The sequence below is a fragment of the Eretmochelys imbricata genome, chromosome 14 (genome assembly GCF_965152235.1).
Source record: "Eretmochelys imbricata isolate rEreImb1 chromosome 14, rEreImb1.hap1, whole genome shotgun sequence".
Taxonomy (NCBI): domain Eukaryota; kingdom Metazoa; phylum Chordata; order Testudines; family Cheloniidae; genus Eretmochelys; species Eretmochelys imbricata.
In genome coordinates, this window is record NC_135585.1 from 47,377,256 (window position 1) to 47,447,839 (window position 70,584).

The window sequence follows — 70,584 nt, forward strand, 5'->3', positions numbered from 1 at the left end:
TGCAAGGAGGGGGGTGCACCAGACGTCTCTCTTTTCCTTGCTCGCCTGGACCCAACCCCAGGGATGATAGGGGGGATTTCTGGTTGGCTGTACCGGGCCTGCTACCCAGCAGTGTCTTCAGCCCACTCCCGGTGAAAATTCTCACCCTTCGTCTCACAAATAGGGTGCAGGCCGTATCAGGCCAGGCTGCGGTTGGCATTAGCTCCGCTCACCCCAGGGCCCTGGGCAGAAGACGGTTCAGAGTCTCAGTTGGTTTTAAGAGCCATGGCAGGAGAGGGGAGGTAGGAGCCCCTTAAAACTATATTGGGCACAGACAGGCTCTTGGGAAGTTTGATTTGTCCCATGGCCCCATCCCCACTCTGCCCCTTCTCCCAAGGCCTCACCCTCGCGCCCCCTCTTCCTGCGCCCAGGGAGTCAGCGCCCACAGCAGATGTGTAAGACTAAGTGACGCGTGTGTGTGACGGGGAGGGGGGAGGGTTAGAAAATTTCTGTATTGATAAACGCAAGAGTTCAAAATGAGTCGGGCCTCAAAACCGTGAGACCCACTTAAAAATCATGAGACTCAAAATACTAAATGCGGAATTTTTATCTGCTGGTTTGTGAGCCTTTGGCGGTCATGGTGTGGAAGCAGGAAGAGTAGTGTCGTCCCCAGGGGGAGCCAGCAGGGCCGGGGCAGAGAAGGGTGTACAGTCCCGGGGAGGGGGCGGCAGGGGGGCCCAGGCCCAGGTGAGTTCAGTTTCAACAGCTGGAGGTGGTGGTGCAGGGTACGGGGAGACTGAGGCACATGTGCCGGGCTGGGCTACCTACACTCGGAGCCCTGGGTATAAACAGAGAGACTCAGCCTAAGCAATTGCTTGGGGCCCCCAGCAGCTCAAGGGGGGGCCCCCAGCCCCTTTTTTTATTATAAGAACTTGTCTGTTTTAGTATTGGGGGAGGGGCCAAAAGGCAACTTGGGGGGAGGGAGAGGAAGGGATGGGGCGGGCCAGAGCCTCTCCGCAAGCTGGGGAGAGAGAGAGAGAGAGAGAGAGACACCCCCCAGCGCCTGTCTTCCCACTTCCACAGTGTAAGGTGGGGGGTGGGGAAGAGCGAGGGGGCGGGGCCGCAGGGGAAAGGGTGGGGCAGGGGGCAGGGCCCCGGTTCAGGCTCCAGTGGTCCCCCCCCCCCCCCCACCAACACAGACACTTTTAGGTACTTCCACTGCCCCGGAAAGCCGAGTGGGGGGGGAACTGGGCTGTCGCCCCTCCGCAGCCAGCTGCTGCACACAGGGCCTGCCGGGGAGGGGCTGCGGCTCGCCGGGAAGCCGAGCCCGGGCAGGGATCAGGCTGCTGCTGCCGCCCCTCCCCAGCCAGGCTCTCCCCAGCAGCTGGCTATGGCCGCTTGCTCCCTGCCTGGGGCCTGGCTGCCCGGTCTCTGTGGCGCAATGGGTTAGCGCATTCGGCTGTTAACAGAAAGGTTGGTGGTTCGAGCCCACCCAGGGACGCGGACCTGCTTTGTGGGGGTAGGGACAGCTCAGTGGTTTGAGCATTGGCCTGCTAAACCCAAGGTTGTGAGTTCAATTCTTGAGGGGGCCATTTGGGATCTGGGGCAAAAAGTGGGGATTGGTCTTGCTTTGAGCAGGGGGTTGGACAATTGGACCGGCTGAGCTCCCTTCCAGCCCTGAGATTCTATGACCGGGGGGAGGGGGGGAGCAGCAGGAGGACACAGCCCTGCCCCTCCCACCCACATGTCTGGAAGACGCGCCTAATATGGTATCATACGTCACTTTGGGCCGGTTTCCCCGACAGTCTATAGCGGGGGTGGTCAAACTGCGGCCGGCGGGCCAGGGGACCCTCCTGCCCGGCCCCTGAGCTCCTGGCCCGGGAGACTCGCCCACTTCCCCGGCACCTGGCTACGCTGCGCTGAGCCGTGTCGGGGGGTGGCGGGCGGCTCCATCCTGCTCCCCGATGTGCCTCTAATGGATCAGTCCGTGCGGGTGTCCCCGGATCCCGCGGCTATTGAAGGAGGACACCCCCGCCCAGCCTGAGCCGTAAGCCCTGGAGACAGCGGCGCAAGAGCGGGGAGCGGTGCGGGATCCTGACCGGCTGGAGCCTCTGCTCTTCGCCCGCTCCCCGGGGGCAGACAGCTGGGTGCGTTTCCCTTCCGTGTTGCTGACCTGCCCAGCTGAGCGGGGCTGCAGCCGCGGGACCCTCTCCCCGAGCCTGGCGGCTCCCGGCAGGGCAGCCCGTCCCCTCGCTGCTCCCTCTGCCTGCCCACCGGGGTCGCTCTGAGCCCGCTCCCCGGGGGGGGCTCTAGCTCCAGGGGACACGAGCCTGGGCGAGCTGCGAGCCGGGCTCCAGGTGCCGGCTGCCCGCGGAGCGATCGGGGGCTGGTGGTCTCCGCCAGCAGGTGAGGAGGGGCTGGTGTTGTGCACGGATCGGGGAGAGGGCGAGCAGGGAGGTGCCGGGTTGCGGGGGGGAGAAGAGTTGGGTGGGTGCATCGATCACACTGGGGAACACGGGGTCTATTGGGGAGGGGGCTGTGTGCTGACCAAATGGGGGAGGAGGTTCGGGCGGGGTTATTGCGGAGGGGGCTGTGCACTGACCAGATGGGAGCAGGGGCAGGTGGGGTCTATTGGGGAGGGCGCTGTGCTCTGATCAGGTGGGGTATTGGGGACGGGATGGGGCGGGGTCTATTGGGGTGGGAGCTGTCTGCTGACCAGATGGGGGAGGGGGTCGTGCGGGGTCTATTGGGGAGGGGGCTGTGCGCGGACCAGATGGAAGGAGGGTTAAGGGGGGCAAAATAGGCGGGTAACCTGCAGGAGCTGAAGTTGCCTCCCGAGACAAGAGCTCCGCTGCTGGGCAGCAAATCATGAGCGCGGATCGTTTTGGGGCGGAAGGGGAAGTGATTTTTCTCTGCAGTGAGAGAAGACGTCTCCGTTGGTCCCCAGGGCAGACTTCGTTTCTTTGTCTTTTAACTGATGGGCCAAAGTGTCCTAACGCCCCCTCTGAACTGCCGTCCCAGCAGCGCCGCGTGTCTCAGCCCGCTGTGTGGGGGGGTCTGGGGCTGACCCTCACTTGGGGTCCCAAGCAAGCGCTGGGGACGAGGCGCTGAAGGACGGGATCTTACTGGAGGGCAGCTGAAGAGATTTTATTCTAGCAAAGCACCAGCTCTCTGCCTAAAGCACCGATCTCCTGCCTGCTCTGAAATCCACCCGCTGACTTGGAGCCTTGACAGTTTGTGTGCCTCGGGGGGGCACAGGGCCATTTGGACAAGGGATTTCTGAGATCCCCTCCTCCCCCTAACAAAACCCCCAACCAGCTAAAGTTGATCTGCTTTCCATACAGCCAAGGCTGCTCAGATCACTGCAGCAGGGTTTTAAATGCATCCGATGAAGTGAGCTGTAGCTCAGGAAAGCTTATGCTCAGATAAATTTATTAGTCTCTAAGGTGCCACAAGTCCTCCTGTTCTTTTTTTAGATGGCTGAGAGTTCTCCAGCAGAGTGCAGGGCGACCCCCAGCCCTTTGGGGGAGATCAAATGACCACGTTATGAACCACTTTGATTCTAGGTTTGCCTGCTGCTCAGCCGGTGTGAGACTCAGACGCCAAGCAGATCACACTGTGCCCGTGCAGGGAGAGAGGGGAAGGAGCCTGAGAGCTAGTTATGGGTGCCTGTCACGGGTAGGCGGGGCATGTAGCAGATCAGGTCTCTGAGGCCCTGTTTGTCAACCATTCAGTTTTCTTCAAGTTGCAAGGAGAGAGGCTTGTAGACAGCCTGGAGAAGAAATCGCTTTGCATGAGGATTCTGTCGGTGTTTAAGCCGAGGGGTGTTTTCTGCAAAGGGAGGAGGTGGGAAGGAACCTGCTTTACGGCTCAGGCTCTGTCTGCACTTAAAACACGATAGCTGCTGCAGCCCTTCAGTACAGACACTTCCCACAGCAACGGGACTCCGAGTCCAGCGCTCTAGGCCTCGCTGCCTCCATTAGTACAGAAAAGAGTGAGAAAAATGATGAGGGACGTGGAGCAGCTTCTGTGTGAGGAGAGATTAATAAGACTGGGACTTTTCACCTTGGAAAAGAGATGACTAATGGGGGATAAGATAGAGGTGTATAAAATCATGACTGATGTGGAGAAAGTAAATCAGGAAGTGTTGTTTACTCTTTCTCATAACACAAGAACCAGGGGTCACCCAATGAAATTAATAGGCAGCAGGTTTAAAAGAAACAAAAGGAAGTATTTCTTCACACAATGGAGAGTCAACCTGTGGAACTCCTTGCCAGAGGATGTTGTGAAGGCCAAGACTATAAGAGGGTTCAAAAAAGAACTAGATAAGTTCATGGAGGACAGGTCCCTCAACTGCTATTAGCTAGCATGGGCAGGGATGGTTTCCCTAGTCTATATTTTCAAGAAGCTGGGAATGGGTGACAGGGGATGGATCACTTGATTACCAGAGCTCCTGTGATTCTGGGATGTTATTTTTTTAAATCTCTCCACAATTTTGGTTGCAATTGAAACTTCTAGTTAAAGCGATCAGTGTGGGGGGAGGGCGGGGGCTGGACTCTCTGTTGCCTTGCACTTTGTTTGTGTCACCTTTACACTGATGCAAAGTGAGCATGAAATACCAAAAGAACTGCAGACACTAGTGTAAATGACACACACCAGGATCAGGGTAAGTCTGGATTGGGGCCCAGAACTCTTCCCTCACCCACCCATCACGGCACAAGGAGTTTGATCCTGGGCCTCATGCCAACTGCCCATAAGGGGCAGCTTAGAAATTCTTCGGTTGCACAAAGCTGGTGTGTCTCCCTATGTCACCTGCCTCCTCCCAATCTTTAGTCTGGGGACTTGGTGTGGTAGCAAAGAGAGTGTGGTGCATGATGCTGGCTCAGAACTGCTGCCACGACAGCCAGTGTAACTTAGAGCAGCCTCAACAGTGCTCTACGTTTTATGTCAGGTGCTATTTCAGGCACCAGCCAGCCGAATCTTGGGGGAACAAAAGGGTGACTTCAAGCCCCCTTTCCTCATCTCTCTCTGCTGAGCCAAGTGAAAACTTGGCACTGCTGAGAATTCAGACCCAGGCATAAGGCAATGGAGAACGCCAATCTTTCTTCTGCTGTGAAGAGTTGGTAAAACTCAAAGCCCAGATGGCACCGTTATTAAGCCCATTATTTTTTTCTCTTTGCTATTTAAAAATAATGAGATGCAAAACCAATATGAGTGCAGCAGTAATGTTGTATGGTTCGGACACACAAGTTAAGTTTCCTATGACAACACGAACTTGATCAACTTGCATGTGTGGAGCATATTTTTCCTCTTCCTGTTGTTCTTGTTGTATTTCAAAATTTACCACCCAGGGTTCTTTGTGGCATGTAATGCGGCTTGTATTAAAAACGCCACAAATGCAAACTTACAGGAATGGGCCAGAACTTGACAGCTTACAGGAGTGGCCGCTACAGGGATCGGGGCTGATTTTAGAGGGCACAATTTTCAAAAGCACCAAAGTGACTTAAGTGCACTGGGAAATTTTACCTCTAGTCTTCCTTATGAATTAATTTTTTATTTTATTTCTTTTTAAAGGGAGCTGTAGCCTGTTTTCCACAGGGTCAGTCTGAGTTCAAGCCAATGCCGTAGGGCATTTCAGGCTGCTGTCCTGTCTGGTCCAGCCCAGGGGACAATATCTGATGCTTCCAGGGAAAGCAAGAACCCGCTGTAACATACATGGCTAGTTTTACCATGCTGTAAATGGAGGTGGGGAATTCATTACTGACCTCCGTGGCATTCAGACTATGTCCTGAAGCATGGGATTGGGCCAGAGGGACAGCTAGCGCTGGACACAGCGTCTAGGGTCTCAGAGTGGGAAGTTCCTTGGAGAATTCCACTGGGTGGGAGACTCAGCTGTGAAGGGAGGGGGCGAGCAGGAGCGTCTCATAAAGCCAAGATTGGAATAACTGAAGTAATGTTCCTTTTACATGGAGCCTCAGCTCTCTGGAATCTCTGCAAACGCTTTAGCCACGTGTTTAACTCCATCCATAGGAGTAGCCTTGGATCGCAGTGGGAGAGTTCAGGTGCGTACGTGTTTGCAGGATGGGCGCTCAGGGCAGTCCCTGACGCCAGGGCAAAGTGGATGTGAAGTGCCACTGTCTGGATTTGGGAGCCTGCCTGCACACCAAATCCACTAGGCGCTGGGTGCATGACTGCAAGGCGCTGGGATGGGGAAAATCAGCCCTGGGTGATTATTTCGAGTAGAAAAGCAGAGCCATTTCTGGGGTCTTTCAGCTTCTAATGCCCTTTCCCTTCTGCAGCTGGATTTAAGCCTATGATAAAATCCTTCTCAATGCCCAGTCAGTGCCATAAATCACTGGACTGGGTGCAGGAATCAGTAGGCGACGTTCTCTGGCCTGGGTTATGCCAGGGCTCAGACTAAATTATTCTTCCCAAAACTTTTAAAAGCTGAGACCCCTCCTCAAGGCAAAGAAACCAATCATGCCCCTCACCCGTCAGCAATGTGTTAGCGACCCCACCGCCCATTTTCATGGATACATCTTCAAACCCCACCCCTCCCAACACGGCTAGCCTTTCCCCACGCTTCAGGAGACGCTGGAGGAGATGATCCTAACCGTCCCCTCTAACCTTAAGAGCTGAGGGACCCCATCCTGGAGCATCTTAAAAATCACGGTTCCCAGAGTCTGTAGCGGGGCTGCTTTGCCGGGCTCACCTTTCTCCCTCCGTCAGGTTGGCCGATGGGGATAATGAGCCTGGAGATCTCATTCCCGCTGCTCTGAGTGGTGCCCATGTGCACACGACCCAACTCAGCTCTTCCTGTATCCCAGGAACGTCTTCATCTTCTGGGATCCTCATGGCAGCAGTGGGATGATTTAACGGAGTCCCTTAGTCATGGGGCCTTTCTCTCTCTTTTGTTTCAGAGCCAGCGTCCTGGAATCGTCTCCTGGTGAGTGGAGTGGTGGCAGCGGTGGGGGTGCTAGTCTCACTATACTGATGTGGGTTTTGGAAAGGTAGAGGGAAAGTGTTTGCCTACTCGCGACTCGTCTTCAGGAAGCTGCTGACTCATCCCTCCCCGCAGCCTGGAAGTCGGCAGGATTCCCAGGAATCTGAGCTCCCCGCAGTGTGTGACAGGGACGGGGACCAGGCCCAGGGAACCAGAAACAGGAATCGAGACCCAGCCCTGGAGAATGGGGAAGGAGACCTGTTTGCAAATTCGTATCCGGTCTGCTGAATTGTTCACGTCCAGACCCTCCCCACAGTTCTTAAAAAGTCGAAGCATTTAATTTAGACGCTTTCCAAACAAACCATTTTGATTTTTCAGTTTGAAATAATTTTTTGTTTAAAAATGTCCTTCAATTTTATTTTAAAAATTCAAAAAGTTACAACCCTTGAAATGTGCCTGGGTCTCTTTGTTTTTTTTTTTTTTTTAAAGCTTTTTGGTTCATCAAAAATTTGGAAAAATGTTAGTTTTGTTCAACCTGAAACCGTTTTTTTCCATCCCTTTTTTGGAATTGTGAGGAACCAAAAAATTCTGTTTGCCCAGCTCGAGGGGCGGGTGAGGATTTTGGCGGTTATATTGTGGGTCTCTAAGTCTCCTTGTTGCTCAAAGTTTTCTTACTGCAACAAATTAATTTGGGATGAGGGAAGGATGGGCAAAAGCTTCCTAAAAGTGGTGGGGGCTGCTGGCACTCAAACTGTTGCCCAGCCCCTGTGCCACCCCTTCTTCTCGAGGTCCTGCCCCCTCAAACCGCCCCTTTCCCTGAGGCCCCCCCTCACACCGCCTTTCTCCTGAGCTCCCACTTCACGCCACCCCTTGCCCCCAAAACAGTGCCCCCCGCACTCCCTTCTCTCCCCCATCATCCAGTCGCTCACACTTATGGCCAGTAAAAAGTGGTTGGCCCCGGTCTCCCCTGTTCCGGCACCCCTGGGTGAGAGTGGGAGAGGATGAAGAACTCCTTTCAAATATAACTCCCCCCGACCTCAAAACACCACAATTTGCCAGCAACAGCAAAACATGCACCTAACCAACCCGAGCCAGTCATCCTGTGTTGTGTGTGACATTCCCGTCCTGGGGCGATTTATGTCTTTGAGAATATGAACCCTGCAGGCCTGGGCGTTTCTCTGCGTAATGTGACCTCAGTGTTCCTCATGAGAGCCGTTGTTTGTAAATGTTTCAGTAGCAGACATATTTATCATTCATGTACAGACAGACATTTATTCACAATTAGAACTGGTCAAAAATAGCGAGGGTGGAGAGGTTCATGAAAATTGAAGAAGAAACCACTCCCCCCCCCCCCCATATTCTTCAAACTTATTTGGAAATGTTTTTAATGATCAAATTTTTGTTTCGTTTTGGTGGGAAAAACTCCGTGTTCTCTCTGAAGTGGGCAGAGAAATCCAAAATGTTTTTTTTAAAGAGGGAACTTTTTTCAAATGATCAATGTAATCCAAAGTGGCATTTTTAGTTAAAAGGTTGCATTGTCAGTGTAAAACACTTTTGAACCAGCTCTGTTACTGTATAACAAGATGAGTTTATTTTTCGTGATGCATTGTTTGGGCCAGATTCCAAGTGGCATTTCAGTTTTTGCACAGCTCTTCTCTTCTTGCGTCTGCACCTCTCATAAGCTGTGGCCTTAATCTTGGCCCTGGAAACACTTACGTGCATGTTTCACTTTAATTACTGCTGTGAATAATTCCATTTCAATGGGACAACTCTGAGGTCGGGTTTATGCTACGCCCTATATCGGTGTAACTATGTCATTTCTTTAATTTTCTTTCTTTTATATGTGAAAGTTCTTGAGAGGTTAAAGCAGGTAAAATAGATGAACAGGTTCGGACAGTCCGAGTTTGTCAGTGCAAAGTGACAGCAGAGATGTGGGATCTGCTAGTTTTCCACAAGTCTCTCAGGGTTACCCAGGATAACTTTGGGGGTCTCTGTCTCGCATCGGGAATGTTCCCTGAAAGTGTCCAAACAGCTCAGAGATACAGAACCATTTCCTGGATCCATTCTTATAGCTGTCTTCCCCGGAAAGCAGTCTGGCAAGTGTTCCTGTCAGCTCATTGCTAAGTTATCGGTCAAAACATTAGAGTTTTCAGGTGCCTAAGTAGCCCCTGGAATCAGGGTGAAATTATCCTCCCCGCCATCACCAGAATTGGAAATGGTGCCCCGGAGTGCACGGTACCCTACCGTGCTTCCCCCATAGGAACTGCATGAACAGGTAACTCTGCAAGTTCTCTGCATGCCTCTGCAAGTGACCCCCATGCCTCTCCATTTCCTTGGCCACATGTATCCTGTCCCCATGCTGGCGGCTAATCCAGAAAAAGAGGGAAAGAGCTCACCACTGCGACCACCTGAGGGAGGTGTTGGGTTGAGATCAGCTGGTCAAAGCAGGCAATAGGGACAGAATCGGAGACTTGAAGCTCCTCGAGTGACCTCTGCGCTTTCTAGACCTGCCCTTCAGTCAGACACAGCGATTGTAAAGTTGAATGTGGTAGTAACTAGACCCATTTGAAACCCTTCACCACACAAGACAAAGCCCGTAGGATTCATCATGAACTATTTATTTCTCCTCCCCTGGCTCCCTGCAGCCACCAGCCACCTTGGAGCTTTCCCTCCTCTCTCCCAGGCTGGGCTCACTTGATTGCAGGAGCTCAGCAGAGGGTCCAGCTTTGCTCTTTCGCTTCCATTCTTCACGTCTTTGGGTGGCTGTATTTGCAGCTGAGCAGCCTGATGGAAACACTGAGTCCTCTGTCTCGGCAGGCAGGCCCAGCCGCCAAAGCCAAAGACTCCCTGAGAACAGGGGGAGGTTCGCCTGAAGTCTCAGGAGTGGCGGCTGGGCCCATAGGGTAGGGTTACCATATTTGAACTTTCAAAAAAGAGGACACTCCGAGGGTGCGGGGGGGAGTGGTAGCCCTGCCCCCTATCTACTCCCTCCCACTTCCTGCTCCCTGACTGCCCCCCACAGAACCGCCAACCCATCCAACCTCCTCTGCTCCTTGTCCCCTGATCGCCCCCTCCCAGGACCCTGCCCTCTATCTAAGCCTTCTTTCTCCCTGTTTCCAACTGCCCCCTCCTTAGACCCCTCCACCCTAACTGCCCCCCTAGAACTCCACCCCCTACCTGTCCCCTGACTGCCCTGCCCCCTATCCGCACCCCCGCCCCCTGACAGACCCCCGGCTCTCCCACACCCATCCAACCACTCCTTGTCCCCTGACTGCCCCCGCAGAACCCCCAACCCATCTAATCCCCCCTGTTCCCTGCCCCTGATTCCCCCCCCGAACCTCCGCCACGTCCAACCCCCCCCCCGTTCCTTGACTCCCCCGACCCCTCTTCATATGCCCACCCCCTGACAGGCTCCCCCCAGAACCCCTCACCCATCCAACCCCTCCTGCTCCCTGTCTCCTGACTGTCCCTTGGGACCCCATGCCCCTTCTCCAGCCCCCCCGGCCCACGTACCCTGCTGCTCAGAGCAGTGTGTCTGGGGTGCGGAGCCAGACACAGTGCCGTGCTCCCCTGCAGAGTGCGCAGCTCCCCCTCCTCCCCCAGAGTGCTGCATTGGGAGGGAAATCCCGGACCTTTGGAGAGTTTTACAAATTCCTCCCGGAGGGCAATTTAACACCCAAAAAGCCAAACATGTCCGGGAAACTCCGGACGCATGGTAACCCGACCACAGGGACTCCAGGATCTGCAGCTGCTGCCACCTGTATGGTGAATCCTCCGACTCATCACCAACCAGCTCTTCCCCATTCTCCAACCTGGCCCCACGGTCTGACCGTGCAGGAGAACAGAAACCCTTTGGGACAGCAGGAGAGTCTCCTCAATGCCGCACTCTTCTCATGGCTTCCCGCGGTCACCGGGAAACACGACTACCCTGCCCCCAGGAGTCTCTCAAGGAGCTGCCGGCGCAGTCACTGGGCACCCACTCGTAATGGTCTCGGGCAGTGCCATTGCAGAGGGAGCTGAGCAGACCGTCCCTTCTGTGACTTCCTGAATCGCTGCCAGGACGGATTCTCCTCTGCGCTAGGGAGAGTCCCCGAGGACAAGCAGCTGTGGTGGGGGAGGGAGCAAGACAAGCACTCCCCCTGAGCCCTTGACTAGCAGGCAAGCAGGACTCTGGGAGCCAAGGCATCGGTGTGTCTTGCTGGGAGAGCAGAGCTGGAGAGCAGAAAAGGGCATTGGAGGAATTGTAGAAAAGTCAGTGTCATGGCTGGGTCATGGGCAGCCAGACCTAGTGGTCAGAGGCAGAGTCCACACTCACAAGACAGGAGTCGAGAGTCAGCTGGGTGAGGACACTGGAAGAGCAGAAGCAAAAGACCAAATTGTGTTCAGAACCTCAAGTCAGGTGAGTCACCCTGAGTCCGGATGCCAGGAAATCAAGCCTGGGGAGTGGGAGCAGGAACAGCCAACACACAGTCCAGAGCCGGGGAGGAGCTCGGCTGTTCAGACAGCTTCTTCTTCCTGCTGCTGGTTTAAGGAGGTCCCCGGGCCAGTTAGCTGCTCTGGGACTCTGCCAATAGGAGCCTCAAACTGGGTCTGGACTTCGTCAGTCCGAGCTAAGCAGTTTTTCGTAGGCTTCCAGGTGGCGTGCTGGAGGCTGGCTGCTCCCAGGAACCCTGCAGACCCGGGTTAATGACCCATGGGTCAGGACAGTGAGTGATCTCTCCCCGCTCAAACCTCCTGCACCAAACAGTCTCCAGGGTCCCGGATGCATCCTCTGAGAAGAAAAAAACACAGTCATGAGAACAAATAGGCTATGGAACAGGAGCCCCCTCTTTCTTACAACAGCCCCAAGTGTCCAGAAGAGTGGACGGTTCTTACCTCCAGGAGATGCCTGGGATCTTCCATCTAAGCCTCAAGGGGACCCCTGTTGCTTGGTCTGACAGGAGGAGATCATCTGTCCCCACTGCTCCCTGCGCTGGGCTGGCTGCAGCACACATCTGTGTAAGAGGCTGGGCCAGAGAGATGTTACAATCAGGGTCCAGGCACCCCAGAAGGAGAACAGAGGGTCTGAAACCAGAAGACGAAGCAATCAAATCAGCGGATTCGACAGAGAAGTTTTCTACCCTACAGGGACATCAAAGAAGGTCTCTTAGGAAAGCTGAGATGTTTGTCTGGAAACTGCTAAGGCAAAGATTGTGACTTGTTAAGATTCAGTTTTAGTCACTACAAAGTGTGTTGTGTTTTGTTTCTCTCTTTGAAATGTGTCTCTTTCCCTTGCTTAGTATCACTTAAATCTCTTCTTTGTTACTATGCTTCCCAAACCACCTCAGTGTTGTGTGTTCGAGTGAAGTGTGAGTCTCCAGCCTACCCAACAGGCTGAGCTGTGCCCTGTCTCTCTGAAGGTAGCGAATAATTTCTGAGCGGTGCTCGGCCTCTTCATGTCAGACTCTGAGAGCCCAGAGAAGGGCCAAAGGAAGAATAAAGGGCAGAAGATGAAGCTAGCCCGGAGCCTAGCTTCAGTTGGGCAGACAGTCTGTAGCCCTGACGCAAAGGTCCTTCTGTGCCATATGGGGCAGGAAGATCTCTGCCTGGGAGCACGGGAAATGGGATGGGGGTGAGATCAAGGAAAGAGGGGAGGGATATGGGTGTGAGGGAAAGAGCTCCTGCCCCAGATGAAGGAATTCGGGGGCCGCGGGAAGGACCCAGCTCCACAGAGAGGGGAGAGAGTTCCTGTGCGTGCCAGGGGCCTCCATTTCTGCTTCCACTAGTCCCCCATTTACAGTGAGACAGAGCAGTACCTGCAGCAGGGAGTGGGACTTGCTGAACAGGGAGGGGAACCTTGAAGAGCATCAGATGAGCCACAGCCCTTGCAGCGCCTCGGGCATCTGGTGCAAGTGCCGGATCATGTGAAGCTGGCCCATGACCTTGGCTGTGACATCCTCATGCTGCAGGGGAACGAAAACATGTCAGAGACTGAGACACTCCCCAGGAATCAGGGAGGATTAAGGGCACCTGGAACCTGCACCATCATTTCCACCCAGCAGCTGCTCATGTCTGAGTGGTAGATTCACCCTCCTGACCCCCAGGATGGAGGCTTGCTGTCCTCTCTAGTGACCTTCAGTGCCAACCCCCCTCCTTGTCGGGTGAGCTCCTGCCACCTCCCCATCCGTGCCCCTGACAGCTGTTCCACCTCCAACCCACCTGGGGACACCGCTCAAGTTCAGAGAACCCTCTCCTCCACCCCTACCTCCATCCCCACCCAGGTAGGGTAGGGAGGGGGCTCTAGAAGGGTGGAGGGGGGAGGGAGGGATTCTGACAGCAGTGAAGTGGGATAGGGAGAGCTTGAGACTTTTCCCCAAGACACCCCAGTGACAAAAGCTGAAACCACAGGATGGCAGCCCTGGTGAATGGGGCAGGTCAGCAGCCCCTGACGACTGAATCCTCCCAATCTCTCGAGAGCGGGTCCAGCCCTACCAGCAGCAAGACCAGCTTTCCACACCCATGTGCCTCAGTCAGTCACCATCACCAGTCAGTCCTTGGCCTCCCAGGATGCCAGGGATGGGAGCAACTCTCGATGGTGGCTCGGGTGACATGGACACTAGGCCATGGGGAAATGGGTGCAGCTCTATGGGGCAGGAAAGGTTCCCAGAGGGCACTTAGGGGACTCTCCTGTCCTTCCCAGGAGTGATAGCAGAGCACCACATCCTAAGAACAGAAGTCCATGAAGGCCAGAAGTCCCCACTAGGCTCCTTGCTACCAGGCCAGCAAATGGCGAGAGGATGGGAATGAGGCCCTGGGCCCCACCCCAAGCTTCTGAGTCGATTGCAGCTGCTTACCGTGTCCCCCATCAGTTGCTGGGCTTCCCCCAGGAGGGAGTAGACCAGCACCAGCCCAGCCTGGCTGACACGCAGCAGGGGGTCGTGGATGGCCAGCAATGCTGTCTGTACGAAGGATCTTCTCTGCCCGACAGAGAAGAATTTTTCAAAGACCTAAAACCAAGAGGACATGAGGCTCGAGTAGATTGCCCAGAGCCAGCCTCCAAGTCCTGGCAGAACAATGGCGTCTAGTGCCCCAAAGGGCGGGGAAGAGAGCTGCTGTGGCCAAGGCAGTTCATTCCCCAGGAGGCTTTCAGGGTCCCAGGGCTCAGGGAAGCCCCTTTATTAAAAGGTGGCAGATGCTGAGGGACCAAAGCCTCCAGTGGCTCTTTCGGGAAGGCAATTTAGGGCAGGGGCCAGGATGGGCTGGAAATGGATCTCTAATGTGTGTGAGCAGGCCCACTCTGCTGTGCAGGGCACAGAGACGACAGGGGACCCTGTCTTGCTTCCAGCAGAGAGATCTCCTGCACCTCAGCGGCTAGAGGAGTGTGTGTGTGTTGTTGAGGGGAGGAGGGGGTTGGAGCTGACAGACCAAAGGTCTCTTCCCCCAGCTAAGTGATTTCTCTAGTTGCTGGCTATGGCCTCTGCAGCTCCTTGGTTTCTTCAAGGGGAATCCAACCTGCAGCCTGACAAGAACAAGGAGACTTCTGGCCCAGTCCCAGTGTGGGACCTTTAGCACCAGCCTGTCCCACTGGTTGCTGGATGAGGAACTCTGAGCTGGAAATAAGGAGCGGGCTCTTTTCCTGTCTCCAGGAGGCATCCACTGCAGGGAGCCAGCCAGCCCCACTCCCTGAGCTGTGTCATCCCCTGGCACAGTGCCCTTACCTCCCCCACTCTGGCTGTGTTCTTGTAGCCCAAGAGCCTGCTGTCCTGGTGCCAGTCATAGCACCAGAGATCTTCCACGTCATGTATGGTCAGGCCTGGAAGAGAGAGAGAGAGAGAGAGACTTTTCTCCTCATTCTGGTTGCAGTTTCTGTGTCCTTCCGAGCCCATTGGTGGCTGCACAGTGGAGTGGAGAAGAACAGAGGCAGAGAGAGACTTGTCCTCCGGCTGGGGTCAGTCTGAGAGAAATGGTCTGGGGTCCCATTATCAACCTGTGGTCACTCTTAGTCTCCTATTGGGTTCCGTGTCCCAGCTGGGTTCCTTACCCCTCTGTTGGAGCAGCAGTTGGTAGAGCCGGTAAGTCCCCTCCCTGGCCTGCCGGCTGATGTCCTTGTCTGGATCGCTGACAAATAGAGCGAGCTGGGCCACATGGCGACCCATCTGAGGGAACTCGGCTGAGATCTAATGAAAGGGAGAGCAGAGGGGACTCCATCAGCATTTTCCTGTCAGCTCCCTGTCCCTCCTGGGCCAGAGGGCTCCTTCCCCTTAGCCCCTCTGCAGGAGATGCTGGGGGAGAGGAGCTTGAGATCGACCCTTCATTTGCTCTGCTGCTAAGGGAGCCCGCAGGTGCTTTGGGATGCCAAACAGGGGCTGGAGCATGGGCCCCTTAAAGGCCCAGGGAAAACACTGAACCAGGACAAGAAGAACTTGGCTCAAGCCTAGCTCAATCCCTACTCTGACTCTGCCTCCCCTTGAAGAACCCTCCTAAGCCACAGCCCTGGCAGCAGCAGGAGACCCTGCAGCCCGCTGGAGCCAGCCCGCCTCCGCCTGGAGCCAGCAAGCTGGGCTCGGAGCTCACTTACGTCAAACTCAGGGAGGGTGACTGTGTATCTCAGCAGGGCTGTGCTGCTCCTGATAGCCCTGGCTCGCTCCTGCGACACCCTGGACACGACCCAGAGGTTGACATGCTGTGGGGAAAGGAGGCAGGTCAGACTCAGTGGCCAGCTGCTCCTGCTTTGCAAATGAGCCCCATGCCCCCAGCCCCAGGGGCCTGAGACATTCTGCGCAGGGGGGAATAGCTGAGTCATTGATGGCAGAGCTTTAGAAGGGGATTCTTTCCCCCAGGATGCAGCTTGTCACCTTCAGGTCACAACTTGTCAGCGTCTCTTTAGATTGGGACAATGTTCGGGGTCGGGGCTGGTCCCATCCTCCCAGAACTCCTGATTCCTGAACAGTTCACCAGAAAGAAGACCGAACCCTTGGCCCTTCCCTGCTACGCAAATCCTTGGGGGGATGTAGGGAGTGACTGAGAGCACAATCCCCCCAGGAATTTCAGAGCAGATCAAAGGGAAGAGCTGATTCCCTGGGCTCCTCCTCTTTCTCTAGGAAGGAGCATGTGCCTCTTCTCTGAGAACCATCTCCCCAATCTCATGGACTCTGTGTGTTGGAGGGGTGGGGGAAGGGTGGATTTTCAGACTCTCACTCCCCAAGACAGCCAGGAGCCCTGTGCTTAGTGCTCAGCAGAACCAGGCAGAGCTCTGGCTTGGAGTCCCAGCTCCTTCCTCTGTCCCTCAAGAAGGAAGGACCTGACACTACATTGCACTGACCTCCCCAACCAAGGACGGCCCACTGGGGACCCAGCTAGGAGGACAGAGTAGAAAATGCATCTTCCAGTCTCTCCTTACCAGTCCCCCAAAGAGTTACAGTCAAATGGGGCTCACCTCCAAGATGAAGTGCAGCCTGTCTGTGTCTGGGGACTCTGCCAGCAGGTTCCCCAGCATGGCATCCAGGACCTCTGGGATGACTTTGTGCAGAGCCTGCAAAGCATGGGTCAGAGTTAGGGAATCTGGGCCTACACCTGCCACAGGATGGGAAGAGGGGTCTCTGGGAAGCACTGGGGAGACTCCCAAACACATCTCCCGGCCTTTCTCCTTCACATCCCACTGCAGGCAATTTGCAAGAATTGATGACCCCTGGACCTTTGATCCATGAGCTTAGCAGGTCTCTGCGGAGGGCCTTGTAGGCAGAAGAGTATGAAACAGCCAAGTTGGTATGGATGGAACCTGGGCTTCTGGGCAAAACAAGGCTTATGAAAGAAAGAAAGAAAGAAAGAAAGAAAGAAAGAAAGAAAGAAAGAAAGAAAGAAAGAAAGAAAGAAAGAAAGAAAGAAAGAAAGAAAGAAATCGCCCATGGAGGGGTAATCTCTTTCCTGCTGGAGGGAAGGATCCAACCCTGCAGCTTGTTCCATCTCCGCTACCCCACCCCTAAATCTGGAGCTCCAGCGAATCAAGGGAGCAGGGACCAAGGACTACTCTGGAAGAGGAGGAGGATGGAGGAGGTACCTGGATGCCGGTGGTGTCCTTCTCCTTGCCCAGGGTGAAGACGGAGTGAAGGGCAGCTCGCAAGAGGTGGGTCTCTAGGGCTGGCTCCAGGGCAGGTTTCATGGTGCTGGCAAGAGAGAGGAGCTGGTATTAGACTGTGCAGTACAGGGGTGGGACTGTCGCCAACACGGACACCAAGCCACAGGGATAGAGGCACAGGCTGGCGAGAATGGAAACTGAGGCACTTAGCTAGGGAATGACAAGGCCAAGGTGTCCCAGACAGACAGTGGCAGGACAGGAATAGCTCCAGTTCCCTGGAGCCTGCTGCCCCTCCTGTATCTGAGCCCGGGAGTGAGCCCCTCCCCAAGGCCCCTGTCATGTTATGGGAGTGAAAAGAAGAGCCCCGCCAGGAGAGAGTGACCCTTCCCACCCCACCATCTCTGCCAGAGGCACCACTCTTGGGAGGTGACTTGGGAGGGGCAGTGACGGTGACTCCCAGCCTTGGGCCTGAGCAGCACTGGGGTTAGGGGAGTCGGCGGGGTGGGGCTGTCTCAGTACCAGAGGTAGCCCACTGCAGCCAGGGAGTGGGCGAGGACGGCGCTGGGTGACGAGTCATCGGGAAGCTCCTCGATGAGCTCCTGTGAGACGCGAAGGAGACAAAGGAGCGTGTGAGATTCAGGCCCGACTGATGCCTCCCAGTGAGGAGATGACACAGCCTGTGCCCCACATGGCCAGCAGGATCCCCCACCACCTCCCGCTCCTCCCATTCCTTTCTCCCCATTAGACTTGTCCCCCTTCCCGGATTCCTGCCCAGCTCACTCCCAATCCCCTTCTCTCCTCCTCCCTGTCAAAACTGCCCCCATTCAGCCCCATCCCGACGACCGAGCTGGGACCATGGTTTCCTTGTTCCCCACTCTCAGTTGCCCCCCAGCCCCACAATTCTCCCTCTCCCTCCAGCTGCCGTATGGCATGTCTCACTCACCACGATCCTCTGCACCACAGCCGCCTTGCAGCAGCGCGGCTCCAGCGTGTCCTCCCCTCTCTCCCATGCAGCCAGACATGCGGGGTAGATGGCCTGAAGGAACAGGAGCTGCTGCCCCTCATCCTGGACCCACCAGGAGTGGGGTATAGCGAGAGAGACCCTGTTAGCTAGGGACCTTCCTGCCCCACCCACACCAGCTCCAGGGCTCAGGCCTCAATGGGGGATTGTGGGGACCCGCCTATTGTCCAAATCCCCCACAACTCCTACACAAGGAGGATCAGGAACTGGGACAGTGCCTGTGGGGGGAGATGACTTCGGCTGTTGTGGGACAAACACCCCCATCTTGGGGGTCCCACATCATGGATGTAAAAGGGTCCCATTGGGTGTGGTGGATCAGGAGGCACAAGACCCTCGGCAGGGGGTGGGGATGCTGGGAAGGGACAGGGCAATCTTGGTTCCAGCCCAGGTGGGGAACATTTGTACCTTATCTCTGCACTGGAGCTGCTCTCGGATGACTTTGAGAGCAGCTTCATCTTTGGCCACGTCCACCCCTTCCTCCTGCTCCGAATCCAGGGGGGTCCCTGCACCAGGGAGGGAAGGACAGGGGCGTGGTGCGCAGAGCAGGATTCAAGACCCCCCTTCCCACCTCAGGCACCCAGGGCAGATGGGGCCCCAAACCTCCCTCTCAGGGATGCCTTCAGCCCCCAACAGCTGCAGAAGCCCAGAGCAGAGCCCCCCTCCACTGGCCAGGACTCCAGGGGAGGTGCCGATTCTCCCAGCACCGGAGCAGCAAGGACCAAAGTGGCAGCAGCTCTTCACGCCCCCACCCCCAGGTCCCCGTGCAGAAGGGGCAGCTGTGTGACGGCTGCTGCTATTCCGTGGGGTTCACAAGGCTCAGGCCAGACACCTGGGCTGGGGACCCCCCCGCATATCCCTGGGAGAGCGTCTGGGCCCAGGTTGTTCACATCCCGTCCTCACCCCTCCCTCAGCCCAGCCTGGCTCCTCACCTGGAACAAAGCAGTGGCCTCCATCGGCCTGGCTGCTGCCAGAGGCCCAGGTGCTGCCGCTGTCCCCTGCTGAGCTGCTGGTGCTGGGACAGGGACTTTCCGCCTCCTGGCCTGCAGGGGCTGGAAGGTCCTCAGAGACCGGGCAGGGCGATGCCTCCTGATGGGAAGGAGGGCTGGGCTCCTGGGGCCGCTGCTGCCCACACAACAAGCCCCAGAGCCACCCTGCCCGGCGCCCCTCCTGGGCTGGGTCCTGTCTGCCAAACCGCAGCCTGGGCCAGCTCCACTGGGGCCTGGTCGGGGCCTCTCCCAGCTCGGCGCCTGCGCCGGGAGCCGGGGTCCTTTTCCAGAAGGCCGGGCACTTCCGCCGTCTGGCCTGGACGGGACCTGCTTCCCCGCCAGCGGGGACGCAGGGCTTGCTCTGCCCCTTGGGAAGACGGCAGCTGCTTCCCTCAGGCTCTGGGGCCACCTGCAGAGCCTTCCTCCTGAACATCCGCAGGAGCCTGGCCATCCTGGAACCGAGCGGGGAGCAGGGGTGAGTCTGGGCTCAAGGCAGCCTTTCACTCCTGGCCCTTTTCCGTCCCTCCTCCTCCCTGCTCCAACCACAGCAGCCCCTTCTGCCCCCACAGGAGTGCAGGGAGTGCCATCTACACACACGGGCAGGAGTTCATTGCATGATCCGCTCCCAACGTTCCCCCTCGTAATCCCTGCTGCTGCAATATCCAGGAACTCTCATCCTTTTCCAGCAATGGGGTAAGTCCCAAAGACCATCAGTTCCTCTGGACAAGCAGCCCCCTCCTGTCGTCCCAGGCCACTCTCCCACCAAGGCTAGAGAAGGAACAGAAGCCAGGAGTCCGGACTTCTCCTGGGAAACCATTCCCCACGTCAAAGACACAAAGACCCTCGGCACAGGAAGACCAGGGCCCTCCTCGTTCCCCACTGATTTCCAGACTCAGCAGCTCACAGGGTCTGGCCCAGCTCAGAGACTCTCAGCCTGGGGAACTGTGTCCCACAAGGGAAGGGCTGGGAGCCCCATTACTGGAACCTTTCCAAACACACTGGAGACGGCTCTGGAGAAGCCCCTGCCTGGCCTAAGAGTGAGGGGCTCTTGGGGGCTGTTTGCAAAGGAAATCCCCATTCGGAGGTAGTCTCTCCCCATTTCTGCCTCTCCCCAGACAGACAGGGGAAGCCACCGAGGAACCCGAATGCCACTCACTTGATCTCAGTGATGGGATGATGGATGGCGGATGTTCAGGGTCAGCAGACGTCCCCCGCCCTCCTCCTCACTCTCCAAGCCCAAGGCAGGCTGGAGAGGGTGGTGACCTCAGGAGTTACCCTGCCCAGCCAGCAGGCAGGGTGATGACACGAGGGCGGTTGACCGGCTGTGAAAACAAGAGTCTGTCTTATTGCCAAGGGATGGAGAAACTCAGCCAGCAGCAGGGGGCTGCAGAACACGGCCCTAGGGCGGAGGTGACAGCGCCTCCAGGATCCTGACATCCCAGCACTTTACACACCTTCCTGGAGCCTCCCAAACCCACTGGGCTGTAGCCATGGGACCCCAACCCTACTGATGGCAAACGGGCCTCAGCTACCGGCTCAGGGCCAGACCGAGTGTCAGAGCCATGGATGGACCCCTTCACTAACCACTGCCGCACACTCCCTCCCACAGCTGGCAATTGCAACCAGGCCCTAATGTCTGGTCCCCCTGCCTTTGAGAGGGAGTGTCACTCCTGCTTCCATTGCTGCTTATTGATCTGTGGGACTTTGGGCAAGTTGCTCCCCCTCTCTATGGCTCTCTGGGACTCACATCCCTGAATGGACTTTAAAAAAGACAATGCTTCAAGTTTGGCCCCAACTAGTTCTTGTTTCTCAAGACTAGCCATTTCAGCAAAGTTTAGAATTCTTGAATTCAACACCTGGAAACATCCCTTTCTCCTTCGCAAACGGCCTTAACATCCGTTATCTCACCCAGGCTCCCTGCTGCCTGGACTTAGAGAATTGACCCTATTCCCATTGGACCTACCCAAGGTGTCACATAGCAAAGCGGTGACGGAGCCAGAAAGAGAAGACAACAGTCCTGACTCCTGTTCTGACTAACAGACAACAACCCCCCGGAGGCAGGGATAAAGCCCAGGAAATAAGGTGTGAACATTTGCATGGAAACCGTTTTCTGTCAGAAAATCCATTCAGACAAAACCACTTTGTTTCTTGAAATCATAACAAGTAGGATGAAAATTCTTTGCAAAAATATTTGTTTGCAAAACAAGAGCATCTCCTGTTTGTCACAGCGCATTAAACTGTCTCGTCATACACAAAGGGGAGACACTATGATCTAGCAAAAAGTAAAAGGAGTACTTGTGGCACCTTAGAGACCAACGAATTTATCTGAGCATAAGCTTTCGTGAGCTCCAGCTCACTTCATCGGATACATCTGTAGCTCTCGACAGCTGTAGCTCACGAAAGCTTCTGCTCAAATAAATTGGTTAGTCTCTAAGGTGTCACAAGTCCTCCTGTTCTTTTTGCAAATACAGACTAACATGGCTGCTACTCTGAAACCAACTATGATCTAGAAAATTGGATTAGATGCTTCAGTCTGAGCTAAGTAGTTGCTGCTCCTCACAATTTCAAAAGAATAAAATTCAAATAAAAGAGAATATTAGGTCATAATCGGATATGGCTCAGTGTGATCGGACACCTCCTAGTCTGCACTGCTCCGAGTGACACTCTTCAGTGGATCCCCAGCATCCACCCATGGTGAGGTAGGTGGGAGAGGATTGTTCTTCGTACTTGACAGAAGGAGAAATGAAGGCTGAGAAAGGAGCAGGGAATTGTCTTAGCTGATGCAGCCAGTCAGTAGCAGAATTGCTCTCAAATGAGCTACAGACCAGCAATTGTTCCTAGTAATTATGCAGCAAGTATTTGAGAAGAATTGGAATGTTCGAGAGGATCATGAACTGCTCCGAGACAATGAATGGAGAGCAGCATCCACATTGGTCAGACATATAACTGGTTGTGACTTATTTGCTTGGTCATCAAAGAGAACAACAAAGACCAGTTTCCTCCCTGTCAATAGCCCCCTCCTCAGCCAATCAGGGTTGAGACTTTGAGGGGTGGGAGGCTAAGGGTTCTCATCAAATAGCCCAAAGAATGGCCCTGGTCACCACCGAGGCGATCACTCTCGGAGCCCTATTCCAGTCTCCTCTCTGTGAGGGCCTCCCACAACCCCCCCGGCTCCCGCTTCACAAACAGAGCTCCTGGTGGTGTGAGGAGAGCAGAGGGAATAGGACAAAGGAAGCAAGAAGAGAAAGGTAGGAGGGACAGAGGAAAAGGGAAAACCAAAAGGAGAAACCCCAATGTCCCCAGTGATTCTAAGGAACAAAGTCTTAGGTCGGAAAAAAAATGCTGCCCCCACAATCAAGTCTTTTCGTTTCCTAAAAATCAGCCGGCACCTGATGGATCAGACTGAAGAGGTTCCAAACCTCTCCGAGGCTCTTACCTTCTATACAGGGACGTCTGTTTTTGAGCAAAACCACCACAAGAAAAGGAGAAAACTCCAAAGAGGGTCCTCCTTGCGCTCACGAATGTGAAAGTGAATGCTCTCTCAGTCCTCCAGGAGAGACCTCGAGAAGGAGACGTGCTGAAGCAAAGCCACAGGGATCTCCGAGGTGGCCCCTGTCCTGCACCCCTGTCCTGCCTGGCTGATGTCAAGATCTCTCTGTGAGGTCATCGCCTCCCCACCACCTTTGTCCAATAGGCTGAGGTCCTGCCAAAGGCCCTTGTGATGTCACTGCCACACCCACCCCTCCCTTGCAGTGCTGATGTCCTGCCCCTGTCCAGCCACACTGGATGTTTCAGCCGCTTCCCCTGGATCACCCCACGCAATGAGCGTTCATTGTGGGCTCAAATCGAACAAAGTAAAACATCAGAGGCTTCTCCCCATGCTATGCTCAGTTTTTCATAAATTAGCAGACTTTATGGACAGAAGAGAAAATTAGAGCATGTCATCTGACCCCCTGCCTATCACATGCTTTCTGTAGAGCATAGGAGCTAGTTTTTGACTACACACGTTCCAGAAAGGCATCTAGTCTTCATTAGAAGACATCAAGAGGTGGGGAACTTTGTGACTTTGTCCTCACCCACAGCTATTTCACATTTGGGGACAATGTATACCTTCAAACCAGCGGCACTGCTTTGGGTACCCGCATGGCCTCACAGTATGCCCATATTTTTATGGCTGACTTAGAATAACGCTTCCTCAGCTCTCGTCCCCTAATGCCCCTACTCTACTTGTGCTACATTGATGACACCTTCATCATCTGGACCCATGGAAAAGAAGCCCTTGAGGAATTCCACCATGATTTCAACAATTTACATCCCACCATCATCCTTAGCCTGGACCAGTCCACACAAGAGATCCACTTCCTGGACACTACGGTGCTAATAAGCGATGGTCACATAAACACCACCCTATACTGGAAACCTATTGACTGATATACTTACCTACATCCCTCCAGATTCCATCCAGGACACACCACACGATCCATTGTCTACAGCCGAACTCTACGATACAACCGCATTTGCTCCAACCCCTCAGGCAGAGACAAATATCTACAAGATCTCTACCAAGCATTCTTACAACCACAATACACACCTGCTGAAGTGAAGAAACAGACTGACAGAGCCAAAAGAGTACCCAGAAGTTACCTACTACAGGACAGGCCCAACAAAGAAAATAACAAAACGCCACTAGCCATCACCTTCAGCCCCCAACTAAAACCTCTCCAACGCATCATCAAGGATCTACAACCTATCCTGAAGGACGCCCCATCACTCTCACAGATCTTGGGAGACAGGCCAGTCCTTGCCTACAGACAGCCCCCCAACCTGAAGCAAATACTCACCAGCAACCACACACCACACAACAGAACCACTAACCCAGGATCCTATCCTTGCAACAAAGCCCGTTGCCAACTGTGTCCACATATCTATTCAGGGGACACCATCATAGGGCCTAATCACATCAGCCACACTATCAGAGCCTCATTCACCTGCACATCTACCAATGTGATATATGCCATCATGTGCCAGCAATGCCCCTCTGCCATGTACATTGGCCAAACTGGACAGTCTCTACGTAAAAGAATAAATGGACACAAATCAGACGTCAAGTATTATAACATTCAAAAAGCAGTCGGAGAACACTTCAATCTCTCTGGTCACTCGAACTCAGACCTAAAAGTGGCAATTCTTCAACAACAATAAACTTCAAAAACAGACTCCAAGGAGAGACTGCTGAATTGGAATTAATTTGCAAACTGGAGACAATTAATTTAGGCTTGAATAAAGACTGGGAGTGGATGTGTCATTGCACAAAGTAAATCTATTTCCCCTTATTTCCCGCCCTACTGTTCTTGTCAACTGATGCGTTGGAGAGGTTTTTGTTGGGGGCTGAAGGTGACGGCTAGTGGCGTTCTGTTATTTTCTTTGTTGGGCCTGTCCTGTAGTAGGTAACTTCTGGGTACTCTTCTGGCTCTGTCAATCTGTTTCTTCACTTCAGCAGGTGGGTATTGTAGTTGTAAGAATGCTTGATAGAGATCTTGTAGGTGTTTGTCTCTGCCTGAGGGGTTGGAGCAAATGCGGTTGTATTGTAGAGCTTGACTGTAGACAGTGGATCGTGTGGTGTGATCTGGGTGAAAGCTGGAGGCATGTAGGTAAGTATAGCAGTCAGTAGGGTGGGGTTTATGTGACCATCGCTTATTAGCACCATAGTGTCCAGGAAGTGGATCTCTTGTGTGGACTGGTCCAGGCTGAGGTTGATGGTGGGATGGAAATTGTTGAAATCATGGTGGAATTCCTCAAGGACTTCTTTTCCATGGGTGCAGATGATGAAGCGCAAGTAGAGTAGGGGCATTAGGGGACGAGAGCTGAGGAAGCGTTGTTCTAAGTCAGCCATAAAAATGTTGGCATACTGTGGGGCCATGAGGGTACCCAGTGCAATCCCGCTGACTTGAAGGTATAAATTGTCCCCAAATCTGAAATAGTTGTGGGTGAGGACAAAGTCACGAAGTTCAGCTACCAGGTTTGCCATGATAGTATCGGGGATGCTATTCCTGACGGCTTGTAGTCCATCTATGTGTGGAATGTTGGCGTAGAGGGCTTCTACGTCCATCGTGGCTAGGATGGTGTTTTCTGGAAGATTACCAATGGATTGTAGTTTCCTCAGGAAGTCAGTGGTGTCTCAAAGATAGCTGGGAGTGTTGGTAGCGTAGGGCCTGAGGAGAGAGTCTACAGAGCCAAACAATCCTGCTGTCAGGGTGCCAATGCCTGAGATGATGGGGCGTCCAGGATTCCCAGGATTACGGATTTTGGGTAGCAGATAGAATACCCCTGGTCGGGGCTCTAGGGGTGTGTCAGTGTAGATTTGTTCCTGTGCTTCTTTAGGGAGTTTCTTGAGCAGATGGTGTAGTTTCTTTTGGTTATCCTCAGTGGGGTCAGAGGGTAATGGCCTGTAGAATGTGGTGTCAGAGAGTTGTCTAGCAGCCTCTCGTTCATATTCTGACCTCTTCATGATGATGACAGCACCTCCTTTGTCAGCCTTTTTGATTATGTCAGAGTTGTTTCTGAGGCTGTGGATGGCATTGTGTTCGGTACGGCTGAAGTTGTGGGGCAAGTGATGTTGCTTTTCCTCAATTTCAGCCCATGCACGTCAGCGGAAGCACTCTATGTAGAAGTCCAGTCTGTTGTTTCGACCTTCAGGAGGAGTCCACGCAGAATCTTTTTGTAGTGTTGGTAGGAAGCTTTCTATGGGTTACTGTGTGGTTAGAATTCCCTGGGAATGGTGGGTAGAGCTAGACATTAACTAGGGTGTCTTGGTAACTTTTTCCCTTAATTTTGAAATGCAACTTTTCTCCTTTGTTCTCACTGGACTGAGCCTATTTTCTTGGAAAAAAATAATGTGGCCAGATGCCGCTGCCCCATTCTGGGAGTGTGAGGTGCCCATCTCCCACCTAAGCCCCCAAGTGAGCCATGCACCGGGGAAGATTGGCATTCAGCTGCCGATCTTGCATGTGAGGCCTGATCCTCCCAGCATGGCTACCAGATTGGGTCCCATTGAAACAGCTGTCCAATGAAAGAGGTGGTGGTGCCCACCTTATAACTTCAAGCCCAGTGGTTAAAGCCCTGAGCTGGAATATGGGGAACCCAAGTTCAGTCCCACCTCCCTACCAGGAAGTATTTGAACTGTGTGTCTCCCACCACTCAGATGGGCATGTTAATCACTGTGACAGGGTCCCCAGACTATGGGACTGCTGAGCCCTCTGTCCCACCAACCTGAGCTTCCCCTCACACTGTGATGCTGATGAGAAGCTACAAACCTCTAGCAGGTGCTGCCCTTATTCTGCCATCCACCGGCAGGGACTCACCCAACCGACTTACACGAATGCTTTTGCGAGCAACTCATGAACCAACAATAGAGAGGCTCCAGCTGATTCACCCAGCTCCTCAGCCTTGCACCGCAGAACTTTACCATCTTGCACAGAAGCCTGGCCAGTGTCAGTTCATTTCACCCAGTCCGCCCCCCCCCCCGATGTGGAGAGGACACACACTCGCCTTTGTAAACTGACCTGAGATTTCCCAAGCACTTCAACCAAAACACACTGTTTGAGGTAAAATATAAAAGAGATTTATTAGCTACAGAAAGATTATTTTAAGGGATTATAAGTAGCAAGTGTAGAGATCAAAGTTGGTTTCTCAAGAAATAAAAATAAATTTGCAGTCTGAGTTCTACAAACTAAATAGGATTTCAGTCAAGCAGTGTCTCACCCTGACAGATGGTACAAGCAGGCTACCGATCCTCACTACACAGGCTGGAATTGCTGTCCAGCCCGGGACCCTCTTCCCCCATTCAAAGTCTTTGCTCTTCAAACGTTCCTCCAGGTGTCAAGTTGTTTGGGGGATATGGGGGTGGGGGGGAAGGAAGAAAAGCCAAGTATTAGGATCCTTCAGCCTCTCCTGTTATAGGTGTTCCACTTGGGATAAATAATGAGAGTGATGGGAACAGAGGGGTTGGATCCGGGGTCTCCCCCTGCTCAGGTGGGTGCCCCAACCATTGGACTACAGAGACGTTCTCTTTCTCTCTCTGTCCCAGTGACTGTTCCATGGTAGATAAACACTTAAATGGATACTGGCCAGAAAGTGAGAATGACTCTGGGGTCCTGTGGTCAGGGAGCCCATCTGAGGGGCGGGAGCTCCTGGGGCCAGTCCCCCAGCTCCAGTCGCTCCTTCATTATTTACCCACAGTGAGCCAGCTGCCATAGGGGAGACTGAAGAATCCCACCTTCAGACTGCACCATAGCTCAGTGGTTACAGCACCCACCTAGAAACTGAGTAACCCCAGTTTAAATCCTTTCTCCTCCTGTAGCAAAGATGGGGGCATGGAACCTGGGTCTCACACGTCCCAGGCAAGTGTGTTGTCACTGGCTTAAAGTTATGAGGTGGCCAGCAGCACCAAAACACCCCCACCCACCCACCCACCCACAGGTTGTGTGCAGCGCAGCAGGGGCCTAACTCATTCCCAGAAGAAATGCCTCAGGCGGTGGGTTCCCATTCGTGGATTGCTAAGCAGAGGTGGAGGCCCCCCAGCAATGCAGACTTAGGCACTTATCTTTGCGAGAGGGGCAGGGCTTAGGACACTCCCCTGTTGTTCGCATCTTCCATTGGCTAGTTTAGATGGCTCCCCACCGAGCATGCCGGCTCTTGTGGATGGCATTGTAAGGTATCTGTCTGTCTCCATTCATCGTATAGGGAGACTAGGTGCCTAAGTCAGGCTTTGTGGGTCATAGTGTTGTTCTTGTGATGTTCTAGGCACCTAAAGATGACGTGCAGTGACGCCCAGAGTTGCAACATCTAAGTCCCTTCATGGATGCTACCCCTAGTCATTGAAATTAGAAGCTCACAGAAAACAAAGTCACAGCCCTGGCCGAGAGTGGGGTGTCTCCCTTTAGATCCCATCTTTTAGTTCATGTCCACGCTAGGAGAAAGGGTATTTTTTTCAACGCAATAGCAAACATGAGTCAGTGATCTCATTATACGGTCCTAGCGGAGGTGAGGCAAGTGATGCTTTCACCTCAGTGTAGCTAATCAAGGTGACCGATAACCCTTCCAAACATCCCCCAACCCACAGAATTCTTCTTGACCAGTTATCCTGAGGTGAAACCACCACTTTCCTTGTCTACACACCGATTGTACAATGAGAGAGAGAAACCTGCGCCCTAGTGTAAACAAACCCCCAGAGACTGTCTCTCGGAGCAGGTCCCATCCCATGAACACTGCCCTGGACACCACAGCAACTGCTGATGGGCAGAAGAAATGTGAACAGCAAAGTTCATCTCTCTTTAGCCACCTCTGAATAAATTCAACACCTCTGGAAACAAAGAGGAGAGTCAGCACCATGTGTTCAGCCCCCTCTCAACAGAGCCCAGATGAGGAATTCCTGATTGACATGGCTATAGACAGCACAAGACAGAGCACAGGCTGGATAGCAACATAGCCCAGCAAAACCCCAGCTCTCATCATGGGGACATGCTGGTATAATGCCTGCTGGTGCTGGGGGGACACAACCAAGTAGGGAAGCAAATCCCACAATTCTACCCCCAACAATTGCAGCTGGAAAACTAAAAAGGGACAAATCAGAATTGTTTTTCATGCTTTATTTACCATGAATCCCCATCAGAGTGAAAAGGAGCTGAGAAACAGCTTCAATACCCACACCCATGGAAAACAGACCCACAGGTTTCGGGAACAGTTTTTTTAATGACACTGAAATGGCAACAAAGTCAAGGAAGTAACAATATGAAATTAATGAGTGACAGTCTCACCTTCAGTGATGTTCTATAAATCTCTGTGCTGCGGGGAAGGAGGGGGGAGGAGGTTCCAGGGGACATAGAATTAAGAGGCCATAGGACTGGGTGGACAGGATGATGCCAAAATCATAGATACTTGGGTGTGTGAGGCTAGACAGGCTGATTTCAGGGTCCCCAGTGGGATATACCCTCCCGTCTCTCAGGGACACAGTTTGAGCTGGCTTTCCATCCCCAGCCAGAGCCAAGGGCGGATTCTCTCCCCAGGGACGGAGCCCGGCGGGAAAGTGAAGATCGGGGCCTCATCTCCAGCATTGATAAATGTCACCTGCCCCTGTTCACAGTCCAGACAAACCCGGATCCTGCTGGGGGCCCGGCTCAGGTCTAGGGGGGTCACAGGGGAGGTGAGAGCCTGGTACTGGCCCTGCCTCTGATCCACAGCCCAGATCCCCTCCTCAGGGCTAAGGCTGATCCCTCCCTTCCTCCTCACAGACTCTCTGGCCACCCCCACAGCCCAGAGTAGCCCCACCCCCACCTCTACCTCCCAGTAATGTCTCCCTGAGATAAACCCCTCACAGCCCAGCACACAGCGCTCAATGTCAAATCTCTCAGGATTCTTGTGGTGGGGCACATCCTGCCATGTGTCTGCCCATCTCACACTTTTCCGATCCTTAGACAGGACAAGTTGTGGATGAGCCGTGTCTGGATCCAGCGTCACATTTGCTAGGGGGAGAGAGAATCAGAGCGTTAGGGGCACAGCTCCGCCCTGGGGGAGTGTCTCATCATATCAGTGACAGAATCTGTCCCCGCTGGAGTGTGAACCAGGAAATCTCGTTCCTCCAGGATTTACCCAGCTCTGAATGGGGAGCAGCTCTGAGATCTCAGCATTCACTCCTGAGTTTCACTCCCCAGTCAGAGACAGGTCAGTGATAGAGCATAAAGATTTACTGACCCAGTCCTGAGACAGAATCTTTCCCCTCGTGCACCCATCTATCCCCAGAGTGGGGATCAGAGACCCTGGAATCACAGGGAAGCCCTAGGAGATTTCCCCTCACATCATTCACATGGTCACAACTATCTTTTCTCTGATGTACCCTCCCTCCCTTGTATGTAAAGTCCTGGAGCTTGGACGTCTCTTGTTGACACCAGCCTGACGCCTGCTCCATCCTGCCACAGGTCGGAGATCTGTCGATAGTGACATGATTCCATAGATTCCCTAATAAAAACTCTGTAACTAGTCATCAGGGCCAGACAAAGAGAATTATCATTCTAGATTTTATTTCTAACAGAGAGATTTTTATTTATGAGCAAGGAGCTTCTATAAGAGAAGAGAGTTGGGGTGGAGGGGCTGATATAAATGAATGAATGGAGAACGTGGATGAGATGGTTAAAAACAGCAGAAAGTTGGGATCTGATGGAGAGAACAGAAAGGGGAGATCACTATGAATGGAGAAAAGAAGCACAAGATGAACACTGATCACAGGGACTCCTTGGTTTGAACTCGTGTGTCTGGTCAGGGCTCTTGTTCCTCTACCTGACACTAGGGCGGGGATCCTAAGAAACAGTAAGTCCTCAGGTTTCAGAGTAGCAGCCGTGTTAGTCTGTATCCGTAAAAAGAAAAGGAGGACTTGTGGCACCTTAGAGACTAACAAATTTATTAGAGCATAAGCTTTTGTGAGCTAGAGCTCCGATGCATCCGATGAAGTGAGCTGTAGCTAACAAAAGCTTATGCTCTAATAAATTTGTTCATCTCTAAGGTGCCACAAGTACTCCTTTTCTTTTTAGTAAGCACTCAGTCACTTGGAGCAGGGACGTTTCCAGAGTTATGGGAGCAATGTGTAAGCAGGACATGTGAGGATGGTCCATTCCTCTCCCTCCTTTGAACCTCAGCACCCTCCCTTCTTCCACCTGGGAAATATTATAGTTTTCTCCTTGTTTATTTGCACAGCGAAAGGGAGCAGGATCCCTCATTGACTAAATATGATTTTTAATTACCTGCATCACCCAGGGATCTCCTCCACTCTGGAAGCAAACACATAGATGGGGATGAGAATTAAGCCAGACAAATGCAGTATCAATAGGATTCGTTATCATAGAAAAGGCTGTATCAGTGACAGACACGAATAATAATTAAAAAAAACACCCTTACCTAGCTCTGTTTGAAGTTTACCTAAATAATAAACAAAAAAAAATGCCACACTCAAGACACATGTACAGTCCTGGCTTCCTACCCGTTACCGACATAACAAGTTATGCAATTAGTATTGGTTGTGTCGCTTATGATTTTCAAGTTGACATTGTCACAGTCATTGAAAAATCTTTCATAACATAACATTGGTTCTGCCAGGAGAAAAACTGAACTTACTGATAGTGTTGAGATGTTTCCCTAAAAAAAGAAAACATAAGTACAATTATTAAGAGACATTTTCAGTGACTCCAGATTTCAAAGGATCTTTTCATTATGCGTCCTCAAGTAATAATAATGTTGCCCCTCCACCAAGCTGTTGCAGCTCTCCAGGGACTTGCATGTTGGGTTCCCAGTGGAAGAGAAATCAGTGACACAGGGTCTGGGTACCTTCTTAGTGTAATTTGATTATTTACATACATAGACCTGTCCTAGAACACAGATGGTCACAAACAGCACACAGGCAATCAAAAACCCCATAAGGCAGGGATTTTCATAGGAGCCGAGGGGAGTTAAGAGCCAAAGCATATTGAAGCATATTGAAGCATATTGGGGCCGGACGAGTTGCATCCGAGAGTGCTGAAGGAATTGGCGGCTGTGATTGCAGAGCCATTGGCCATTATCTTTGAAAATTCGTGGCGAACCGGGGAAGTCCCGGATGACTGGAAAAAGGCTAATGTAGTGCCAATCTTTAAAAAAGGGAAGAAGGAGGATCCTGGGAACTACAGGCCAGTCAGCCTCACCTCAGTCCCTGGAAAAATCATGGAGCAGGTCCTCAAAGAATCAATCTTAAAGTACTTGCATGAGAGGAAAGAGATCAGGAAGAGCCAGCATGGATTCACCAAGGGAAGGTCATGCCTGACTAATCTAATCGCCTTTTATCATGAGATTACTGGTTCTGTGGATGAAGGGAAAGCAGTGGATGTATTGTTTCTTGACTTTAGCAAAGCTTTTGACACGGTCTCCCACAGTATTCTTGTCAGCAAGTTAAGGAAGTATGGGCTGGATGAATGCACTATAGGGTGGGTAGAAAGCTGGCTAGATTGTCGGGCTCAACGGGTAGTGATCAATGGCTCCATGTCTAGTTGGCAGCCGGTGTCAAGTGGAGTGCCCCAGGGGTCGGTCCTGGGGCTGGTTTTGTTCAATATCTTCATAAATGATCTGGAGGATGGTGTGGATTGCACTCTCAGCAAATTTGCGGACGATACTAAACTGGGAGGAGTGGTAGATACGCTGGAGGGGAGGGATAGGATACAGAAGGACCTAGACAAATTGGAGGATTGGGCCAAAAGAAATCTGATGAGGTTCAATAAGGATAAGTGCAGGGTCCTGCACTTAGGACGGAAGAATCCAATGCACCGCTACAGACTAGGGACCGAATGGCTAGGCAGCAGTTCTGCGGAAAAGGACCTAGGGGTGACAGTGGACGAGAAGCTGGATATGAGTCAGCAGTGTGCCCTTGTTGCCAAGAAGGCCAATGGCATTTTGGGATGTATACGTAGGGGCATAGCGAGCAGATCGAGGGACGTGATCGTCCCCCTCTATTCGACATTGGTGAGGCCTCATCTGGAGTACTGTGTCCAGTTTTGGGCCCCACACTACAAGAAGGATGTGGATAAATTGGAGAGAGTCCAGCGAAGGGCAACAAAAATGATTAGGGGTCTGGAACACATGACTTATGAGGAGAGGCTGAGGGAGCTGGGATTGTTTAGCCTGCAGAAGAGAAGAATGAGGGGGGATTTGATAGCTGCTTTCAACTACCTGAAAGGGGGTTCCAAAGAGGATGGCTCTAGACTGTTCTCAATGGTAGCAGATGACAGAACGAGGAGTAATGGCCTCAAGTTGCAGTGGGGGAGGTTTAGATTAGATATTAGGAAAAATTTTTTCACTAAGAGGGTGGTGAAACACTGGAATGCGTTGCCTAGGGAGGTGGTGGAATCTCCTTCCTTGGAAGTTTTTAAGGTCAGGCTTGACAAAGCCCTGGCTGGGATGATTTAACTGGGAATTGGTCCTGCTTCGAGCAGGGGGTTGGACTAGATGACCTTCAGGGGTCCCTTCCAACCCTGATATTCTATGATTCTATGATTCTATGAATTCCAATGGGAGTTGGGAACCTAACTACCTCAGGCCCCACGGAAAATCTAGTTAAACTAGTGCAAACTTAGTTTTAGGCTTATCTTAAGATGAATAGGAACAGTTTTAAACTAAACTGAAGTAAGGTCTTCTTAAATTCATATGTGTCCACATAGGAGCTTGCTCTGGCTTAAAAAAAATCCATTTAAATTCACATCTTAAGCTGGTGTAACTTTCTCATGTAGAAAAGTCTAAACTGGCTGTTCTAAGGAGAAATCTCATTCTGATTACACAGCATTTTCCCCGTTGGAGCTTTACCTTTTAATTTGAACAGAAAAAGAGTAAGGCCGACGAACACCAACAAAATCACCAAAGTCACACTCCAACCCACCATCCAGGGAGATGCTCTTGGGAAAAAAGAATCTGAAACACAAAGCCCACCATTAGTTTGAAAACAGTAATAACCAAAAGTACACTTTTATTGTAGGAAAATGCATCACATCAGGATTTGCGTCAAATACGTGTGGAAAAATTTGCTCCCTGCAATATAAAAACTGGCAGAAACCAATTTTAAAAAGAGGTTCTGGTCACACTCTTTTGGTAGTACTGAATGATGTATTAAATACTAAATACCACCCTACACCTCATCCCCTCCTCTCTCTCTCTCTCTCTCTAGGTGGAGCTAGTCACATCACTTGTTGTTAAACACACTTCCCATTATAGGGTCTTCTTTTCCTTTGCTCATTACTTTGCCGAACTTTACCATTTGGGGAGAAAATTTCCATGCTGGGTGTCTGCCTCAGGCTGAACTTTTCTTTTTGAAAAGTTTCAGCCAAAATGGTTCCACTATTTCTGAGAATGGGGTTAGGGAACAACACATTGTTCTGATCCTTAAAAAAAGAAAAATCAGCGTGTGTGCACACATGGGTATGTGTGTGAATAATTATCTATATAATTAGTAGTGGGCTTGTTTAGATTTTAATTCTGCTTCCCTTACACACGTTCTTAATTTTGTTGACTAACCGGGGCTTCTGACCCCATCACCCAACCCAGGAGCCAATTCAGGGAAAAGTGATTCCTTCTTTTTATGAAATTACTACTAAGTTAAAACATGTAGGAAGAGAAATCATAATTACTCATCAAATTTCCCAACAGAAAACTTACACGTAAGTAAAATTTAAACTTTTGTAACACCGGGGAATTTCAGAGTAAAAGAAAATCTGAGGCTTTACGAGTGGAAATCAATAATTAAGGGAGAGCAGATAAATATCCAAATACTCTTCACTTCAGCACAGTAATTCCTGGCAGAGGAACTGATCCACTAAATGGGGGCATAGGAACTGATCCAAATCCTATTGATGTCTTTAACGGGCTTTGGATCACGCCCACAGGGTTTTGTTGTTATGGCAACCCCTTTCCCTGTGAAGTTTGCTAAAGGGTGAGAAATCAAACTTCATATTAAAACGTGGACCTTTTAGTGAGTGACACACTCAAATGATTGTTCCCGGGGCTCCAGACTTTCATGGCCCTGCCTTGCTTCTGACCTGCCATGAGCAGAGACTCAACAAATCTCCTCTGTGTTGAAGAGATCACAGCATATCACTTCTCCCTCTGCATATTCACTGGGGCAAGAAGCCTAGTCCTTGATCCATCAATCCACTAGGAAGCACAAAGTCCAACCAATCAGTAGGGCCCCCAATATATCTTACCACTGCCCTGTGGTGACTGGATGAGAATGAAAATCTAATGTGACTTTAAATATCCATTTCATGTAATATGGGACTACAAACACTAATCATCCTGTTTGAATCACAATAACATACATATATAGTGTTACTGCAGGGCACTTCCATTCAGTAACATGTTTGGATTTCTTTTACATTTAACCTTAACCCTGAATCTACTGGGTTTAAAATGCTTGTTTTGGGGAGAACTACAATATCCCTGGAATGCATTTTACCCTAAAGTGTGCTCTCCACCTAAACTTTATCTTAACGTAGCTTTTTGTGAGGGAATATTTTAACTTGTGTATTATTTAACCATCTGATTTCTTCCTGTTGGATATTACAGCGTGGGGTTTTGGTGGTCACTGACCTGATATATAAAATGTTATTGATTCTTTTTCTCGGTTCAGGTGGGTGTTCCTTATGGCACAGGACAAATTCTTGTTTGAATTTTCTGTTATAACGATAGAATTTTTTATTTCAAAGAGACCATGTTGCTCTTCAGATTTGGTTTCAGTTGATGAAGATAAAGGCTGCCCTTTGAGATTTCTCCACAGCGCCTCGGGCTCTGGGTACCATCCGGCCGACTGACACACCACTTGGATCCCTCCATCCTGGTGACCCTCAACAGAGATGCGAGGTGCAGAGCCTGAAGCTAAAATGAATCCATGTTAAATCAGATAAATATACAGCCCAGCATATAAAAGTTTACATTTTCAACAAAACGATTGAATACACTTTCTTTATGGCTGATATTCATGGAAACATGTCTTCAACGGGACTTGAGCACTTGTTAAACCTTTGCTTAACTGTGCTGCAGTACTGGGGTCTCCGACGTGGAAGTGAAAGCCTTACAGAATGTTGGAGCGTCTTATCAGCAGTGTTGTCGGTGATGTGAAGGGAGCAAGGAATTCAAGAGATTTTCCCCTTGAGTTCTGATTTTATAATGTTGGAGGCATATTTGTTATGCTTATGACCTCTGGGTGGCCAATGTGAGGTAGCTATTTGCTCTGAGACGCCTTAATGGTGCTCCGGGGAGTTGTGGCATACGTGAAGGAGTTTCTCAAGATGGCAGCTCGGTTAGTTGTCACTGTGAACATGTACCAGAATAAAAGATCCCCTTTTTTAGTTCTAATCTCTTTTGGGTCTCCATGTCCACTGAAGGCAGGAGAAGGAATGGGCTTAATCTGCAGCAAGGGAGATTGAGGTTCGATATTAGGAAAAGCTTTCTAACTGGAAGGATAGTTAAACTCCAGAACAGACTTCCAAGGTCGACTGTTGAATCTCCGTCATTGGAGGGGTTTTTTAGACCAGGCTGGACAAACCCCTGTCAGGGACAGTCTAGAGTTACTTGGTCGTGTGTCAGCACAAGGGGGCTGGACTTGAGGACTTCTCAAGACCCCTTCCAGCCCTACAAAGGCGATGAGGATAAAATGAAAACAACAAGCACCAAGTTCTACACATTGCGTGAGTAAGTGAAAACCTCTTTTTTTTAATTGTAAAGAAAAAATGGCTGCATGTGGAAAAAATGAAAGAGCATAATGTATTCCAGGAGGACTGGATTCAGTACTCAGAGACAGACTCTCTCCGTACTTCATCACAAATGATACAGATGATGATAACAAGAAACACGCCATTTTATTGAGTGTTTGTGGAGCAAAAACCTATAAAAAAAATCCTTTCGAGGCCTTTTAAATTATTATGGTAATTTTTTTCCCAACTTGACATCTATATTGGCTCCATTACACAAACTGTTATAGAATGGAAGAAATTCCAGTGGGGTCAAAAAATAGCTTTTGCAAAGCAAGGAAATTACTAAAGTCATAAGACTGGCCATACTGGATCAGACCAATAGTCCATTTAGCTCAGTAAGCTGTCTTCCAACAGTGGCCAGTGCCAGGTGCTTCAGAGAGAATGCACAGAATAGGTGATCATCAAGTGATAAATCCCCTGTCACCCATTCCCAGATTCTGGCAAACAGAGGCTAGGAACACTTCAGAGCATGGTTTTACATCCCTGCCCATCCAGGCTAATAGCCATTGATGGACCGATCCTCCATGAACTCATCTACTTCTTTTCTGAACCCTGTTATAGTCTTGGCCTTTACAACATCCTCTGGCAAAGAATTCCATGGGTTGACTGTGTGTTGTGTGAAGAAATATTTCCTTTTGTTTGTTTTAAACTGCTGCCTATTAATTTCATTTGGTGACCCCTAGTTCTTGTGTTATGAGAAGGAGTAAATAACTCTCCCTTATTTACTTTCTCCACACCTGTCATGATTATATAGACCTCTATCATATCTCCCCTTAGTCGTCTCTTTTCCAAGCTGAAAAGTCCCAGTCTTATTTAATCTCTCCTCATACAGAAGCCGTTCCATACCCCTAATCATTTTGGTTGCCCTTTTCTGAATCTTTTCCAAGTCCAATGTATCTTTTTTGAGATGGGGCAACCACATCTGCATGCAGTATTCAAGATGTGGGCGTACCAGGGATTTATATACAGGCAATATATTTTCTGCCTTATTATCTTTCCCTTTCCTAATGATTCCCAACATTCTCTTAGGTTTTTTGACTGCTGCTGCACATCGAGTGGATATTTTCAGAGAAATATCCACCATGACTCCAAGCTCTCTTTCTTGAGTGGTAACAGGTAATTTAGACCCCATCATTTTATATGTATAGTTAGGATTTAGTTCATTATGATAGTCAGAAAGGACTAGTATTGTCTGGTGACACGTCACCATACGAGGTGGGTGCGGTATTAGCCCACCAAATGCCAGCTGAATCTGAGCGTCCCATCAGTTATGCACCAAGGTCACAGGCTTCAGCAGAAAAAAAAATACTATTCCCAACTAAAATGAGAAGGGCTAGCTGCGGTTTGTGGGGTAAAGAAGTTCCACTCTTACCTATATGCCAGGCATTTTTTTATACACTCAGACCATTAACCTCTGAAAGGTCTGTATGGTGAGAGCAAACCTGTACCCCAATGGCATCTGCCAGAATCCAGAGATGGACTCGCTTATCAGCTTATGACTATGAGTTTGAGTATAAACCTGGGAAAGCATTCACTAATGTGGATGCTCTGAGTAGATACTGAATAGCCTGGCCAAAGTACCTCAGCCTACAGAAATCCTCCTGCTTATTGCACTGCTGTTCACTTCTGTTATTGATGCAGCGCAGATAAGAAAGACAGAGAGGGACTGTAGTGGGGTGGCTGCCCCACTCCTATGCTAGATGGGGCTTCAGCAGGCCAGAGAGGCTGCGCAGGTGGGCGGCCAATCAGAGAAGGCCAATCAGAGAACTTTAAAAGTTTTGCTTTCAGAGAGTCATAGATTGTAATGCCAGACAGGACCACTGTGATCATCTGGTCTGACATTCTACCTAACACAGGCCATAGGGCTTCCATTAATTCATTCTGTTTGCCAGAAGCTGAGAATGGGCGACAGGGGATGGATCACTTGATGATTGCCTGTTCTGTTCATTCTCTCTGGGGGCCCCTGGCACTGGCCACTGTCAGAAGACAGGACACTGGGCTAGATGGACCTTTGGTCTGACCCAGGAGGGCAATTCTTGTGTGTTTAAGTCCATACGCTGGGATTCAGCTAGAGCACATTTGATAACCACAGGTACTGGAGCGGGGGCAGTGTGTCTTGATGCCAATGGAACCGTCACTGAACAAAGATTTTTTTTTAATTATTTTAATGCAATTGAGGTGAGGAAATGTGCTCTCTTCACTACTGTCCCAGCCGAGACCAATTGCAGATCAGCTGATACCTGCAGCAAAAAGAGTGGCATATTTTGGGAGCAAACTCATCTTTAGGCCTGCCAGAAGCCTGTTGTGGATTTTCAGAGTTTGTTCTGATAACGTTTAACAGCATAAGCAGAACTGCATATGTGTAGTGATCATGTTTGTGAGGAGAAAAAAAAGATAAAAGTAACAAAGCAAGAAAAGATTGGTTTGAAGTAACACTAAACCTGTACTGACAGAGGAGGAGAGAACATGGAAATGGGAGACTAATTGTCAAGGCTAATTCCCCACTCTGCCACTTCGAGTGCAGAGGGTGGGGGCCCGCAATGACTCTAAAAATTAATACTTGCCACTCCAGGCTTGTACTATTTCAAAGATTACAACATTTCTCTGACCTTGGATTGGTAGATGCTGCCACCACCCAAGTGCAGAACCCCTTTGAGAGCCCAGGAAGGCGCACTTGGGAATTCCTTCCTGTAGGGTACCCTTAAGCCCTTTCTCACACATACACACCTGCCCCCGGGAAGAGCTGAGAAAGAAAAAAATAAAAGATCAGCTGTTGCCACCAGCTAATTTAAAAAACTGCACAAACCTCTTAAGACACAAAAATCCAATCCTGTTCTTAAAAAAGGTAAATTTTATTTTAAAAAAAGAGAAAACACATCTGGGAACTCAGGCTATTGCTAGATTTTAAAAGAGCAACTACAAGGATTAAGCACCAAGAATAGCTTTCTTGAGGTCCAGCTTAAAGGTTACAAGCAAAACAAAAGCACCTGGGGTTAGCACAGGGGAATCCACAAGCCATAAAGAAATAAAAGGGATAAACCTAATCACGTCTTCCTAGACATTTCCTGCTCTACTTACGTATCTGGGGTTTCAAATGAGTAGTTTCTAGGTATGATACTGATTTTCATACCTGGCCCAAGCTTCTTACAGCATAGCTGCTGCCCTGTCCGCCTCTCCCTGGGAGAGCAACGACAGATAGACAAAAGGGGACTCTCTTCTCCATATTAAAAAGTTCTAGCCTTCCCATTGGCTCTTTTGTCCAGGTGCCCATTCACTTCCTTTTACCTACGCATAGCAATGAGACTTTTTAACCCTTTACAGGTAGAGCAATTAGAGAACAGCTACTAAAAGGGATTTTATAGCTATTGGCTGGCTGGGTGTCCATAAAAGGGAGCTACCGCCCCCCCCACCCCATTTATCACACTGATACATACATATAATATAACCAAGTTATAAATAAGCTTGCTTAATAAAGGGAGGTTGAAGCTGTATTGTCCATTGTTGGAGGTGACTGACGGGATCATCCCAATGAGCTTCCAGCCTGTGAATAATTGATTGCTACTTGCTGAGTGTTTTGCCTTAAAGATTTGTTAGACCCACCTGCTGAGTAAGTGAATCTCAATCCAACAACATGAACTGTTTAATTGAAAATGTTTTAGTATGAACAGATAAATTTAAGGATAATGGCATAGAAAAATCTTGCCTCTCTCTCTGGCCCAATGACTTTTCTACTATTTATAAATATTTAAATAGTCATTGGGCCAGAGAGAGAAAAAGAGACTGTAGTCCAGTGGCTGGGGTACAGCCATGGGAGATGGGAAAACCCCAGTCCAGATCCCCTCTTCCAATGGTTTGTCCAGATTGGATAAATAATCAAAGATTAATTAGAGCAGGAGGACTAGCCCTTGGGTCTCCCACCTACCAGGTGGGTACCCTAACCACTGGACTACAGAGAGTCTCTCTCTCGCGCCTAATGACTACTTAATTTAATGATTACTTTGAGGATCTCAGGGGCACCTAAATTTTCGACTGAAGTGGGGAGTTAGGTGCCCAAGTGCTTTTTTGGGTCTGGGTCTAAGAGCCATCTAAAAAGAGACAGACACATGTTACTAACCTGCTACCTTCAATTCCAATACAGCTTCTTCATGAAAGACACCATCTTGAACAAAACAGCGGTACTGTCCTTCATCAGAAAGTCTGATATTGACAATTCCCAAGGCAACGTTCCCATCCACAATGCCAGCTTTCAAAAGCTCTGTCCTTCCATGATATTCTGGCATCTGCTGCCCATACTCATCCTTCCCATGCTGATACAGGTGCACAAATGAAGTGAACTCAGATCGGAACCATCTCACTTCCATGTTCTCAGCGCTCATCTTGGGGGACAGGTGACAGGGTAAAATAATGTCCTCACCCATGATGGCAGTGACAGGGTGATCAGGTCCAATCACTGTGAACCGGGCTGTAAAATGCACCAGGGCACAGAAAAGATCAAATAAATATATTAAATATTCTGTGCATCTATTGCAGTGCTCTGTCATTGAATAGGATGTGTCCTGAATTTATATATGAATTTTACAACAATGCATTTGGATAACTATAATTTGTATATCCATAATTTATTAGTTTAAATCAGTGGTTCTTAACCTGGGGTGCACACACCCCCTGGGGGTGCAAGATGCCCTTTCTGGGGGTGCGAGACATGCCAGATTTTTTTAGAAGGTAAATCATCGAAAACACAAATTAGGCACAGGCACGTAAGTACAACTACTTTGTTTCATCACCTACGTATTTATTAACGATTACTGTAATATACAAACAGAAAATCTATTTTCAAGTTTTTAAGCTAATGGTAGTGAAATTATCTCGCTACAAAATACAGTGTACCGCCACGTTGGGGGGTGTTTCTTGACACATGCACAGATGATGATGTGGCAGCTCCATGGCTTTGTTTGAATTCAGTTAGCCGCTGTTAGTGCGCCGGTTACAGTTTACTTTCACAGCAAAACTCCAACATCTCTGGGTCGTACTTGTGGATTTTTGTGTGCCCGCTGTACTATTTGTGGTGAGTAATAACATAAAACTACTTTACATATATTTAATATGCATTTAAAAGTGTATAGGCCCCCCATCTCCATTGATATATTTTTTCATTTCAGTAACTCTTGCCATGTTGAAGAAACGCAAACGGAATGACGACTATGTTCGTTACGGGTTCATTTGTACAACAGAGAAGGATGGAAATCAACGACCGCAATGTGTACTGTGCGGCTCGTTATTTTCAAATGCCAATCTCAAACCATCGAGCTGTCTGAACATTTCAACAAACAGCATGGTGGTGAAGCTGCTGGACATGACACTGACACCCCGAAGTCTACAAAGGCACGATTTGATCGTAGTGGAACCTTGAGGACGTTTGGGTTTGTGTCACTTGAGAAGCCCTTGTTACAAGCATCCTATCAAGTTGCATATTTGCGTGCCAAGGAAAAGAAGCCCTCTACAGTAGCTGAGGAATTAGTGAAACGTTGTGCATCGGGAATGACAAAAATAGTATTGGGACGAGATGCACAAAAGAAGCTTCAGCAGGTGCCCTTGTCAAATGACGTGATCCATTCTAGAATTCATGTGATGAGCCAGGATATCTTGCAGCAAGTTCTAGAAGATATCAAAGCCAGTCCTCTTAAAGTGGGTATTCAGCTTGATGAGTCAACTGACATTGATGGCTGCAGTCAGCTGTTGGTGTTTGAGCAGTACGTGAAGGAGAAAGATCTTAGATGAATTCTTGTACTGTGAACCATTGCAATTAACTACGAAAGGAATCGATGTGTTCAGTCTCGTCAAAGACTTCTTTTTGAAGCATAAGATAATGTTTGACATGTGTGCATCAATTTGCACCGATGGTGCCTCTGCCATGCTAGGAAAAAATTCAGGATTTGTTGCCTACGTAAAGAAAGAAGTACCTCGTATCATGATCACACATTGTATGTTGCACTCTCGTGCCCTTGCCGCAAAGACTTTGCCTACAGAATTGAAGGATACTTTGTCTACTGCGGTGGGCGCAGTAAACTTCATCAGAGGACGTGCTCTAAATCATCGCCTCTTCCATGCTTTTTGCGAAGAAATTGGGGCCGAGCACACTGTCCTTTTCCATACAGAAGTGAGGTGGCTTTCCCGTGGCAGAATGCTTACTCGTATTTTTGAAATGTGCGAAGAAATAAGTCTCTTTTAATCAAAGCAGAAATTTAGTTGATGACTTTGAAAATAGAGAGTTTATCCTTTGCCTAGTATACATGGCAGATGTATTCACACACCTAAATGAACTCAACACATCTATGCAAGGAACTGGGATGAACACGGTAATGACCAGAGAGAAGTTGTCTGCTTTTATTCAGAAACTTCCAGTTTGGATAAAGCCTGTTGAGAAGAAATTTCACTAACTTTCCTTTTCTTGAAGAAACAGTTGTTTCGGAAAATGAAGGAATGACCATCGCAACTGAAGTGACAAAGCATTTGCAACAGCTGGGTGACTCTTTCTAAGGATATTTTTCCACGGGAGATCTTGATGTGGCAAAGAAATGGATACTGGATCCATTTCTCTTTAACCTGGATTCCATCAACGCTAGTGATTTCATGAAAGATGATCTCATTGAATTACGAGCCAATGGTCGAATCCGAATAGAGTTTGAGACAATGAAGCTTGAGAATTTCTGGTGTGCTAAACTAGCACCATTTCCACAACTGGCGAAGACAGCGCTGGAGATCCTTGTGCCATTTGTGACTACATACGTGTGTGTGTGTGTGTGTGTGTGAGAGAGAGAGAGAGGATTTTCATCACTCTTACACATCAAAACAAAGGCCAGAAACCACCTAAATGTGAGTGATGACATGCGTGTGGCTACTTCAAAAAACGTTCCTCGTTTCTTGAACATCATTGAACAAAAGCAACAGCAGAAGAGTCACTGAGCCGGTAAACTTTAAAATAAAAAGTGTGTAATTTTTCATGTATTCTTAAGTTTACTGCAAAATTAAAATAAATATAATTATCTCTCTTTCATTCTATAGTTATGACATATCTAGGTTTAAAGAACTGACCTACTTCAACGATTTTTGATAAGGGGTGCGAGAACATATTTTGAGAACCAAAGGGGTGCAGGCTGCAGGCTGCAGTAAAAGTTAAGAACCACTGGTTTAAATGGAAGCTGAAATATGTTTTGCCATTACCCTTACAAGCGGCTCCTGACAGATTTAACTTGCATAGGATTAGCAAACATTTCAAATCACTGCTTTCTGTTGGAGATTGTTTTAAAGTTTTTTGACTGTTCTAAAAATATTTAAACTAATTTAAAGAACATTATTAGGGTACCATTCAGGAAATAATTTTTCTTCAGGAAGGGAGCGAAAACACATGTTTAATTTTATGGAGATACTTAAATGCTTTACTGAGTTAAAGCCTTAGGTTGGCAAATAAAGCACTGAATATGCTAGGAACTGACAGATTTAATGTTGCTGCTTTATTTCTCTCCGCTTGTGTGTACAATGCAATCTTCAGTTACGTGATCTTACTAGCCTTGCCCCAGAACCCCCGCTTCATTCAGAGACCGTTCAACTGGCATCCATGGAGAGGAAGAGGAGAAGGTTTCCTACAGCCAACCACTTGCTTGACTTGCTGCTCACAGGGCGTACTTTGCACTTGAGCTCTGTGAACTCAGCTGGGGTGTTTGAGCTAATACTTTCCCTCCTCTCTCTGTTTTTAATTTTAAGTATCCTCACACCTTCTTGTCAACTGTCTAAATGGGCCACCTTGATTATCACTACAAATTTTTTTTTTCTCCTGCTGATAATAGGCCCTCTTAATTAATTAGCCTCTTACAGTTTATATGGCAACTTCCACCTTCTCTGTGTGTGTGTGTGTGTGTGTATATATATATATATATATACACACACACATATATAAAAATCTTCTTACAATATGTTCCATTCTATGCATCCGATGAAGTGAGCTGTAGCCCACAAATTATTTATGGTCTAATAAATTTGTTAGTCTTTAAGGTGCCACAAGTACTCCTGTTCTTTCTTCATCCACCCAAGGAGAAGTATGTGCAGGAGGCCTTGTCCCATCGCTTGGAAAGCTGGAAGAGGCAAACAATGTAGCTGACATGAAGATCCCCAGGGGTTATCTCCTGGGTCCACCCTGAAAGACACTTTGAATGGGCAGATCTTTATAACGCTGTCACTCTTAGGATTAAGAGGGTAACTCATTTGTGTATACGTTCACTTCTTTTAACCTGTAAATAATTTCTTTTTCTTAGCTAATAAGCCTTTTGATAGCTTATTACAGGATTGCCTTCAGGCATTGTCTTTGGTGTAAGATCTAGGGTACCAATTCATCTGGGGTAAGTGACTGGTCTCTTGGGACTGGAAGCAAACAGTGCATGATTTATGGTGTAAGTGACCTTTTATCACTAAGTCCAGTTTGTCTGGGTGACAAGATAGGCTGGAGAGTCTGAGGGGACTGACTGTGACTCCATGGTAAGACTGGTATAGTGACCCAGGAGTTTACATTTATTACTGGCTTGGTGAAATCTAATTACAGACCACACCGCCAGCTTGGGGCATCTGCCTTGTTTGACAGTCTGCCCTGAGGAAGGCACTCATGGCCGTGAGTCACTCCAGAAGCATGACAGTGGCTGAAGAGTTATTAATCCTGAAGTCAGGGGGAGACATTTTAATGTTACCTCATTTCAACCTCATCAGCTAGTCAAATTTTGGAGCCTCAGGGATGTTCCTGTGGGATGTACGCCAGATCTACACTACAGAGTTGGGCCAATTCAGGGCAGCTTACGTTAGCCTAACTATGGAAGTGCTACACTTATATTTTGTGCCTTCTGACATAACTACCCCGCTAGACTGACTTAATAACTCCACCTCCCCAAGCGGCATAGAGTCAAGGTTGATGTAGTTGTGTCAACGCAGTGTCAGTGTGGACACTGCATTGCCTACATTGACTGTTTCCAGCTCTCAGGAGCCTTCTTACAATGCCCTACACTGACAGTCCAGTCGATACAAGCACTCCTGGTGAGGATGCTCACCGCCGATACAAGGAGCAAAGCGTAGACATGCACAAGTATGCCGATGTACGTTAGGTCGATGTAATTTCGTAGTGTAGACATGCCTCAACAAATTGGCATAGCCTGGTATTCTCTTTGATGCAATCTTGTTTATTGAAAAGGAATGTACCAAGTCCTGCTTTTCCAAGTGCAGGAGGAACCAAGAACACATGGAACAGTTTCGTAGCTTACGCTCCCAACCTTCCCTAACCAACAGACCCAGAAGTTCTCTCTCTCGAGCTTTTCCTAGGGTCGCACTGTGCTCACAGGCTCCTGCTTGGCTTCCTTGCTTGCTTGTCTCCACCTCTCTCTCCTTGTCTGTTCTCAGTTGTGTGTGTTCGTGCTCTCACACCCACATTTGGTCAAAATACCCAGAGGATTCCTCCTTGCCCATGTCCTTTCACCCTTCACATCATTGGTGCTAGTCTCTGGGCAGACTCTATTAAGCCTTGTTTTAGGTGTGGTCCCTTTTATTGCCTCTTACAACTGTCTTAAGTGAAAGGGTGCATTCACACGTCAGTTTGACTAAGATTTTAACTCAACCCATAACAAAGTTTCACCCAGCTCATAACAATTGTTATTTATATTTTCTTGGTGTTGATACACTTGGGGATTTGTGCTAATTTTTGTTCACTTTGGAATAAACTAGTGAAACAGAGAAATTTTATCAATCAAAACAAATAAATCAATACTCTAAGAAGCAGCAGAAGCCATGGACATTCCTACCTGATTCCAGCTTGTGAACATAAAACGTAATGAAGAAAATGATAAAATCGGGTAGAAGGGTTCTGGCTCTGGAGCTGTGGCAGATTGAGAGAACTTTCATCTCACTGTTACTTATCCAGATGACAAGAGAAAAGAGAGAAAACAAACAGTGTATTGAATGTAACATAGTTGCAATGATTTAAGACAAAAATGATAGCATAATCCTAACCAGCAAACCATAACCTTGTTTTAGACACTTTATTTGATCCCTTTATACAAGATTTGGTGCCACTACAGGACCTTGGTTGTAACAATGATCTATACGGTCCCAGTTCATGTCAATAACGTCACAACAGGTTAGACCAGTGGTGGGCAACCTGCGGGCCACACGTGGCCTGTCAGGCTAATCCACTGGTGGGCTGCCAGTTTGTTTACATTTGCACGGCCGCCTGCAGCTCCCAGTGGCCACAGTTAAAAAATGTTTAAACAAAATGATGTTTTCATTAGAAAATGAATTTAAAAAAAACATTAAAAATGAATTTTCCTATGATTGGAATGTTTCTAATTTTTCAGTGAAATGATGCTAAATGAGAATATATAGTTCAAGTTGATTCAAAAAAGAAATTCTAATCAAATTGATCAAAACAATTTATTGACCCCTCCCCTATTCTTGCTAAAAGAAGAGTAACAATGATTGAAAAAAAAAATCTGTTTCAATAATATTTGATTAAAAATGAAAAAGTCTATAAAATATTAAACAAAACAAAAGTGAATTATTGTTGTAAATGTGTTTTAAAATTATTTTTTTACTACCTTTAGTCCTATAGATTTCCTCAGGAAATCTCCCCTCCATACCGTTCACACAGTAGGAGATGATCTGTCAACCGCTGTGTAAATATGCCTCTTTCTAAATTATGTCATGAAGCCCTTATTCAGCAGCACACTTGAGCTCATGGTCTGCTTTAGGCACATGCTTAATTCCCCCTCACTTCAGAAGAACAGGATGCAAGTTTCTGTCTTGATTGATTGTGGAAATACTTTCAAGGGAAAAAAGGAAAATGATCAGAAACAACAGGATTCAGCCCCACAGGCAGAGGTAGAAACTGGCACGTTAAGAGGCAGAAGGACAGAACAGCCGGGAGTGTGGCACAGTGAAGCTCGTCCGGTATTCTCAGTACAGGAAGTTACTTGTTACAAATCTCCCTGGGACGTCACTGAGAACAAGGTCGGGCCCAGGGTTCTTGAATGAAACGTACCCGCAAAAGAAACAAATGTCGAACCCAACCTGCCGCGCAAATCCCGAGTTACGCCGCTAGGACAAGAGTCTGAAAGGCATCGGAGTGTCAATCATTGTGAACCTACTTGTACTGTAGTGTTTCCATAACGTGTAAATCAAATTACACAGGGTTATTTAATCTTTGTGTTAGTAACACTCTGGCCAGGCAACGAGCAGTCCACATGAGGGGATACAAGCAATCATTTTGAAGCAAAATTAACCTGCCTGATTGGTCCTTCTGGAGAAATTGTACAATCTCCAGGGTGGGATCAGACTCCGTGGGGTTTGTTGCGATGATTTCCACTGTCGGTGACTCTTTCAGTTGATCCCATTGCAGGGCTGAGTCCCTGGCTACCAAATCGCTGCAGTTTCCCCAGCTTTTCCTCGCCCTTCGGGGAAGAAATCTCTGGGCTCCGAGCAGAGCCCGGGGCTTCCCTCTGGCAGCGCTGCCCGAAATTGAAAGCGAAAGTCAAGTCACCCAGGCGGTCACGTGACGAGATTAAATTTTCTCTTAAAGAAACAGCCACCGCCCTGCTGAGCTGGAAGGGCCCTGCCAAGCCAGCAGCCTCCAGCATTCAGGGGGGCCAAGATACGCAGACCCAGGGCAGTTCCCTGCAATCCTCTGACGAAGGTTTCTAGGGCGGGCTGCTTTATTTCTTCCACCCTGGCAGGACCCTTTCCTGCACCCCTCAGGGTAACTAAGTTCAGCAGCCCCCTTGCAGCGCACAAGCCAGCCGCGTCCAGAGCCGGGCGGGTTCCAGGTGCCAGAAGCAGCTGTCTCTGCCTTTGTTTGTTAGTTTGTTTTGGCCATTCCCTTTACTCTAGTTCACAGAAAAGCAGGAAGAACACTCTCTTCAATCTCATTCCCGGATTCAGATCACTTGGGACACCAGATTGCTTGAGTCTGCAGGGACAGACCCTTCCACCTCAGCAGGACTGGAGCTGTTTCTGTTAGAGAAGACTCGAAGGGCACGGCTACACTGGCAGATGTAGAGCGCTGGGAGTTAAACCAGCCTTCGGAGAGCGCGGCAGGGAAAGCGCTGCAGTGTGTTCACACGGTCAGCTCCAAGCGCACTGGGCGTAGCCACATTTGCGGCACTTGCAGTGGCATTGGGAGCAGTGCATTATGGGCAGCTATCCCACAGAGCACCTCTTCCCATTCTGGGGCTGTGGCTTGTGGGAAGGGGGCATGAGGTGCGGGGGACTCTGGGTCCTGTCCCAACGCTCCATGATGCATCGGTTCACATCCCAGCAATCCCTGTGCTTCTGTCCACATTTAGCGCCATCTTTCAACATTTCTTGTACTGCACGCTCTGTCTTCCCTTTCAGTCCGTGGGAATGGAGCCTGAGCTGCTGAGGAATAACAATTTTAATGCTGCCCCTGCGACCTGCTGTTTCTACAATGAGCTGGCCCCAATACTGGGGGGAAGTCGAAATGCCCATTGTGATCCTTGGAGACCCCGCTTACCCTTTAATGCCGTGGCTCGTGAAATCCTACACAGGGAGCCTTGAAAGCAGCAAGGAGCAGTTCACCAACAGGGTGAGTTGGTGCAGAATGACTCTGGAGTGTGCTTCTGGCAGTTTAAAGGGCCGCTGGTGCTGCCTGTATGGAAAGCTGGACCTGGTCGATGACAGCATCCCTGTGGTTATGTCCGCATGCTGTACCCTCCATAATATTTGTGAAGGGAAGGGTGAAAGATTCACTCAGGCATGGAACTCAGAGGTTCAACACCTGGATGCTGAATTTGAACAGCCGGAGAGCAGGGCTATTAGAGGGGCCCAGCGCAGGGCTGCAAGGATTAGGGATGCCTTGAGGAAGCAATTTGAGGCTGAAAGCCATCAGTAATGTTTGGTGCCCTGCACAAGAGTGAAGTGCAGTGGTTCCAATGTTAGTAGGAATCTGTGCTTGTGACACTGACTTGCAGTGCCTGTTGCTTTCATGGGCTAAGGTATCTTTTACTTAATGCAATAATAAAGAATGTTTTCAAAGGCAAAAAAGCCATTTATTGAAAATAAAATTCAGTTATTGAAAAGGAACACGATTGCTTGGGAAACAGAAAGGGCAAGGGAGTGGGGTGGGGAATGGTTCAATCACAGATTGCGTATGTCCTGTTCTCATACTCAGTCTTCCTGTCTGGAGGTCTGTGCAATGAGTGTTGCACTTCTGGCTGGCTAAAATGCATGGTGATGGGGGTTGAGTGCAGTGGATAATAGTTTGCAGGGCTGGGTGGTGTGGTGAAGCTACATGTGTTGAAGGCAGCTGGTGGCGATAAGAAAAGACAGCTACCTTTTCCGTAACTGGTGGTCTTTGAGATGTGTTGCTCGTGTCTATTTTACAATAGGTGTGTGTGCTTGCCACGTGCACTGGTGCTGGAAGTGTTTCCCCTAGCAGTACCCATAGGGGGAGCACCCCGGTGACCCTGGAGTGGCGCTTCCATGGCGCGGTTTAGGGGGAGCTGCGTGCTCCCTCCACCCTCAGTTCCTTCTTGCCAGACATCTCCGACAGAGGGGAAGGAGGGCAGGATGTGGAATAGACATGAGCAACACATCTCGAAGAACACCAGTTACAGAAAAGGTAACTGTCTTTTCTTCTTCAAGTGATTGCTTCTGTGTATTCCACAATAGGTGATTCCAAGCTATATCCGTTGGAGGTGGGTAGGAGTTCACAGATTCCCGGGATGGAATACGGCCCTGCCGAACCCGGCGTCATCCCTGGTTTGGGAGACAATTGCATAGGGCGAGGTAAACATGTGAACTAAAGACCAAGTTGTGGCCCTACAAATGTCCTGGATAGGGACGTGAGCCAGGAAGGCAGCCGATGAGGCCTGGGCCCAAGTCGAGTATGCCTTCACAATCGGTGGTGGAGGAACACTCGCCAGATCATAACAGGTGTGAATGCATGAGGTGATCCAATGGGAGAGGCGCTGGGTGGAAATCGACCGACCCCTTATGCACTCAGCCGAGGCAACAAACAGTTGAGATGACTTTCTGAATGGCTTAGTCTATTCCAGGTAGAAGGCCAGTGCCATAAGCACGTCAAGCATGTGGAGCAGTGTTCCTCATAGGACGAGTGAGGCTTGGGGCAGAGGACAGGCAAGAAAATGTCCTGGCCCATGTGGTAGGCGGAGACCACCTTAGGGAGGAATGCAGGGTGTGGGCGGAGCAGAACCTTATCCTTATGGAAAACTATGTACGGGGTTTTGGAGGTCAGAGCCCTGAGCTCTGAGACCCGCCTGGCTGACGTGATAGCAACCAGGAAGGCCACCTTCCATGAGAGGTGAGACCAAGAGCACGTGGCCAGAGGTTCAAACGGGGGCCCCGTGAGATGGGATAACACCAAGTTCAGGTCCCACTGTGGGACAGGGGGCCTAGCATATGGAAAAAGATGGTCCAGTCCCTTAAGGAAACGTCCAGTCATAGCATGGGAGAACACCATGTGTCCCTGCACTGGAGGATGGAAGGCCGATATGGCCGCCAGGTGCACCTTGACTGATGAGGGTGCCAGGCCCTAGGTTGTCTAGGATAAGCTGGATTGGGGCAGCCACTGGGGAAACACGCTGCTCTGCAGCCCATCTAGAGAACCTGGACCACTTCACCAAGTAGGTGCGGCATGTGGAGGACTGTCTGCTTTCCAGCAGGATGCACTGGACCCCCTCCGAACATGTCCGCTCCTTCCCGCCTAGCCACTGAGCAGCCACACCATGAGGTGGAGAGCCGCTAGGTTGGGATGGAGGAGATGGCCCCGGTCCTGGGAGAGCAGGTCCGGGCGGAGCAGCAGTGGCCTCAGCATGGCCAGTGTCAGGCCCATGAGGGTCCCGTACCAATGCTGCTGGGGCCATGCTGGGGCAATTAGAGGACCCATGCCTTGTCCATTTTTACTTTCTCCAGGACCCTGCTGATGAGAGGGAATGTGGGGAAGGCATAGAGAAGCTGATCTGACCAGGACAGGAGGAGGGCATCTGAGATAGCGCCCCGTCCCAGACCCCCCCAGAACAGAACCGCGGGCAACGCCTATTCTTCGTCGTCACGAACAGGTCCACCTGGGGTGTTCCCCACGCTTGGAAGAGCTGGTGAGCCACTTCTGGGTGGAGAGACCACTCATGTTGGGAGGAGAAGTCCCTGCTCAAATGATCGGCTCGTGTGTTGCGGACACCCGGCAGGTGGAAGGCCCTCTGGGAGATGACATGGGCTATGCAGAAGTCCCATAGTCTGAGGTATAAACTGTTCAGGAAGGACAGGTACGGGAGGAAAGGTGGAGGAGTTTCACTGAATGTAAGAGAGCAGTATGATTCCTCAGAGCTCCAGTATGAAACTGGAGAAAAGCCTGTTGAGAGTCTTTGGGTTAAGTTTAGAGGCAAGCGCAACAAGGATGATGTCGTGGTGGGTATGTGCTATAGACCACCAGACCAGAAGGATGAGATAAACAAGGCTTTCTTCAGACAACTAGCTGAAATCTCCAAATCACAGGCCCTGGTTCTAATAGGGGACTTCAATCACCCTGACATCTACTGGGAGAGGAATACAGCAGTGCATAGACAATCCAGGAAGTTTTTGGAGAGTGTTGGGGACAACTTCCTGGTACAAGTGCTGGAGGAACCGACTAGGGGCCGTGCTCCTCTACAGCTTACAAACCGGGAAGAATTGGTAGGGGAAGTAGAAGTGGGTGGCAACCTGGGCAGCAGTGACCATGAGATGGTTGAGTTCAGGATCCTGAAAAAAGGAAGAAAGGAGAGTAGCAAAATACGGACCCTAACCTTCAGAAAAGCAGACTTACACTCCCTTAGGGAACTGATGGGCAGGATCCCCTGGGAGGCTAATATGAGGGGGCAAGGAGTCTAGGAGAGCTAGCTGTATTTTAAAGATGTCTTATTAAGTGCCCAGGAACAAACCATCCCAAAGTACAGAAAGAATAGGAAATATGGCAGGCGACTAGCTTGACTTAACAGTGAAATCTTCAGTGATCTTAAATTCAAAAAGGAAGCTGACAAGAAGTGGAAATTTGGACCGATGACTAGGGAGGAGTATAAAAGTATGGCTAGAGCATGCAGAGGTGTAATCAGGAAGGCCAAGGCACAATTGGAGTTGCAGCTATCAAGGGATGTGAAGGGTAACAAGAAGGGTTTCTACAGGTATGTTAGCAACAAGAAGAAGGTCAGTGAAAGTGTGGGACCCTTAATGAAAGGGGGAGGCAACATAGTGATAGATGATGTGGAAGAAGCTGAAGTACTCAATGCTTGTTTTGCCTCGGTCTTCACAGAGAAGGGCAGTCCCAGACTGCTGCACTAGGCAACACAGCATGGGGAGTAGGTGAGCAGCCCTCAGTGGTGAAAGAACAGGTTAAGGACTATTTAGAAAAGCTGGACATGCACAAGTGCATGGGTCCAGATCTAATGCATCCAAGGGTACTGAGGAAGTTGGCTAATGTGATTGCAGAGCCATTGGCCATTATTTTTGAAAATTCGTGGTGATCGGGGGAGGTCCTGGACTATTGGAGTGCCTATCTTTAAAAAAGGGAAAAAAGAGAACCCGGGGAACTACACACCATCCAGCCTCACTTCAGTCCCCAACAAAATCATGGAGCAGGTCCTCAGAGAATCCCTTTTGAAGCACTTGGAGGAGAGGAAGGTGATCAGGAACAGTCAACATGGATTCACCAAGGGCAAGTCATGCCTGACCAACCTGATTGCCTTCTATGATGAGATAACTGGCTCTGTGGATATGGGGAAAGCGGTGGATGTGATATCTCTTGACTTTAGCAAAGCTTTTGATACAGCCTCCAACAGTTTTCCTGCGAGCAAGTTAAAAAAGTATGGATTGGATGAATGGACTATCAGGTGGATAGAAAGTTGGCTAGATCGTCGGGCTCAACGGGTAGTGATCAATGGCTCCATGTCTAGTTGGCAGCCGGTATCAAGGGGAGTGCCCCAGGGGATGGTCCTGGGGCCTGTTGTGTTCAGCATCTTTATGAATGATCTGGATGACGGGATGAATTGCACCCGCATACAAAGGTCTATGCTTTAACCCTCAGTTCTCTGTGCTGACCTAAGGACTTCCTATGCTGTTTCCAGATGATTAATAAATCCTACTCTTTGGACAATGTTGTTTGAGTGTCACTGCAAATGCCAGATGAGGTGCATTAGTCTTTGAAGAGTGGACGAGTCTCCCCCAGGAGTCTAGCTCAGCTGGACTCGCTGAACAGAGCTCCTCGTGTGAAGCAGGAGTGCTGGAGCTCAGAGGCTCAGTGTAAGGAGGCGGTGAGACCCCCAAGGGGGTCTGGCACACTGAACTGATTCCTCTTAGAGATTGTTTCAAAGCTGGGGACATAGCACGGATCCTGTGGATCTGTGACACCTCCTAAGGTAGCCAGTGGGTGATGCTGACGAGCAGGATGTGTCCTAAGCCCTGCCCCTCTCACAGAAATAGGTGTCACAGTTCAGGGCAACTGCACCTGTATCTCCCCTCAGTGAATCAGCAAGGGCACCCACTCTCAGGCTCCCAGCTCCCCAGCCATTGCTTCGGTTGGGTGGAGACCCAAGTCATTCTCCCTTCTCACCAGGGTAAGTCCAGGCTGCGCAGTGCCCTGTCTTCACTGTGTAATTCCCAGCCCAGACAGGTTGCCCTCGGACACCTGCTTGATTTCCCTTCAGAGATGGATACAGTGTAATTGCTACAGGAATAAACAACCACCCAGCTCTTTCTAAGCAAGCTTAGCTTTATTCTTAAGGTAAAAAGATGACATTAAAAATAATAGAAGGACCTACACACATGCTAATAAGCTTATCGGGCATCCCCCCACCCTAGGGGTTTCCTTGTGGTTCAAGCTCCTCAGAGCTTCAGCTCAGAACAAGCACCCAATGTTATGAGGCCTCAGCAGGCCAAGTCCTTCCAATCCTCCCCTAAGGATTGGGGCCCTCGGGGGGACCAGGGTTCTGTCCATTTGCTGGACCAGGAAGAAGGCCCTGTGTCATTTTAAACTCAGGCTTTTATCCAAAAAGCTTTGCTTTGTCTCTGGGTCTCTACAGAATCCAGTTCCAACTAGAATATGGAGACTTGGGGGGTGGGGGAAAGAGCGACTTCAAGGGTTGATAATGGGGGAAGTTCATTAGCATCCCCCCTCCCTACATACAATGCAACAGCAACACTCACACAACTGCAATTTTAAGACAATGGACCCCAAAAGTATTAACCCTAATTCAATGAGGTCTAACTTAATTCAAGAAAGTTTATTCTAATTCCATAAGGTGTGTTTAGATAACAAACATTCTGCTAGTAAGCCAGCAAACATTCTTCCAAAATCCATAGAGTCGCTTGTCAACCATCTTGAATAAGTTCTCAGTTCAGATCCCATGGGGCTGAACTTTCTCATGCCAATTCTTACTCCTGCTAGATCCCCAAACCTTTGCATATAAACTTGACCTGGTTCTCCCCCTCTCTCCTCCCATGCAGTGCCTAAGCTGCCCCAATGCTGGACGGAGGTTCCCCACCCCCTGAGTCAAGGTGAGCTGAATTCCCTCTCCCCTCTGGCTCAGGATCTTTCACCATCTCCCAAGCAGCTTCTGATCCACCGCTTGGGCATTTCTCCCCTGGCTGGGTGCCATAGATTGGCAGTGCTCTGCAGCTGCCTCTGTGTCCCTCCTTGTGGCCTGAGACACTGCCAACCTCATGGTCTGTACAGCTCCTGGGTCCCTCTGATGGGTTAGCAGAGAGTTTAATTCCCTGAGCTGAGCTGTAGGGCCCAGCGGATTTCCCTTTCAGTCAGTAGGTTCTGTCCCTTCTCCGGAGCAGCAGCGATCTCACCCACTTGCCTGCAAACCTGGGGGTGTCACCTAATCGCTCTGGGACATGGGCGGTGGGTGAGTGACCGGCTCAGGGAGGCTAGGCCCCTGGCCACCACTTCCACCTGAGGCCATGGTCCCCACTTCCACTTTCCCCCAAGGCCAGATCCCCCTGCAGCCGTGAGCACTGCCCAGAGTGCTGATTGGCCCCCCCAACCCCGAAGCACTGGGCTGGCAGATGGCATGCAGCCCCCCGGGGCACAAAGCGGTACCCAGCCTCAGAGCAGCAGCCCCCCAGAGCACGGGGAAGGCGCAGACACCCCCCCCAACCCTGGAGTGGCAGGTGGCAGGCAGCCCCCCTTTGCCCCCAGTTCTGGAGCACTGGGTGGCATGGCCCCAGTGCCAGGGCCCCCCCGGCACTGGGCAGCCCCAGCTATGCCAAGTCCCAGCTGCCCTACCCCCAGCCCCAGCCGGCTTCCCTTCCTGGGAGAGGAGCAGCCTGCCTGGGCTGGGGCCAAGTAGCAGCGGAGGGAGGGGGCCTCTGGGCGGAGCATGGGTGGGGCCATGCGGGGCCGGTTGGGCAGGCTCAGCCTTTCCCTGCCTATTGAACGCGCTGCCCATGCTCTGGGAGTCTAACCAGGGAATGTGACCCCCCCGTTCCCCATCAGCTGTTCTGTCTGCGGTTTTGCTCACATCCTTTTGCCTGTCTGGAGATACCTGAGGGGGCTGATTCAGCCCTTCTGTGTTCACAGCCAGAACATCATTCCCCACAAGCAAAGAACGTGGCAAACCGGACAGCACAGCTACAGCCCGCACCCCCGACCCTTCCTGGGGCGTAGAAATCTGTGACACAGGCAGCAGGAAGGCTTGTACACCCGGAGCCTCAATCCATAGTTCACACCCTGGGAGCATCTGACAGGGTGAAATTTCACTGCGTGAGACTTATCTATGGTCTTAGAAATCCCGGTATCTCTCCTTCCAGTGTATGTATGTCTCCCCATTAACCTTTCGCCACTCCGGTCTCCAGAGCCTGTACTTGGTCGCTGTGGGCCAGGGGTTGCTTGCACCTAATGCCCACATACGCCACCTGCTCACAAGGCAGGTAATAACACACGCTGCATTCAGTGCAATAACTGGAGAGCCCCCATCCTGCTGCTGGACTTCTGCCTGCATTACTTTGATTCTCGTAAGGGGGGTTGTATGTTTGCTCCTTGTATGTGTTTTTCTTTCTTGAGGACTGGAGGGAGTTTAGAGACTGTTTGTTAGGTGTATCTGGCTATCACGCTCCCTTTCTAAATTCTCTCACAGAACTCCTTTGTTTGCTGCTTCTCTTCACTAGCTCCGCTGGTTGTTTATGAGCTGGCTTTTTAACCCCCTGATCTCCCTGAATTAGTCCAGCCCCCTCATCAAGAGATCCTAAAGGGATCAGGGGAGACGTACACGTGCTGGCTTTGGTCAAGGTACAACACCTAAAATAGCAGAGTAGCCGTGAAGGTGCGGGTGGTGCGATAGGCCAGACACCCAAGTACGATCCCGCCCCAGACTCTAGGTAGATACTTGAGCATCCAGCCTCTCCAGCTGCCCCCACTGCCACAGCGACACTGGTCTTTTTAGCTCACAAGCTCAGTCAAAGCTTACGAGGTACGTCTACCCCAGCTGGAAATTCCACCTTCAGCTGCAACGTAGACGTCCCCAGAGAGAGAGCTGGGGCTGTGTGTGGGATTCAGTGTGAGGGCAGAAGCAGAGCCGCTGAGCAAGGCAGCTGGCAGGGCAGTAGCAGGAGAGAGAGACAGTTTGTAGTGAAGGAAATTCACATGGTCACCGGGCTTCCCCCGGAAAGCTCCATGGCATGCGAGCAGGCAGGAGGGAGCAGATGCTGACTGTCAGCCAGGGCCTTAAGCAACAGTGGCATGATTCTCCCCTGCCCTGCCACTCCTGCTGCCATTTACACCTGGGCAGAGTGGGGGGTAAACCCTGCCAGCCAGAGTTCTCCTCTCACTTACACCAACAGTGGCATTTAAACCAAGTTAGCCCTCAGTTTGCACAGGTGTGAATGCCGACGCAAGGGAACAGGCAGGGGAGAATCAGGCCTGATGTGCACTAGAGGGAACACGGTGGTGGCCAGGGGCACTAAAAGGGCTGCCACCCCTTCCTTCTGCCCCAGCTTTCAACCACTGCCAGGGACTGCTGCCCTTAGCTCCACTTTGTTCTAGTCACTAATGTTTTGGCCACTTAATTTCTGTCTTTCCTACTGGTTTCTGCTCTCCTATTTACAGTCCTCTTTGGAGCAGCCCTTAGCAGATTGGAAGGCTGTTCTCAGATTCCCCTCTCAGCTTTTTTTCCTCAGGACTAAACACGCCTGGTTGTTTTTTAACCTTTCCTCAGAGGTCAGATTTTCTCAACCTTTGATCATTTTTTGTTGCTCACCTCTGGACTCATCTTTCCTAAAGAGGGGCACCCAGAATTGCACTCAGTACTCCAGCTGAGGCTTCAGTGCAGGACAATTACATCCCATGTCTTACATAGAACACTCCTGTTAATACTTCCCAGACTATTAGCTTCTTCACAGTTGCATTGCATTGCTGACTCATATTTTATTTGTGATCTACTATGACCCCCAGATCCTTTGCAGCTGTACTACCTCCTAGCCAGTTATTCCCCATTCTGTAGTTTTGCATTTGACTTGTCCTTCCTAAATGAAATACTTTGCACTTATTTTAATTGAATTTCATTTCGTTGAACTCAGACCAATTCCCAGCCTTGGTGTCTTACAAGCGGAACCTGCAGAGGAAGCAAAGGCCAGCTGTAGTCAGAGCGTGAGCCGCACAGCTATAAATTCTCTTTCAGCCTTGTCACATCCTGTGCAAGGGCTTCGGAAGCAAATGAAACAATTCTACAGTTAAAAACAGCCACCACCCAAAATCCCCTTGAAACTGCACTTATGGTGCAAAGTCACTTTAACTGGCTGAGAGTGACCTGGAAGAGCTGCAGATCAGTGACACAGACAGTCACTGCAGTTGAGTGCAATGAGACCTTCAGCCTTGATACTCTCAGGCCTCACTTAAGTCAGTGGCAGAATTCCCCTTTGCCCTCAGTACTGTGCTGCAATAGGCGGCTGGAGGAGAGCCATTGGCTCATCCCAGTGGTGTCCCCAATGCATCTCTGGCCACAAGCCACAAGCATTCCATGCTCTGTTTGTTCTGGTTTTGTACAGCACCTAGCGCAATGAGGCCCTGGTCTATGAGTAGCGTCCCTAGGCACTACTGTAAAACTATTACTCCTCCTCTTCCCCTCCTCATAGTCTATGCACCTCAGCTTCACACCACACCTCTCCTCCTCCCTTCTGCCTCTGCACCTTATCTCTGGGTAATCTCATTAAAAACCATGGCTTTCATTATCATCTTTATGCTGACAACTCCTAGATCAGCCTATCCACTCTGGGCCTGTTTCTGTCAGTCCAAACTAAAACCTCCAGGCTGTCTCCCTGTCTCTGTCCTCACTGGTATCCCACCATCAGCTTAAACGCAACACGGTTGAAACAAAGTGTCACAGAGTGTGGGGGAGTCAAGGCCCTGCACCCCGCACTTCCTGCGATTCACTGTGACTCTCAGCCAGCCAGTAAAACAGAAGGTTTATTAGATGACAGGAACACAGTCTAAAACATAGCTTGTAGGTACAGAGAACAGGACCACTCAGTCAGGTCCATCTTGGGATATAGGGAGCCCAGACCCCAGATCTGGGCCTCCCTCCATTTCCCCGGCCAGCTCCAAACTGAGACTTCCTCCAGCCCTGCCTCTGGCCTTTGTCTCCTTCCCTGGGCCAGGAGGCCACCTGATCTCTTTGTTCTCCAACACCTTCAGTTGGCACCTTGCAGGGGAGGGGTCCAGGCCATCAGTTGCCAGGAGACAGGGTGTCGGCCATTCTCTGTGCAGACCGCACCACCCCTGCCCTCTACAGCTCTACAACAATCACACACCCGTATCCCACCACTTAGAAACTTAAGAAGTGCATAGGGGAAACTGAGGAACACACACAGTATTCAGAGAAAACATTAAGAACATTCACACTTCGTGACACAAAGCTCCTAATCTCCCCACATCCACCCTCCCACTCACCCTCCTTTCTCAGTCACCATGGGCAGCGCCATGGGGGTGGTCACTCAGGCCATGAACTGAGCTTTGTCTTTGATTCAGCCCTCTCTGTAGCCCCACACTTCCGAGTCATGTCTGAATCTTACCACTTCGTCCTTTACAAAATGTCTTCAAGATCTGGCCTTTCCAATCTGGTAATACAGTTGACAGAGTTCAGCAGAAAAATAGAAGTCTGAACTCGCCCCTTGCCTAACCGTTGCCAGATGGTAATGGCTGGATGGGTCTGTGGCACAGGTAGATGAACTATGCAAATCCAGGGGACTGTCAGACTTTAAGGTTTCTGCAACCAGAGACCATGTCTACACTAAAAACACTACAGCAGCACAATAGGAAATCCAGCTCCCGAGGTCGACAGAAGCAATCTACCATGGACCTAGCGCTGTCTTCACCGGGGGCTAGGTTGGTTTAGCTGCATCTCTCAGGGGTGTGGATTTTTCACACCCCTCAGCAACGTAGCTGGGTCGACCTAATTTTCAAGTGCAGACCTGGCCTGTGGCTGTGGGCCTGTTCGAGCTCCCGCCAACCTGGAAACTCCGTGAACAAACACTCATTTAGAAAGAGTCCTCCCCCATAGAAGCCCACTCTGTGCCCAGGACACACAAATGGTTCACTGGGGTGGGGGTGAGAGGTTGGTGCTGGCACAGGACAGAACCTGGGTTGTTTGGTGACCTAACTGTGCACTGGCAGACTGTCCAATATTGGGGTTTGTTTTGAAAGTGTCGCCTTCACTTAGAATCTCCAGGCTTCTGAACCTTAGTGGTTTTGAGAAAACTACAATATTCTCTTAGTACGGGGAGTTTTCCCCTTCAGTGATACTTCTCTCCCCTGCCACCTTTAGCTCCAGTTTAACAAAAGCACTCCCCTCCCCCGAATCTATGAATTTCCTCAGGTCTTTGAGGATGGCAGGGGCTGGCCGGGGGGTGGAGCTTTTCAAAGTTCGTTCTGTGGCAGGAATTTTTTGCAGGGTTTTAATCTCCAGATCCGGCCCAGATCGGGCTGAAAATGTCTCCACTGGACTCTGCCCTGGTCCCTTCAAGTCCTGCTGAAATAGCAGCTCAGCCTGGCCCAAGACTCTGGCCCTTTGTGCTCCAGAGTGGGAGGTGGATGAGTTAGTCTCTGCAGCAGCTGAAGGGTTAAAGGAACCATCTCTCATATCTGGGGAGCTGCAGCCCCGGCACTTCCGCAGGGAGGGTGTTTGTGAGAAGAGGGGAAGTGCCCCAGCCACAGAGAACAGCACAGCAAGAGCTAGGACTGGCAGAGTCTCTTTCCATATAGAACAGGAGGACTTGTGGCACCTTAGAGACTAACCAATTTATTTGAGCATGAGCTTTCGTGAGCTACAGCTCACTTCATCGGATGCATACCGTGGAAACTGCAGCAGACTGTATATACACACAGAGAATATGAAACAATACCTCCTCCCACCCCACTGTCCTGCTGGTAATAGCTTATCTAAAGTGATCATCAAGTTGGGCCATTTCCAGCACAAATCCAGGTTTTCTCACCCTCCACCCCCCCACACAAATTCACTCTCCTGCTGGTGATAGCCCATCCAAAGTGACAACTCTCTACACAATGTGCATGATAATCAAGTTGGGCCATTTCCTGCACAAATCCAGGTTCTCTCACCCCCTCACCCCCCTCCCAAAAACCACACACACAAACTCACTATCCTGCTGGTAATAGCTCATCGAAAGTGACCACTCTCCCTACAATGTGCATGATAACATGATAATCAAGGTGGGCCATTTCCAGCACAAATCCAGGTTTTCTCACCCCCCCACCCCCATACACACACAAACTCACTCTCCTGCTGGTAATAGCTCATCCAAACTGACCACTCTCCAAGTTTAAATCCAAGTTAAACCAGAACATCTGGGGGGAGGGGGGTAGGAAAAAACAAGGGGAAATAGGCTACCTTGCATAATGACTTAGCCACTCCCAGTCTCTATTTAAGCCTAAATTAATAGTATCCAATTTGCAAATGAATTCCAATTCAGCAGTTTCTCGCTGGAGTCTGGATTTGAAGTTTTTTTGTTTTAAGATAGCGACCTTCATGTCTGTGATTGCGTGACCAGAGAGATTGAAGTGTTCTCCGACTGGTTTATGAATGTTATAATTCTTGACATCTGATTTGTGTCCATTTATTCTTTTACGTAGAGACTGTCCAGTTTAACCAATGTAAATGGCAGAGGGGCATTGCTGGCACATGATGGCATATATCACATTGGTGGATGTGCAGGTGAACGAGCCTCTGATAGTGTGGCTGATGTTATTAGGCCCTGTGATGATGTCCCCTGAATAGATATGTGGGCACAGTTGGCAACGGGCTTTGTTGCAAGGATAAGTTCCTGGGTTAGTGGTTCTGTTGTGTGGTATGTGGTTGTTGGTGAGTATTTGCTTCAGGTTGCGGGGCTGTCTGTAGGCAAGGACTGGCCTGTCTCCCAAGATTTGTGAGAGTGTTGGGTCATCCTTCAGGATAGGTTGTAAATCCTTAATAATGCATTGGAGGGGTTTTAGTTGGGGGCTGAAGGTGACGGCTAGTGGCGTTCTGTTATTTTCTTTGTTAGGCCTGTCCTGTAGTAGGTAACTTCTGGGAACTCTTCTGGCTCTATCAATCTGTTTCTTTACTTCCGCAGGTGGGTATTGTAGTTGTAAGAAAGCTTGACAGAGATCTTGTAGGTGTTTGTCTCTGTCTGAGGGGTTGGAGCAAATGCGGTTGTATCGCAGAGCTTGGCTGTAGACGATGGATCGTGTGGTGTGGTCAGGGTGAAAGAGAACCTGGATTTGTGCAGGAAATGGCCCAACTTGATTATCATGCACATTGTGTAGAGAGTTGTCACTTTGGATGGGCTATCACCAGCAGGAGAGTGAATTTGTGTGGGGGGGGTGGAGGGTGAGAAAACCTGGATTTGTGCTGGAAATGGCCCAACTTGATGATCACTTTAGATAAGCTATGACCAGCAGGACAGTGGGGTGGGAGGAGGTATTGTTTCATATTCTCTGTGTGTATATAAAGTCTGCTGCAGTTTCCACGGTATGCATCCGATGAAGTGAGCTGTAGCTCACGAAAGCTCATGCTCAAATAAATTGGTTAGTCTCTAAGGTGCCACAAGTCCTCCTTTTCTTTTTGCGAATACAGACTAACACAGCTGTCTGAAACCTTTCCATATAGAATTAACTTATGGGCTCAAAGTTTCAGAACTGGAGGATGGAGCTTCGTGCACTGAAAATGGGAGCTCAGCTCTGTACCTGCTTCTGCCCTGGAGACTGCAGAATGTGCTTGCGAAGGGCCTTGCTGCACGGGCTGGTTGTGGGCATAATCCCCCCGTAGGGCCCATCCTGCAGCCCTGGTTCACGTGAGCCATCTCATTGGTGCCCTGACATCAGTGGGGCTCCTCCAATGAGTGAGGGAAGAGGAGCCAGGACGTTAGTGTGTGTGTGTTGGGGGGGGGGGGGTTCTGGTAGCTGTGCATGCAAATGTCTGTGCGCTTCTGCATGTGCATTTCCAGTGCACTCAGATGGGCCTCTACCCTGTGAAACACCAAGCGAGATGTTTCCCCTCATAACCATTCGCCCTTATGCCTGGCATCTGCCCGAACGATAAACTGTCACCACATTGGTGCTCTGGACACATTTAACCCTGTGAATAATGCTGAATATGGGGCTCGGGAGCTACCGCTGATCTCCAAGCATGGGTCAGCTCCCCAGGACACTCACACCCCACTGGCTCTAGGTTGTCTTAGCAAACAGGAATCCTGCAAATGCTCAATGCTCCCCACGGCCACAGTAATTCTTGTTATTTACAATGTTGGTAATGTAGCTTTTGGTAAGTCATTTCCTACTGACCTTCCCCCTCTTTTACTCTCCTTCAGTTTCACTTTCCTGTTTTCTCCCCGTCCGGTCCTGGCTCCTCCTTTTTCTTCTTCTCCTTCTGTGGCTGGGACTAGCAGATACTTGCAGGCGGCCCCTCCCAGTGTCAGCATAAGCCCACACTGTGTAGAGCCACTGGCAGGGAGAACAGATACTCACCCAGCTGCCATGGCCGCTGCAGCTACAGCAGGGGAAATACAAGAGGAAGCTATTTGCTCCATCTGCCTGGGGTATCTGACGGAGCCGGTGACTATCGCGTGTGGGCACAACTTCTGCCAAGCCTGCCTCACCCAGTACAGTGAGGAGAAGGGAACGGGGACACCCCTGACCTGTCCCCAGTGCAGAGCCCGGTTCCAAAAAGGGGAGTTCAAATCCAACACACAGTTGAACAGCATCGTACAAAAGATCAAACACCTGGGTTTAAAACCAGGAAAAGGGCAAAAGGATTATCTGTGTGAGAGACACGAGGAACGTCTCAAACTTTTCTGTGAGGATGATGGAGAAACTATTTGCTTGGTGTGTGAGAAATCCCGGGACCACAAGTCTCACACTGTGGTTCCCACTGAGGAGGCTGCCCAGGAGTACAAGGTAGGAAATGCTGTTGACTTTGCTTAATTAAATCCCTAAAGGAGACCAGGTTTATCCCCCATCAATACAAGGACAAACATTCACACCTGGCTGCCTAAAGTTAGGCACCTAAACGAAAGGGGCCTGGTTTTCAGAGGGGATGAGCACTGGGGTTGTGGATAATGGGAAAAGATCCAAACTTTTTTTGCTCCAAGGCTGCAAGTTCCAATACCTAACAGAGAGAACAGGGCTGACGGCTCTTTGTGTGCCTGCAACCCATCTGCCAGGTGGAGAGGGCAGCAAGAACATAAGACCATAAGACCAGCCATCCCCTGTCGGACCAAAGGTGCATCTAGCCCAGTATCCTGTCTTCTGACAGTGGCCAGTGCCAGGTGCCCCAGAGAGAATGAACAGAACAGGGGATCATCAAGTGATCCATCCCCTGTTGCCCATTCCCAGCTTCTGGGAACAGCTTCTGAACAGCTGATCTGTGGCAGGTGGGAGGTGCTGGGAGGACGGGGGAGGAGCTTGTCTCAGGGTTGCCAGCGGGCAGGAAGCATTGCGGGGCAGGGGCAGAGCTGATCGGTGGGGCTGCCAGTAGGTGCTGAGCACCCACTATTCTTATTCCATGGTTGCTCCAGCCCTGGAGGACCCACAGAGTCGGTGCCGATGGTAGAAAAAAAACTTTAAATGAGAGGAGGGAAGTCACCGGCATTGATTAAGGAAAATGCCACACGCAGGATTCATAAACATAAAACCATGAGCAAAACACCCTCTCCAGTGTACGTTGGTCAGTGTCTTCTGCCTCAGGTTCTGGAGTTCAATAACCAAAAGTTCCTTTGCTGTGCCCCTCTCTGCTCCCTCACCCCACCCCACTCACAGTGGCTGTCCTTGGTCAGTGAAGACTCAGGGTTCAGAGATGCATCTGTGTGAGCTCACCTCCACCCTGGGGGCATGGGGGAGGAGGAAGAAGGCACCTTGGTTGCTCCACTGTCCAAGCACTTGCTCTGGTGTCACCACCCTGCCGCACACCCCACTGGCCCACTCCACCGGCCGCCCTGCCAGCCATCACCTGCTTCTCTGCTATAATCTCTACAGATCAGGGCCTGTCTACACTTGCAATTTAAAGCAGAAAAAGTCCCCTTTTTGCACAAAAACCACGTCTCTTGAGGTTCTATGCTGCTCTTAGTGATTTTCAACTCTTAGAGGGGGAACTTCCTTGCTGAAGCAGGCTGGGCAGAAACACTGTCCCACATCAAGTGATTTCAGCTCTAGTGATCACTTAAAAAACAGAAGACTCCGAATAGAGCCTTAATTAGTTCTGTCTGTGAACAGTGGAGAGGAGCAAGTTAAACCATGCATAGGACTCTTCGGTAAAGTCCACACTTCCCAGAAAGCACACCTGTCCCCACCTCCTCTTAACCTTCACAGGGGTCTGGCATCCAAGCCCCCCGCGTAGTGAGTTCAGTTCAGTGGAGGGTGATCCCCTCAATCAGGACAGGCTAAATTCTGCTCTGCTGCCCTTTACTCATACAGTAAAGATAACACTATTTCATTACCTCCACATTCAATACCGAAGTGATCTGTAATCCAGCACCAGCCACAGTTGATCACTTTGGCAACACAGCCCTGTCTGCTGGATACCTAGGCAGAGTTGGTGTGTTCATGTAAATACAGTCAGAAACAATGTGGCATTATGTTGGGGAAACACAAACACAACCCATGAGCAAAAACCCATCCCAAGCAAATTGGGTCGTGTCCTTTCCCTTTGGTTCTTGAGTCCAGCAACCTGAAATCACCGAAAGTCCAATGACCCAAAAGTCTCTATCCCTGGTCAGGGCAGCCCCAGAGTTCGATCGTTTATCTGCAGAGCTTTACCTCCCAACATGGGTGGAAATAGGGGGTGGGGGTAGAAAGAGAGGTAAGGGACACTTTACATGCTCTGAAGCTTACTGCTCTGCAGCTCCATAGGGCTCCACTCTGTGTCCCACAAGCAGCTCCCGCAGTCCCACAAACTGCTCCACAATATATCCTCAGGCTCCCCCACTACTTAACACAACCCTCAGTGATTTCAGCTCTTAGTCAGTTCAACTTTTTGGTGAATTCAGCTTGTAGAAGAGGAATCTCAGCACTGGTGCACCATTAGCCCAAAGTGAGCTCAGCAGCCTATAACTAGACTCCTAATGGAATTCCACACTGAAGAGAGGAGAAAGTACAATTAGCACATAAGGCACTCACCAAGAGACCCATACCACCAACAATTAATACTTATCCCCAGTCTCTCTCAATTCACAGAGTTTTGGAACCCATGACCCTTGCCTAGTGAGTGCTACTTAGTTGATGGTGAGTCCCTCCATCATAACAAAAGGCCAAGTACAGTTCCAAGCACAGTTCCTGTAATCAGGGTAATAACAATTTATTCTTCCTGCCCCAATAACAGAGACACTGAGGATCCCAAAGCAGCCAAAATGACCATTTGGGCAGCTATGGCCTCATTCTAGGCGGGTGGGTGTGCCTATGCAAATGAGATCAGCCCCTGAAGTTCTTTTCCACAACTTGCCACACCTCACCACCAGATGTCAGGGTGGAGCTCATCCTGACTCTGCTTACATTTGTAATCCAGCACCAGCCACAGTTGATCACTTTGGCAACACAGCCCTGTATGCTGGATACCTAGGCAGAGTTGGTGTGTTCATGTAAATACAGTCTGCACCTGAAGCCTTTTCCCCTCCACAGCGAGCTGTCAGGGGAGAGCTCATTCACACCCTGCTTGCACACGAAACAATCTGGACCCTGACTCATCCCTGCACGTCAGTGTCACTGAAAGCCACAGCTGGTACCTGTGTCCTGCTCTACTTTCTCTGCCATATCTCGTTCTTCTCTCCTCCTTCAGCTCTTCCCGTCCAGCAGCCCTGCTCCACTCATATTGACTCCTGCAGCCATTAGCCCAGATAACGTTAGGAGGATGGGGGGGGTCTTACAGCTGACGTACACCATGTATTGTACACCAGGATGTACACGCCAGGGTATTATAATTGTCTGACAAAGTTGGGGCCACCTGTGTCCTGACATGGTTGGGTTTTGACAGCCTGGGTGGACAACACGGTTCTGGAACCACATTAAAGAAACATGTCATTGCTCCCAACCCATCTGGGGCCGTGTCTGTCCTGGAGAGTGGGAGGCCGGGGATGAGACGCTGCTGAGGTTCCCTGCCCTCAGCCTGGGAGAGAGGGGAGGACATGGGCGGATGTTAGGGCCCTGCCCAGGGTTGCAGAAGGAAGGGAGAGAAATGGCCTGAATTCCCTCCCCACAGGGACCAGACTCACTGACACACTCAGCTTGGCCTGAACTGTCCCAAATTTCTGCTCCAAGTCCCTTGTTCTTTGAGCTGCTTCTCTGCCCCAGGAACTCACAGGCCACGTCGACACTGCAGGGGCTTCAACAGCACAGCTACAGCCCGGCAGCACAATAGCCAGGGCAACTGAAGTGTCATGTTAAGATCAGGCCCAAGCCTCTGTGCTCACTGACAGGGCTCAGAGACAGCCGGGAAGTGCTGGCACTTCTCCCGCGAAGCACCTGCCGTGTTCTCCGGGATCTCAGCTTTCAATTTGCTTTAAACTGAGTCTCCAGCTGTTTTGGTTGTGAAGAAAACCTCAAAACTGTGACCCAGATGTAGGGGATGCAGAGAGCTGGGCACAGCGGCTCTGAGAGGTGTGAACGGCCCCATTGCCTCAGTGAGGGGTGAGCTCAGATGCCCAGGGATGATCATTTAAATATCAACATTGTGTAACCCTTCTGCCCGTCAGAGTTGGCAGCAACAAGGGCCGGGTTCAATATCTAGGGGATCCATTCCAATAACACAATGCAAACCGGCTCGAGCCCCCACCCAGTGACCTGGGACAAATATATACCACCCCCGCTGGGCGCCTCCAAGAGGCAATACTTCCCCTCTCGCAAGCACATAGCCTGAGTGTAGCAAAAGCCTTTTAATAACAGAGAGAAACAATGTGGCATTATGTTGGGGAAACACCACCACCAGGATTCATAACACAACCCATGAGCAAAAAAAACCCACCCCAGGCAAATTGGGGCATGCCCTTTTCCCTTTGGTTCTTGAGTCCAGCAACCCCAAATCACCCAAGGTCCCAAAAGTCCAATGCCCCAAAAGTCTCTGTCCCTGGTCAGGGCAGCCCCAGAGTTCGAAAGTTTATCTGCGGAGCTTTACCTCCCAACCTGGGTGGAAGTGGGACGGGGGTAAGAGGCACCTTACATGATCGGAAGCTGACCGCCCCACAGCTCCATAGCAGCGCTCCGCTCCGCCAGCCGCCCCACAAACTCCTTCGCTCCGCTGCGCTCCGCTCCGCTCCGCCAGCCGCCCCACGAACTCCTTCGCTCCGCTCTGCTCCGCCAGCCGCCCCACGAACTCCTTCGCTCAGCTGCGCTCCGCTCCGCCAGCCGCCCCACGAACTCCTTCGCTCAGCTCCACGACCCACAAGCAGCTCCTGCCATCCACACACTGCTCCGCGTTGAACTGCTTCACCAGCCGTGCCGCAAACTGCTCCACAATATATCTTCAGGCTCCCCCACTACTTAACACAACACTCAGTGATTTCAGCTCTTAGGTGAATTCAGCTTGTAGTAGGGGAGCCCCAGTGCTGGTGCACTGTCAGCCCAAAGTGAGCTCAGCAGCCTATAACTAGACTTCTAATGAAATCAAAATTAGCTCTGATATTCCACAGTGGAGAGAGGAGGAAGTGCAATTAGCATGGAAGGCCCTCACCAAGGGGCCCAGGCCACCAAGTATTAATACTTGTCCCCAGCCTCTCTCTATTCACACAGTTTTGGAACCCATGACCCTTGCCTAGCGAGTGCTACTTAGTTGATGGTGAATCCCTCCATCATAACAAAAGGCCACGTACAGTTCCAAGCACAGTTCCCATAATCAGGGTAATAACAATTTATTCTTCCTGCCCCAATAACAGAGACGCTGGGGATCCCACAGCAGCCAAAGTGACCATTTGAGCAGCTATGGTCTCATTCTAGGCGTGGTGGGTGTGCCTATGCAAATGACATCGGCCCCTGAAGTTCTTTTCCACAACTTGCCACACCTCACCACCAGATGTCAGGGTGGAGCTCATCCTGACACTGCTTACATCGTTAATTATTTCGTTCCCCTGTGAGAGCGGAGAGGGAGAATTGCAGCTCGGCACCATTTATTGCCAGTGACGCCTCCTTCCGGTGTCACAAGTGGGTGATGTTTGGGAGATGCCACCTCTTCTGTTCCCCCCAGTAAAGGAGGACCCGGCCCAGAGAGTCCAGCAGACCCCAGGAGTATATTCGAGCCCCATGAGGGGAGCCAGGCCCCAGGAGCCCCTTGGAGCCCATCAGCAACTCCATCCTGTTCTGAACATTGCACCATCTACTGTGAACAGATCATGGTGTCTCCTTTTGGTGACTCACATGGGCAGAGCTTATTTGTGGGTGGAGCGTCAAAGAATCCAGCCACATCCCTTTCCCCCCCCCCCCCCGTGACCTTTCTGATCCCTGCTCATTTACGAAGCTCTTTTTCTGACGCAAAGGCTGCTTTTCTGCCTCCTGTCTCTAACTAGACCTGGCTGGCTCCCTCCCTCCCTCCCTGCTTCCCTGCAGCAGCACCCCAGGAGCTCTCAGCAGCAGCTGCAGCCTGGGCCCTTGGGCAGGGAGGAGGAGGAGATAACTCAAGGGCTCAGAGAAAAGAGAGAGAGTGAAATGGGGAGATCTCTGGTGGGGGGCTCAGGAGGGGACTCTGGGGGGCTGCCATGGGTGTTGCACAGAGTGGGGCTGATGGGGCAGGAGCATGTTGCTGTGCTGTGTGAATGAATCACACGCTGTCAAAGGGGAAGAGAGCCCTGGGTTATTACAGCTCTGGAGCAGTTATAATTATGGGTGGCCCATTCCCCCAGATCGAGTGTGTTCCCTGTTCCTCACTGACCTCCAGCCACATCACAGCTTCACCCTGCACAGTTAATGGGACTGCACGGGCTCAGGTGCTCAGCTGCTGCCCGTGGGAGGCCACGTGGGCGCCTAGACAGACGAGAGCGCAGTGGGGTCTTGTTCCTGGCGTGGGTCTGGGGTACAGTGGAGCGAGATGCTGTCCCAACCTCTTCACTCGCACTGGCAGGAGGGATCGTTCAGAACCTTTCCAGCTATTTCCCCTCTGGCCTGTGCTCAGGGATGGGAAACTTTAGCTAAAACACAGGACTTGAGAAGTCCTGAGTGTCTGCACGAAGCAGAGCCCCCGCTCTGAGACTGGCCTCTAGTCCCCCACGAGGCCTTTGGGGCCGGCAGAGACAAGTCTGCTGCTCAATTCCAGGGTATTTTAATGCTCATGTATGAAATGCCAATATGGAAAGTACTGTCCACCCATCGGACAGGCAGACTAATGGCTGTTTATTGCACACGGTGCTCCTGCAGGTGAAACTCCAGGGAGCCCTGGGCCCTCTGAGGAAGGAGTTGAAAGAGGCCCTGGCTTTGACGTCTAAAGAGAAGGAGAAAACAACAGAGTGGCAGGTGGGTGTCCGGGTTTATTCCTCCCTGAGCCCTCCCCCCTGCAGCATTCCCAGGAATGACGGGGCCATAAAGCTCCAGGATGAGGTTATGAATCTGCTCTAGTTGTTTGCTCCATTGCACAGCCATGGGCTCCGGCATCTGGGGAGGCCGGGCGTGAGTGCTGGAACTTCCCCGGTGCCCAGATCATTGCCCTGCTCACTGCTTCACCCCCATTTGGCCTCGTCTCGCTGAGGCCCCCCTCCACATTCCACTGCTGCTCTGCCCCATGCCTGGCTCCCGCTCAGAC

At 50.3% G+C, this 70,584-nt stretch overlaps 2 protein-coding genes across 10 annotated transcripts in view; one reads left to right on the top strand and one right to left on the bottom strand.

Annotated features, from left to right (window-relative positions):
• Positions 1–28,615: 28,615 nt before the first annotated feature.
• Positions 28,616–47,844, bottom strand: LOC144274704 (butyrophilin subfamily 1 member A1-like). Of its 9 annotated transcripts, none has more exons than XM_077833743.1 (9): positions 47,609–47,844; positions 46,129–46,232; positions 40,410–40,757; positions 35,133–35,417; positions 33,357–33,461; positions 31,146–31,166; positions 30,930–30,950; positions 30,776–30,802; positions 28,616–29,503 (listed from the first exon to the last, which is right to left on the bottom strand). In XM_077833743.1, exons 2-9 carry the CDS (start codon positions 46,226–46,228, stop codon positions 28,983–28,985), a joined length of 1,428 nt encoding a protein of 475 aa, XP_077689869.1. In that variant the 5' UTR covers positions 46,229–46,232; positions 47,609–47,844; the 3' UTR covers positions 28,616–28,982. The 9 variants fall into 9 exon arrangements, with proteins under 9 accessions (XP_077689869.1, XP_077689865.1, XP_077689868.1 ...); XM_077833739.1 differs by having other exon boundaries at positions 46,129–46,238; XM_077833742.1 differs by having other exon boundaries at positions 47,605–47,844.
• A 15,443-nt stretch (positions 47,845–63,287) lies between these two features.
• Positions 63,288–70,584, top strand: part of LOC144274706 (E3 ubiquitin-protein ligase TRIM39-like) — a 22,593-nt gene continuing 15,296 nt past the window's right edge. Inside the window, exons 1-2 of the mRNA XM_077833749.1 lie at positions 63,288–63,770; positions 70,203–70,298. Of these exons, the coding sequence (XP_077689875.1) occupies positions 63,351–63,770; positions 70,203–70,298 (516 nt within the window). The 5' untranslated portion in view covers positions 63,288–63,350. The remainder of the gene's footprint in view (positions 63,771–70,202; positions 70,299–70,584) is intronic.

Excerpts from the sequence above, each read along its gene's own strand:
- LOC144274704 (XM_077833736.1), bottom strand. The coding sequence starts at position 46,294 with ATGTTACATTCAATACACTGTTTGTTTTCTCTCTTTTCTCTTGTCATC. Across the intron at positions 31,167-33,356 it reads TTTTCTGTTCAAATTAAAAG|GGAAACATCTCAACACTATC; the intron begins GTAAAGCTCCAA and ends TTCTTTTTTTAG. Across the intron at positions 30,951-31,145 it reads GAAACATCTCAACACTATCA|GTAAACTTCAAACAGAGCTA; the intron begins GTAAGTTCAGTT and ends TTTATTATTTAG.